A 72,089-nucleotide genomic window follows, 5' to 3' on the forward strand; every position below is an offset into this window, starting at 1 on the left:
TGTATAAATTATACTTATAATAGAATAGATAGCAATTTGAACAAATTATTGAAATAATCTAAAAAATTAAATTATTAGAGATAATTATTAATTAGAGTCTTTGTTAAAATATAATTAACCGTTGCTTCTAGTTATAATTAAAATCAAGCAATTCATGAATTAAGTATATATGTTGTGATAAGAGTGAAGTTCTTTTTCCTAATTAACTCACAATTTAAAGACAATCATTAAAATAGTTTGATTTAAACTGGGAAATAAATAGCTATTCTATAAGCAAAGTTTAGACAGTAGAAATAAGAACTAACAAGAAAAAAAAATAAAAGGTGAAAACCCCTTTGGACTCTCTTAAGGCATTAACTCATTTACAACTGCGATCGTTGAATTTTGATTGACTTCACTGAATGCTCGTACAGATACCTTTGTTATTGCCACGTTTCTCCTGACTAATTTTTTAGAATTTAGAAAAACTACTACGACTATCAAATCAATCGTGGACCTCATTTTGATTATTTGTATTGTTTCGAAGATTGATGTATGCGTAACGATTAATTCTCGCTTTCACCTTTTGTGCCTCCTGGATCAGTATACGTGCAATCCCTTCTTTCGGATGAGTTTGGACGATTATCGTCGCTTCTTCATTGGACAAAAAGTCCCAAAGGCCATTTGAAGCTATTATGACAAATTTTGCCGGCTTGCTAAGGAGTCTACATGTTTGTGTTGGGCTTTGCACTTCAGCAGTAAGGTAAGGCCTACTCGTTGGTCCTGGAATATGAAAACGCACTAAATCGGGAGTTTGAACTGCACAATCATCATACTTGAGATATGCATCTCCTAAAGATTTAGTGACCTGAAATGATATGAATAAGATACAAGAAAATAAAATTACAACTAAAAAATAAAACAATGCTACACGACTATATATTATTATTTTCTATTTATGATACTGTTACCTTAACTTTGCCTTTGACCAAAAAGACTCCGGAATCATCCGCAGTAAATGCATGTGCCTCAGGATGTTGGCGTTGAAAATGAAATCTTGCAGGTTCGTCTTGATGATTATCAACATCATTAACTTGGTTCGTAACAAATGTGCTACCATACTTACGTCTAAGAACTCATTTTCGTCACCAAGATTTCTAACATAAAGTAGGTCCCTGTATATTAAAACAATCAAGTAACATGATCCAAAAATGGCAAACTTTTGGGTTATATCCTCCCTTGAAAGCGCTATAATTTGGTTCTCCATGGCATCTACTGCTTGAGTCATCTTCTCTTCATCGATTATTCGCTCCCTTAAAATGTTATCTGCTCATAAAATAAAATCACTCCCAAAACAAGATAGAAAATAAAATCACTCCCAAAACAAGATAAAAAACAAAAGAACAGCAACCAAATGAAAATAAATAATCACTTATTTTTCAATTAAAGGATCAAAAAGGTTTTCATAAGCATGCGAAGCCACCTTGGGACCATTGTGGCCATCATAAATCCCTACGAAAGTTGCTCTAGAGCCAAGCTCTACATGACTGAACTCAAGTTGGGGTCCAGGTCGAGCTCTCATGCAAGCATAGGAGTACGACCCACCGAAATGTCGTTCCAACTCTCTACTCCATATAAGCGGGTCGTTCCGCTCTTTGAAAATGTCTTCAACTCTGTTGAATAACTTTCTGATGAACATTTTGAAAGGAGCAGGTTTTTTCAGGAGAGTATGAGAATGAGAGTGTGGTTTGAAGTTGAGAGAGAATGAGAGTAAATATAGGGAAGCACGTTTTAGGGTCGGGAATTGGATATTACCTTCTTGAATCCTGACACACAGTATGCGTGTTTTCTTTTCTTGCAAAAATGCATGTCACGTGTCTCACTCCCTGGACTCCCTGCAATCATTATATTTAATTTTTTTCCTTTCAAGTTAAATATAAATATAAAAATAATAATATTTGTGTGTTAATGTTAGCTATTTTAGTAAATAAATGATAATATTTACATTATGTAGATGATTGTTAGCTTTACATGCATATATATGTTTATAACGTTAGCTAGTTTACATTATTATGATAATAATAATAATAATAATGAGGATAGTTTGTGTTACGGTGGGTAACCGGAGATGAATGAAATAGATAGCGTAGGTTGGCCCAATCTTCCGCGGATGGTAGACTCCGAGCTGGTTTGCACGCTGGAACCTCCTTCCGACTTGTATGCGTGAGTGAATGGGGGGTGGTACCTGCAAAGACACTCCGATGCCTAAGTTAGCAAGGGTGTTAGCAGGTCTAGAGAGTATTGGGCTTAGAGATACCTGAGGGTGTCAGTGTATTTATAGTGGTGAGCCAATAACCACCGTTGGAGTAGTGCCGTATCTTTAGGGTGTTAACCGTCCCATTATCTTAGGGAGGTTAAGATATGGCTTTATGAAGCGGTTAGAGAGATTTTAGGGGCGGTTACTCATTTGAATGAGTGTTTATCTGCCAGCTAATCTCATGTCCGACTTCTTTAGAGTAAGTCGTGGTTGATACCGATTTCTTATGTGAAGGTCGGTACTTAGCTAGGCTTAATCCTTTGGACTAGGCCTTTTATTTGGACCTGGGCCTTTGTTATTGGGCCAGGGTATGAACAGTGCCCCTACTTGAGCCCAAGGTCTCTTTAGGGCTTGGGTTCAAGTATTTAACTCGGGTTCATAGCCGACTTTCTTGGAAAAAACACGGGTTTTTAAACTGACGTGATCTTCGCGACCTTTTGTTTCTGACAGTTACGTCTATTCAAGCGTCGTGTCCGTTAGGGATGCACTTAGGGATTGATGGCTTTGGTAACGGTGCACTCTCATTAATGACTGCTCCGCTTTTACCATTATGCCCCTTAACATGTTTATAAATACTTTCCCTCTCTTTCATTTTTCCGTTTCCACAATCTTTCAAACTTCTTCTTTCCTTGTTCGTGCTGCATTCTTGCGCTTGGAGACTTCTGTTTCTTCCAACCTTCACTTTTCGGATAAAGGTTAGCTTTGCTTCTTTTACGTCATGCCTTGTGTTTGCATGCTTTTGTTTTGTGGGTAGGTAGGTTGGTCTGTAGATTTTGGCTTCGTATCCCCTCCCTTTAGGGACCGTATTTTTTGATTTTTCTTTTCTTTTTTCTTTTTGTAGGTTTCTGTCACCTTTCATAAAAAAAGAAAATGGCTTCTGTAGATGTTCTTTCTCAGTGGGTTGATGTCACAGTCCTAGGGGAGGAACCCTTGGTCGACGCTGAGTTTATTACTCATCTTCGTACTCACCACAGGCTTTGTACTTCGGAGGAGGACGAGCCAAAATATGAGTTGATAACCTCGGGTCCGGAAGACCGGGTTTGTTTTGGGAGGGCCAATGAGGCGGCCCCTCATTTTTTCCTTATGTATGAATGTATGATCACCCGTTTGGGTGTTTTTCTTCCTTTTTCGGATTTTGAAATATCTGTTTTGCACCACTGTCGAGTTGCCCCTACCCAACTTCACCCCAATTCTTGGGGTTTTCTGAAAATTTATCAGTTTGTTAGTCACGCTTTGGACTTTCCGACCTCTTTGAGGATTTTCTTCTTTCTCTTTCACATGACTAAGCCCTTTAGTGGGCTAAATAACAAACAACAGTGGGTGTCTTTCTGAGCCATACAAGGTCGGAGAATTTTCACCCTTTTTGACGAATCCTTTCATGACTTCAAAAATTACTTTTTCAAAGTGCAAGCCGTAGAGGGTCACCACCCCTTTTTCCTGGATGAGCATTCTTCCCCTCGCTTTCCCCTTTATTGGCTGGAGGCCTCCCCTTGTGAGAAGTATGGTCTAGATGACCTGGACGAGGTGGAGGCGACCGTTGTGGGGTTTTTCTGAGAAGCGTAGGGGAGAGCCCCATACTTGGACACTAGGAAATTCCTCCAGGGGACGCCGACCTTTGTTCGGTCGCAACTAGGTAGTAAATGCATTTCCTATTTCCGACTTGTTTCTGTCGACTTGAGGTTTGCCGACTTGTAAATTTTGCTAATTATTTCTTTTGCAGATATGGCAAGGAAGAATGCTCAGGAATCTTACCAGAGAGTTCAGGAGGCTAAGGCAAAGTCTCGGACCAGGGCCGGTGGTGCCAGGGCAATCGTCTCTCCTCCTCCTCCTCCTCCTCCTCCTCAGAGCATGGGGACTCCCTCTCAACCCATTGTGATTTCTTCTTCCAGCTTGTCCCGACCACTTCCTTCTGCCCGACTTCTTCCTGAGCCAGAGAAGAAGAAGCGTAAGACTTTAGAGTCTGGCTCTTTTTTTGATGGTGGGGTTAAGGCGGATGCTCTTGCATTCGTCCGAAAGAACATCTATCCTCATATAAGTATGGATGATGTTTCTGTTCGAAACCACCTCACCATTCTGGCTGAGGAGAGTTTTCGGGCGGCGGGTGTTTGTGGCAAGCTTTTGGATATCTTTGAGAAGACTCCCCTCAGCTCTTTGGGGGTAACCTCAAAGGTTGAGGAGTTGGAGGGGAGGCTTCTTGCTTACCAGGATCATGAGAGGGAGTTGAAGGAGGAGGTAGCTAAACTGAGGGCGGAGAGAGATAGCCTTCGGGAGAAGGAGAGCAAGCTGCGGGCCCAATGCAATATGGAGGCGAGTTTGAGGAAGACAGCACAGGAGAGTTATCAGAGTTTGTTTCAAGATCTTGTGTCTGTGAAGAAGGATTTGCTGAATTCTCGGAATGCGTACGCCGATTTGGAGGACTCTATCGCTGATGGTGCCGAGGAGTCTTGGAGGATTTTCCTGGAGCAAGTCAGAGTTATCGCTCCCGACTTGGATCTTTCTCCTTTACATCCTGATAAAGTGGTCATTGATGGTGCTATCGTGGATCCTCCTGTCCCCGTGGTTGTTTCCGAGTCAGAATTGAAGACTCGGGGGTAGAGGATCATTGAGTCCCCTCCTCGTTCTGCGGACGTTCCGAGTTCTTCAGTTATTCCTCCGACTTCCTCTTCATCTCCTGTGGGTGCTTCTCTTCCTGGTCCCGGTGGCGCTCCTCCTGATTCTGGTAGTGGTGATCCGTCTACTCTTCTGCAAAAGTAATTTTTTATGGCTATATGGGGGCTCGGCCTTTGAGTCCCCCCTTTTTTAAACTCTTTTCGTATTGTTGGGTAGTGTTTGAACAATTTCTTTTGGCCTTTTAAGGCGGTAAACAAAATATTTTCACAAGTGCCCTTTTTGAATAAGGGTTTAAGTTAACAAAATAAATACCCTTTTTTGGATAAGGGTTTAAGTTAACAAAATAAATACCCTTTTTTGGATAAGGGTTTAAGTTACCTTATGTGTGTATGCTTTTCTAATTTTGATTTTTCAAAATCCTCTTGATCTTTTTCCGAAAACCTTTCCTATTGGTTCGTCTGTTTTTCCGAACCTTTTTGTTTAAGGACTTTTAGGCAGCCTTTAAACTTTTTCCTAGGTTTTTCGATCTCTTTTTGTTATTCCTTACGCCCAACCACGTTTTATTGGGTTTTCATGACTTAGGTTATTTTTGCGATGCGTTTTCCTTTTGCTCGGTTCTTCATTCCGACTTTTGAGTCGAAGTGTCTTCGAGCTTTTCTACTCGGAGTTTCGTTCTGACTTATAAGTCGGATTGTTCTCGAGTTTTTTCACGATCAACTCATATAACCTCTTTACACCGACTTGTACCTCGTCGTTTTATCCTGACGACCATATAGGTCGGTTCATGGGATTTTCACGTTTTGTCGAGCTTAAGTCGGCGCATTTCGTAGAAAGACTTAGAAAAATAAAAAGGATTTTATAAGAGATATTGTAGATGAAAAAGATCTTTATTAATTGGGGAGGTACCTTCTTACTGCTAAGGGTCTTAATAGCCTATTTTCCCTTAGCCTCTACTGTGATGCCTCGTTAAAAACCCTTCTTCAGAAAAAACCCTTTTGGGAAAAAATCATGAAGCTGGGAAAAGAGTACATCGGGGAGTAGAGTTCGCTTTAACTGTAGTACCTTTTCATATTACAAGCATGCCACGACCTTGGTAATTCAGTGCCGTTCAGGTCGATTACTTTATAATAACCTTTTCCTAAAACTTCATTGACTTTGTATGGTCCCTTCCAATTTGCGGCGAGCTTTCCTTCTCCTGATTTGTTGACTCCAATGTCGTTTCTGTAAGACCAAGTCATCCGGGGCAAATGTTCTTCGAATGACTTTTTTGTTGTACCTTGTAGTCATCCTTTGTTTCAATGCCGCTTCTCTTATCTGGGCATCCTCTCGGACTTCGGGGAGCAAGTCGAGTTCCTCTTTGTGCCCCCGTATGTTTCCGACCTCGTCGTGGAGAGTTACCCTTGGGCTTTGCTCATTGATTTCTATTGGTATCATGGCTTCTACACCATAAACTAGTTGGAAAGGTGTTTCTCCCGTGGCGGATTGGGTGGTTGTCCTGTAGGCCCATAGCACTTGAGGAAGCTCTTCAGCCCAAGCTCCCTTTGCTTCTTGCAATCTCTTCTTTAGCCCTGCCAGTATGACTTTGTTGGCTGCCTCGGCTTGCCCATTGGCTTGTGGGTGCTCCACCGAGGTGAACTGATGTTTGATTTTCATACTGGCTACTAAGCTTCTGAAGGTGGCGTCGGTGAATTGGGTTCCATTGTCTGTAGTAATGGAATAAGGTATCCCATATCTTGTGATGATATTTTTGTAGAGGAACTGGCGACTTCTTTGAGCGGTGATGGTGGCTAATGGTTCTGCTTCTATCCACTTTGTGAAGTAATCTATTCCTACGATCAGGTATTTGACTTGTCCTGGCGCTTGGGGAAAAGGACCTAACAAATCCATTCCCCATTTTGCAAAAGGCCATGGAAAAGTGATACTAATGAGCTCTTCTAGTGGAGCCACATGGAAATTTGCATGCATCTGACATGGTTGACATTTTTTCACAAATTCTGTGGCATCTTTCTGCAAGGTCGGCCAGTAGAATCCAGCTCGGATTACTTTTCTGGCTAGTGACCTTGCTCCGAGATGATTTCCGCAGATCCCACTATGTACTTCCTCCAATACTTCGGGAGTTTTTGAGGTCGGTACACACTTTAACAATGGTGTTGATATCCCTCTTCTGTAGAGGATATTTCCCACCAAAGTGTAGTGTTGTGCTTCCCTTCAGATCTTTTTAGCTTCTTTCTCCTCTTTAGGAAGGATGTCGAATTTCATGTATTCGACTAAGGGGTTCATCCATCCGAGGTTTAAACCGACTACCTCAAGTACCTCTTGCTTATCTTCTGTTTTTGCTATCAAGGGCTCTTGGAGGGTTTCTTGAATCAGGCTTCTGTTGTTCCCTCCTGGTTTGGTACTTGCTAACTTGGATAGGGCATCCGCTCTGCTGTTTAGATCCCGAGTTATGTGTTTGATTTCGGTTTCTGCAAAGCGCCCAAGGTGCTCCAAAGTTTTTTTCCAAGTACCTCTTCATATTAGGGTCCTTTGCCTGATATTCTCCGCTTATTTGGGAGGTCACCACCTGTGAGTCGCTGTATATCATCACCTTTGTAGCACCGACTTCTTCTGCCAGTTTTAGTCCGGCAATCAAGGCTTCATATTCTGCCTGATTGTTTGAAGCCGGAAATTCAAATTTTAAGGAAACCTCTATCTGGGTTCTTCTTTCATCTACCAATATTATGCCTGCGCCGCTCCCTGTTTTGTTGGAGGATCCGTCTACATAGAGTTCCCATGTAGTCGGTTTTTCCTCTTGATCCCCTGCGTATTCTGCCACGAAGTCGGCGAGGCACTGGGCTTTAATTGCTGTCCGAGTTTCGTATCTCAAATCGAACTCGGAGAGTTCTATTGCCCATTGAACCATTCTCCCTGCAACATCCGTCTTTTGGAGGATTTGCTTCATGGGTTGGTTTGTACGGACTCTTATTGTGTGAGCTTGAAAGTAAGGTCGTAGCCTTCGTGAGGTTATTACCAAGGAGTAGGCAAACTTTTCTAGTTTGTGGTACCTTAGTTCGGGGCTTTGTAGGACCTTACTGATGAAGTAGACTGGGTGTTGTCCGACCTCGTCTTCTTTTATCAGGGCTGACGAGACAGCCCTGTTTGCTACGGATAAGTATAGAACGAGGTCTTTCCCTGGTACTGGTCGGGTTAGGATAAGAGGTTGGCTTAAAAACTTTTTGAACTCTTGGAACGCCTCTTCGCATTCCGGAGTCCATTCGAATTGGCATCCCTTTCTTAATAAGGAAAATAGTGGAAGGGATTTTAGTGCCGATCCTGCCAAAAATCTGGAGAGGGCTGCGAGTCGGCCATTGAGCTGCTGGACTTCTCTCAAACAAGTCGGACTTTTCATTTCTAGGATGGCTCTACATTTATCGGGATTGGCCTCAATCCCTCTTTGTGTTAGCATAAATCCTAGAAATTTTCCTGCCTCCACCGCGAAGGCACACTTTGCGGGATTTAGTCTCATCCCATGCAGCCTTATGGTGTCAAAGACTTGTGAGAGGTTGGATAAGAGGTCGACTTCCTTCTTGGTTTTTACTAGCATGTCGTCGACGTATACTTCCATTAGGCTCCCCAGGTGAGGGAAAAACACTTTATTCATCAACCTTTGATATGTGGCTCCTGCATTCTTCAATCCGAATGGCATGACCACGTAGCAATAGTTAGCTCTGGGTGTGATGAATGATGTTTTCTCCTGGTCTGGCTCATACATCGGGATTTGATTATATCCCGAGTAGGCGTCCATGAATGACAAGTATTGGTACCCCGAGCTGGAGTCCACTAGGGTATCAATACTTGGTAGGGGATAAGGGTCCTTGGGACATGCCTTATTTAGGTCGGTATAGTCGACACACATTCTCCATTTACCGTTCTGCTTTTTGACTAGCACTACATTGGCTAGCCATGTTGGGTATTTGACCTCTCTAATAAAGCCGGCTTCCAAGAGCGCCTGTACTTGCTCTTCTACTATTAGGGCTCGTTCTGTGCCGAGCTTGCGTCTTCTTTGTTGTACAGGTCGGGACCCTGGATAAACCGAGAGCTTATGGGACATGAGCTCGGGGTCAATCCCAGGCATGTCAGAAGCTTTCCAGGCGAAGAGGTCGGAATTATCTCTTAGGAGTTCAGCCAGCCCTTGTTTTAGAGTTTCCCCTAGGTTGGCTCCTATGTAAGCGTTTTTTCCTTCCTCTTTACCGACCTGTATCTCCTCGGTTTTTCCTCCCGGTTGTGGTCGCAACTCTTCTCTGGCCCTTGTGCCGCCGAGCTCTATTGTGTGAACTTCTTTGCCCTTTCCTCTCAGATTTAGGCTTTCGTTGTAGCATTTCCTTACCAACTTTTGATCTCCCCTTACCGTTGCTATTCCCGCTGAGGTCAGAAATTTCATGCAGAGGTGGGGAGTGGATACCACCGCTCCGAGTCTATTAAGGGTAGCTCTGCCGATCAAAGCATTGTATGCTGACCCTACATCTATGACTATGAAGTCTATGCTCAGAGTCTTTGATTTTTCCCCTTTTCCAAAAGTGGTGTGGAGGGGAAAAAATCCTAGTGGTTTTATTGGCGTGTCCCCTAATCCATATAGGGTGTCGGGGTAGGCTCTTAATTCTTTCTCGTCTAACCCTAGCTTGTCGAAAGCAGGCTTGAAAAGAATGTTCGCCGAGCTTCCTTGGTCTACTAGGGTTCTGTGGAGATGGGCATTTGCTAGGATCATAGTTATTACCACTGGATCATCGTGTCCAGGGATTATTCCTTGCCCATCTTCTTTTGTGAATGAAATGGTAGGAAGGTCGGGTGACTCTTCCCCGACCTGATAGACTCTTTTGAGATGCCTTTTGCGAGAGGATTTGGTGAGTCCCCCTCTCGCAAATCCTCCTGAGATCATATGGATATGTCTCTCTGGAGTTTGCGGTGATGGGTCTCTTCTATCCATATCATCTCGCTTTCTTTTTCCATGACTGTCCGACCTTTCTATGAGATATCTATCAAGCCGACCTTCTCTAGCCAGCTTTTCTATCACATTCTTGAGGTCATAGCAGTCGTTTGTGGAGTGACCATATATTTTATGGTACTCACAATAATCGCTGCGGCTTCCCCCCTTTTTATTTTTAATGGGTCTAGGGGGTGGCAGTCTCTCGGTGTTGCAAATCTCTCTGTATACGTCCACTATAGAAACTTTCAGGGGAGTATAAGAGGGATATTTCCTTGGCCTCTCGAGACCGAGTTCTTCCTTTTTCTTGGCTTCCCTTTCCCTCTCTTTAGTTGAGGGAGGGGGTCCAGATCGCCAACTCAGGTCCCTTAATTTAGCGTTTTCCTCCATGTTGATGTACTTTTCAGCTCGTTCCTGTACATCACTTAAAGAAACGGGATGTCTTTTAGATATGGATTGCGAGAAGGGTCCTTCTCTAAGTCCATTGACTAGTCCCATTATGACTGCCTCTGTGGGCAGGTCTTGAATCTCCAAACATGCTTTGTTGAACCTTTCCATATAGGCTCGCAAAGATTCTCCGACCTCCTGTTTTATTCCCAGGAGGCTCGGTGCATGTTTCACCTTGTCTTTCTGGATTGAGAACCTCATCAAAAACTTCCTTGAGAGGTCTTCAAAGCTGGTAACCGACTTCGGGGGAAGGCTATCGAACCACTTCATCGCTGCTTTCGATAAAGTGGTCGGGAAAGCTTTGCATCGCGTCGCGTCGGAAGCGTCAGCTAGGTACATCCGACTTTTGAAGTTGCTTAGGTGATGCTTTGGATCCGTGGTTCCATCGTAGAGGTCCATATCCGGGCTTTTGAAGTTTCTCGGAACTTTTGCCCTCATTATGTCCTCGCTGAAAGGATCCTCTCCACCCAAGAGCTGCTCTTCTTGTTTGTCGGGGGAGTTGTGACTCTTAAGGGAAGATTCTAGCTTTAAGAGTTTTTTTTCTAACTCTTTTTGCCGTTCCATCTCCTCTTTTAGGTACTTTTTAGTTTCCTTTTGTCGCTCCCGCTCTTGTTCTAACTGTTCCAGGTGGCTGCGAACTAACCCCATGAGTTCAGTTACATGGGATGGTCCTCCTTTTTCTGATTCGCGCCCCTCTGAGGAATTTACCTTCGGGTTGTTTACTCCGGAGGTGCCTTCTCTATGCTGATTATCAACTTCCTGGTGGAGGGCGAGGTCCGCATCGTTATTGCCTGTGTCCAGATTCTCTTGTTCAGAATCTGTCTCCACATGGCCTTCTTCGTGGTATCTGTCCGCCATCGATGGATGATCTCTCGGGTCCCCGGCAACGGCGCCAATGTTACGGTGGGTAACCGGAGATGAATGAAATAGATAGCGTAGGTTGGCCCAATCTTCCGCGGATGGTAGACTCCGAGCTGGTTTGCACGCTGGAACCTCCTTCCGACTTGTATGCGTGAGTGAATGGGGGGTGGTACCTGCAAAGACACTCCGATGCCTAAGTTAGCAAGGGTGTTAGTAGGTCTGGAGAGTATTGGGCTTAGAGATACCTGAGAGGTGTCAGTGTATTTATAGTGGTGAGCCAATAACCACCGTTGGAGTAGTGCCATATCTTTAGGGTGTTAACCGTCCCATTATCTTAGGGAGGTTAAGATATGGCTTTATGAAGCGGTTAGAGAGATTTTAGGGGCGGTTACTCATTTAAATGAGTGTTTATCTGCCAGCTAATCTCATGTCCGACTTCTTTAGAGTAAGTCGTGGTTGATACCGACTTCTTATGTGAAGGTCGGTACTTAACTAGGCTTAATCCTTTGGACTAGGCCTTTTATTTGGATCTGGGCCTTTGTTATTGGGCCAGGGTATGAACAGTTTGTATGTGGTTAGGTGCTTTATTTACTGAGAGGATGATTGCATTTGATATTGGGGACTATGCAATATGCAATGTGCATGCTAATCTTTGTGAATTGCTCCCATGAAAACACTTGTAGTGGCTGTGTGCCTAAAAGGTGAGGTAATACGGCTTCAAGTATCTCTTTTCATTTTTTCTGTGTAACGTATTGCCTCGCTGTTAGTGTGTGAGCGACAAACAAATATTCACTACACACTACCAGTCCACCACTCCCACTCCCACTCTCTCTGCAATGCTAACGCCTAACTGCATTACTCTCTTTTCACACCTTACACACAGATGCCTCAATGCAACTTCTTTGTCCTTATCTGCTCATTACTAATTACATCGTCCCTCTTCTATTCCATTCTTCATCTAATTCCCATTCTGCCCCTCTTTATTCATGCACTGCGATTCATGATAAATCAAATTCGACTCTAGTTTCAACTTTCAACTTGACACACTTGAGAGTTTTTATATATATAGATCTGAATTAATACGTTATTTATTATAGCAGTTAAATTAAGTTCACCAATTAATATAAAGGGATAGCTAGCTATGTGTTACTCATAAGTTCAGTTTCATCTAATATATATAAAATTAAATTGATTATTGTTGTTGTTGTAGTTCAGTTTCAACTATGTATGTTAGTTCAATTAAGGACTTCATATTTGAGTAATTAACTATATGTTTGAGTTTCCAAAATAATACTATATTAGTATAGCTTTTGAAAGAGTTTTGTTTTATTTGTAGTATAGGATATATATATGTAGGATCAATGCATAACGAAGTTGAAATAATATTACAAAAGAAAAGAAAAAGTGGCTTTTTATTCCTCTACTTGTTTAATTTTGATTTGTGAGTCTCAATTCAAAAGCTGTGGATATGTATCATATGTGGGAATGTGCTCTCCCTTCTCCCTTCCTCCACGTTTTTTTTTGTATTGGTACGTAGCAAAACAAACACCTCTTTTTAGTGACATAATTCCCTTCAATTATATGTTATATATTATACATACTTTCCATTCTTACTTTATTTTTATTTTAAGATAAAGTATATTTTTTTTTTCAAAAGTATATTAGTATTTAATTTATTTTTATTTTTGATGTTTTATTTTTATCAAAATTACTTTAAACATTAACTCCATCTAAAACGTTAAAAAAATTAAATGAATTAAAAATATTAAAAATAAATTAAACAAAACTAAACATAAAAAATATTTAAAAAAATTACAACCAGTCTCTACTTTTTATTTTAACTTAATATATAATAACATTATTATATATTACTATAATAACATTATTATATATTGGAGGTTTTTGAAGAATACTCTCATTGCTTTTGATTTTTCTATCATCACTATTTATTTGATTATGAATTGTGTCCGTACATCATATCTTTCTATTATGTGGAATGGGAATAGATCGGATAGTTTTGCTTCTATAAGGGGCTTAGACAAGGCGATCCAATGTCTCCTTACTTATTTGTGCTTTGTATGGAAAGACTTGCTTGCTATATATCTCATAAGGTGGTGGAGAGTGTGTAGAAACTAGTTTCTGTCACTAGAGGTGGTCCAAAATTTTCTCATTTGATGTTTGCAGATAATCTCTTACTTTTCTGTCAGGCTACAAAGAGTCAGGTCCAAATGGTCATGCATTCTCTTAACATTTTTTGCAAGGCATCTGGCATGAAAGTGAATAATGAAAAGTCTAAAGCTTTTTGTTCTAAAAATATGACTGCTCGTAAAAGATATATTTTTACTAGTGTTTTTTCAATACGTTTTGCTTTGAACTTAGGAAGATGTCTTGGAGTTAACCTTAATCATTCCCGTATCAGTAGGGCTTCTTCATTCGGTGATTGAAAAGGTGAGGATAAGATTAGCTAATTGGAAAGGAAGGCTTCTAAATAAAGCAGAGAGACTTTGTCTGATCAATTCTGTTGCAGCATCCATTCCTGTCTATCATATGCATGTATATTTTTTTTCAAATTAGGTTTGTGATAAATTGTCTTCTATGATGAGACAGTTCCTTTGGAAGGGTTAAGTTGATGGTAGAGGTATTTCTCTTGTTAATTGGAGGACCGTGATCACTCCAAAGAAATTTGGTGGCCTGGGTGTTAGAAATCCTGCATGTGTTAATATATCTTTACTTGGTAAATTGGTTTGACAACTTTTTCATTGTCAGGACAAGCCTTGGGTTGCTTTATTGAGGGCGAAGTATCTGAGAAATGAGGAAGTTTTAGATGGTCTTGTCCCTTGTAACGCTTCTCATGTTTGGAAGAGTATCTCAAAGGCTTTTGGTACTCTTAAGGATGTCTTCTCTTGGTGCGTTGGGTCACTTGATCAATCTTTTTTGTTTGACAATTGGAGTATTGAGGGCCCAATTACTCAAGATGTCCCTTTTGTACATATATCTGACTCTGATTTAACTATTAGAGACGTTTGGAAAGATGGTCAATGGAATCTCCATGATATTTTCTCTATCATTCCATAAGATGTCAAACAGCGTTTGAATACTTATAATCCGGATTTGAATGCTGGAGAAAGTTCGGGTTGGTCGTGGGGTGTGGCATCTTCTAGACTCTACTCAACTAGGAGTGGGTACAGTTGGCTAGCCAAAAGAAAGTTTGACTGGAATGAGCATGATAATTGGTTGTGGGTATGGCGACTGCATATTTTTGAGAAGTACAAGTTCTTGATTTGGCTCAGCCTTCATAATGTTATTCCTACGGCAGAGTTTCGTTTGGGTCGTGGTTTAGCTTTATCTAGCACATGTCATCGGTGTCAGAATGGTTCTGAATTCATTTTTCATTGTATTCGGGAGTGCCCTAGTGTCAAGGAGGTCTGGAACCTTTTAGACCTATATTCAGATAACTCGGATTTACGTGATTGACTCTATAGAGGTGCAAGGAGTGGAGATATTTTTCTTTTCTTTTTGACCATCTGGTGGATTTGGAAAAGCAAGAATCATGACTTATTTAATATAGATGATTCTTGGAGTGCTAGTAAAGTGGTGAGTTTGATTCGTAGTTCAGTAAGGGAGTTTCACACTATTTTTGCTATGCATCAATCTTTGTCTCCTCCTTTGCTTTGTTTGTATTGGGTTCCACCTCCAGTTCATTCTATTAAATTGAATTGTGATGTTAGTTGTTTTGCTCCTTTTGGCTATGCTGGTTTTGGTTGTATCATTCGCAATCCTGATGGATGTTGGTTGAAAGGTTGCACTGGGAAAGTCGAAGTGTGCAGTATTCTTTTTGCTGAATTGTATGCAATTTGGAGAGGTTTACTTCTTGCTTGGGAGAGTAAATTTCGTGAGATTATTTGTGAAATAGACTGTTTAGAAGTTCTTTTCTTGGTAAACCAAAGAATGCTTGGTAAGGATATTCTGGAATGGGATTTGGCAAAGCATATACAGGAGGTTATGAATTGGAATTGGAGAGTCTCTATTCTTTTAATTCAGAAAAATGCAAATAGTATTGCAGATTGTATGGCTAAAGCATCTGTTTTTGGCGCAGACATTCACTCGAAATGGAGCCAACCATGGAATGAGTTTCAACATCTAATAAATTTAAAAATGAATCTAGCCAATTAATTTAGTTGTCTTTATTTTTTTCTTTCTTTTTTATTTAATCACCAAAAAAATATTGCTACAGAACAAAAGTATCTAATTTCACATGTTTTTAATTTTCATACAATATTAATATTATAGTGATATGCAAGGACATTTGATCAGAAGGAGAGAGCGAATAAGGGAGAGAGAGAGAGAGAATAGTAGTAGACTGTGATGGCATCTAGCATATGGCACTCACGCACTCACACTCACACTCACGCTACTACTTAGCTTCATTCTTCTTCAGGTTTTCTTTTCTCTTCTCTTATCCTCTCCCACTTCCTCTACTACTAAGTTATATATTTAAATAATAATTTTTTTTCACTAACTAATAAAATATCTAAAAATTCAAATGCTAACAAAAATAATCATTATAGAAGATAAAAATGACAAAAGCTCAAAAATGGCTCTTAATAAGTGAAATGTCTATGGTTGAAATCTCAAGCCTCAAGTTGGTTTTGATGTAAGATAAAATGGGTGTTGTTTTGCAATTTTTATTTTTGATATTGGATTTATAATGGTATGTTTTTAAATAATAGACGACAAAAATATTAATTTTAAATATGACACTGATTAATTAAAAATGCATAACCTATAGCCTCTAATTTTTGTTTTAAAAAAAATACAAAAATCAAACCTTTTAATTTTAATTCTTTCCACAATTTTAAAAACACAGAAAATTAAAATATTAAAATATATCACTATTCTTACTTTCATACACAAAAGAAATTGCTGTTATTTTGGGGTATGTGCTTCATTAATTTCATCATGTTCGATATAGCTTTCCTTAGTGGGATTGTTCTATGTTGTTAATAAAAACGACGTCATGTTGCAGTGTTTACCACTTTAGTCATATGATGAAATGAAAAAAGTTTGGTAACCAAAATTTTTTAGTTATAATTAGCCAAAACTTTTTTATAATGTACTTTATTTACATCACTTAATAATTATTTTATTTTTTGTTCTACTCTCTTATCATTTCACTTATCATATTTTTATCAATTTTATTTATTACTAATATTAATTATAATATCATATTCTTTATTATTAAACATTCTTATAATTAATATTTAATATTCTCTGTTATAATTTGATTTTTATATTTAAGAATATAATAAAAACTAATAATAATAATAATAAATAACGGTAATGATAATATTAATTACATTCAATAATTGTAATTGATTCTTGCTCTGCTCTTTGGCCTAATGAAAATATGATAATATCAATTACATTCAATAATTATAATTGATTCTTATTATAAACGCTTTCGTTCTTTATTATTATTATCATTACCATTCTTTATTATTAATCATTTCCTATTCTCTTTTATCATGACTTAATAGAGATATGAAACATGAAAATTACTCTCTAATATATACCTTCCATTCAATTATGTTCATTCAAAAATCACAATAATAGTACCATTGCAAGCACATAGTGTATAAATTAAGAAATTTTACAAGAAGTCATCTTTATCATTGCAAATAATATGGCATTTGAATTCGACCTTAATACGGTCACTATAGTAGAAGATGCTAAAGAATTTGAACAACAGACCGACGAGAATGTTGTCAGTCAACCAATTTTTGAAAATATGGAAAACCACACTAGCTTTGATGAGGTAAGGTAATAAGCTGATTTAATTTTTGTGTATTTTTATGTGCATTTATAATTATATTGTACTAGCTAAGTTCATATACATAACATTTATACGTTCATATACATAACATCCATAATTACATATAACTAACATCTAAAAATTAAATTAATGTTTATTAGATATTACCTTCATAAACATATCATTTTTTAGTTATTGCATAAGTAACTATAAAGTTAACACATATGTTTTAAAATTTTATCATAATTGAATTTAAAAAAATGTCAAATTCTTAAATTAATTTTTTCAATTGATAAATTTACTCATAACATCCATAAATTCATACACATAACATCTATAATTTCATATTAATAGCATCCATAATTTTGTACTCATAATATTCATCCCTATTCATAATTTTATACATATGATGTCTATAATTAATACATTTTTATAATTAATATTATCAAATTTTAAACTATACGTCTTATTGTATTTTTCAAATTATCTCATATGTGTATTAATAGGTCATGATTTTAATTATTTTAATATTTTTATTTAATATTCATATGTATATAGTTTATTTATTGATTTTAATATGACGAGTTAATAATTATTTTTAAAAATTTATTTTTTATTTTTGTTTATATTTTATTATTTATTTTTTAATAATCTATATGTGAAATATAAGTTGTATAGTAGAAGTTGTTAAAATTTTTAAATTTAACTTCTATAAATTTTGCAGAAAATTATTGTATTTTAATGGCTAATAATGTGATTGAGAGATGTTAGAAATTTAATTTGGAAGAAACTACAATTAATTTTGAAAAGAACATTAATGACTCCAAACATACAGTAAAATATATTAGGTGATAAGAAGAATAAATGATAAGGAAGTGCATGTTACTTACTTATCAAAAAAATAGAAATTTTTACGTAATATTTTTAAATTGTAATTATTTTTTTGTTACCTAGCATCACCCTCTAATGAAATATATATCTGAAATTATTTTTGGTGAAAAGACCAATAAGGCACACAACATAACAATTAATTCGTGTTAATTATTAATTAATGTTTGTTATATTGTCTCATAGACTCGTACTATAATTAATGTTAAAATTTCTTCAATAATGATGAATTACTTTGAATTCAAAAGTAATTAATTTGAAGTCTTTACTATCAACTATGTAATGAAATTGAATTTCGTATATAACAATCTTTTATCTTAGCATCTCCTCTTCCTTTTCGTATATACTAAACATGAGATTTTATCCAAGTTATTTGAGGTGAGATGTCACATTCTCATCACTTTTTTTTCCTTCAAAATACTCATTCTTATCTCATTAATTCATATCCCTCATATTCCTTAATTACTTATTTTAATCCAACAACTTTAATTCTTACTTTTTTAGTTTAACAAATCTACAGTTATTACAAGAATTTACAATTGTGGGGACTAATTTATGGAATAAATTATTAGAAATAATAATAGAAGGCACATGCAAAGAATAAAAATTAAACAAATATACTAAACATGACGTGTATGGGTTTTTGTAGACAATACACAATTTAATTATTTCTGTTAAAAAAAAATTCTTCCGATATATGTACAAATTAACAATTTTGCAAAATTAAGTTTTTTTTTTTAAATTAAAATTAAGTTGTTATTGTGCAAACACTCGGACAGTACTTCACTTGGGCTTATCTGAACAAATTAAAAAAAACTGCAACTATAAAACATTTTTATTAATTAATAAATAAAATCTTAAACAAATTTTTTCCTATAAAATATCTGATTTTTTATTTTTGTTCCTGTAAAATATTGATTTTAATTTTGATCGAATAAAATTCTAAAGTTGTATATTTTAATTTTCAGCATTAGTTTACTCTATTACATATTGATGTGGATTAAAAACTTATTTAAGTTAATTAAATTTTATTCCTGTCGTGAAACTGAAAAAAAAAGAGATAAATATCAAATTGGTATTTAAAAGATTTTAATACTGATAATATAGTACCTGATTTTTGTTATTCACAATATAATTTTTAAAAGATTTTAAAATTTGACAAAATCATCCAACTATAAAAGGATAACGTTACAATAAACGAAAAATATTGATGTGGTTATCGACAGAAAACTCCAATGATGGTAGAGAGTTTCAATGATGGTTTTTGGTGTACTTTGTCATAGTAGAAAGAGACGTAATAACAAAGTGCTGCCATAGCGGAACGAACGCTTCTTCTTCTTGTCGTGGCAGAAGGGACACAATGGCAAAATACTACCATAACGGAAGGCGGCGAAGTGTTGTCATAGTAGAAGATAGTGGCAGAATTTGAATGAAATTTTTGGAGGAGTAAAAAAAATTTAGCAAAAAATTATACAATAAAATTTATATTAAAATAAAATATATAAATATAATTATTTTTAAAATTTGTTATTAATACGTAAGATCGCATATAATTGAAGTTAACTAAAAAAACTAAATTTGATTCTGATTAACGAAAATTTTAGTTAAAGTTAGTAAACTAAACTAATTTTAAATAATAAAATTAACTATTAATCGATTATGAAATTAATAAATTGATTTTAAAAATAAAAATTAATTTAAAAAATAACTGAGTTTTGTATAAAAAATAGATTTTTCACATAAAAGTCAATTTTTTACCTAAAAACTAATTTTTTTCTTTTTAATAAGCAGGTTTTTAAAAATGATACAAAATCAATTATAATTTATAAGTTAATTTTTGACATTTTGAACAATTAATTTTATTTTTAATAGTATCTATCTCTCAAAAATCTTAATACTATTTATTTTTATTATTATTTTAATTACAATCAAATATAATATATTACAATAAAATAAAATTTTAACTTTCCAGCAAATAAAATATTCAAATTCATTAATGTAAACAATACTAATACTTCAATGACATTTAAGTAACGATGTTGATTTAAAATTAAAATAATATTTTTTATTAATAATTGATATTTTTACTAGTTATGTTTTATTGGTTTAAAATTAAAATAATACATGAAATAAAAATGTATTAAAAAATCACAAAGAGTCTTTTTATTTTAATTTCAACGTACAAAAATAAGTGAACGGTGAAGGATTTCAACATACAAAAATAAGTAATAGTGAAGGTGAGTATTGAATACGAATAAATAAGACGAAAAAACATCAATTTAACTAAATGAATTAACTTTATTTTTCTTAGACAAAAGCTACTAATTTTTTTACAAAATCTTTAAGGGTCATGGCCCTATTTAGTGACGGATCCAGAAAATTTATATTAGGGGGGCAAAAATAATACCCATTATTATCAAAAGATATATTAATTTAAATTTAAAAATATTAAATGTACATTAATTATTTGAATACAAAAAAAAAACCAAAAATTACATTAGCTGCTAATTTTTTTGCTTCAATTTTAAGAACTTTTTATTAGAAGAGACTGATGGAGTAATTTCAGATTCTAGTGGTAGCTTTCTTTTAAAATATTTTTTTAGTATTATTTCTAAAAAGAAAATATATTTTAAATTAGTAAATTGATCAATTCACTTTAAAATTTTATATGCAACATATATAATTACATATAATAGAATAGAATGAAAGATAAACTAATAAATAATAAGGATCATTAAATTGAGAATAAAATAAAATATATAAATTTATAAAGAGAATAAAAAATAGATTAATACCTAAACTATAATTGTTTGAATTAAAATTTGCAATTGAAAATATTAAAAAAGAAACAATGAAATTGAAAAATAAATAGAGGCAGAGAGCTATATAAAATAAAATAGAGAATTTAAAATTTTACCTTTTGATAAAGAGAAAATGACCACTAGATAAAGAATAGAAAAAAGGTTGAAAATATGAAACTAAGAAGAGGGTTTAAAAGAATAAATGAATAACGCCTGAGATTTCAGAACAGAAGAAGACTAAATTTGATTATGTTAACTAATAGTCAAAATGATAGAAAGATAAAATAGATTTAGAATTTTAAACAGTTGAACTTTATTTATTTATAGTAAAGTCATTTATATATATATATATATATATATATATATATATATATATATATATATATATATATATTTGTTAAAAAATATGAAAGGAGAGTGGGGGCAAGTGCCCCCTCACAATTATGCATAGGTCCGTGCCTGGCCCTATTGTCTTCATAAAGCTCTGCCTCTGGCGGAGGAGACATTTTTTCTTCTGCTTATTCTTCTTTGTCATGACGGAAGAGCACGCGGAAGGACGCATCGACATGTTGAAGAAGAAGAAGCGGCGAACCCCGAGAACATGGCGAGGTACTGCCATGGCGGAAAAGGGGACGCAAAGGCATGTTAAAGAAGAAAAAGTGGCAAACACGAAGAACACGGCGAGATGCAGTAGCGTGCCATGACCGTCTTCTTCTTTAGTTGCTATGGCAGAATGGGATGCAACGGCATGTTGAAGAGGAAAAAGCAATGAATACGAAGAAGAAAACGAAGAAGAAGAAGAAGGAGGAGGAGGTTGACGGAGATATGTGTCATGATCAGAGCTCTTTTCCGATGACCACATTAGCATTTTTCGTTCACTGTGATATCATCATTTCACAGTTGGGTGATTTTGTTAAATTTTAAAATCTTTCAAGAGTTATTTTGTCAATAACAAAAGACAGGTATTATTTTATTAGCACCAGAATCTTTCAGATACCAATTTAGTATCTACCTTTAAAAAAAACATGAAGTAAGTTATACGATGTAAGAGTGTTTATGGGTCGGTCCTAGTTTAAGTAAACTCAGATCCAACTCTAAAAAGACCACAAGACAATTCTGATCCGATCCGAAAAAATTAGGTTAAATTAGGTCGATCTGATGGAACATTAATACATATAAATTTATAAATTTTATATATTAAAATACTAAAATTTTATTTAAAAAAAATAAATTTAATAAATATTATATCATATTTATATCAAAATAAATTATTTTAAAACAAAAATAATACTTATAATATAATATTATTAATTAACTCAAATATATATACTTTTAATTGTACAAAGCAATTTTGGGTTGGGCCAGGTGATCTAAAACAAAATTTAAACTCAGATCCAAAAATAACATCAAATAAAAAAAAGAAATTCAAAACCAATAAAATATGTCTCGAATTCGGATTGGGTCTCAAACCAGGACAGATCTTTAACACCCCTAATACGACGTACAAAACATAGTATTCATACGGGGTCGATTCTTTCTTGCTGTCACCAAATTAAAGTTCTAAACCGGAGTAGTCTCTACACCTTCCATGTTTTTTCTATTCTTATTTATTATTTCCTTTTTTAAGTTTGTATAAAACAGAAATGGGCCAAAAAATTTAAATATGGATACCAAAATCAAGAATCTACTCATAGCAGCCCATAGAGTCCATGCAGGTTGCGAAAATCTTTTTTATATTTTTATAGGTTAAGAAGAATAATTTATGTTTTTTTATTTGTTTTACATTTCACAGTTTAGAAAAGCATTTTTTTTCAATATTTCACGGGTAATAAAAAGTTTTTTTTTAATATTTTGCAGGATGTGAATTTTTTTAAGATTTTAAAAATAAAAAATTGAATATAAAAACAAATTAAACGCTGATGCTTCCCTCAAATCCCTCTGTCGCTGTTAAAAAGGTTGTTTTGAAAAAAAGAGGTGGTGGGCTTATAAGGTGAAAGGAAGAAGAAATGGAAGTTAGTGTGAGTTTACAAATATATTATAATGGTGAGATTTGTATGTAAAAAGTTCAGTTTCTTTTATTATTTTCTACACTAGAAAATTTGTAAAACTACAAAGTGGTCTTCATTAAAATATACAAATTCAAATTTTAAAGAAGGTGAACAGTGTTTTATGCATGCACCTGGATATAATATTTAGTGGATAATTATTGCGGACTTGGGTCTTGGGATGGCGGCCCAATAAGGAGCCAGTCTTCAGGTCCACCTTGCCCTGCTCGGTCTAGGATGCTGAATTAATTTTGAGTCCACGAGAATTTCCCTCACACATTAAATTCTGGATATGCATCGTATCTTTTCGATTTAAGAAGATCCAATAAAAAACATATATATTGAGGAGTCTCCAATTCTTCTAAGATATGCGACAAATAACCTTAAACTTAACATCTTAGATATATTCTAATTTGAACGTCAGAGTATCTTTGCATATCGTCTATATGGATCTGCTGATGAAAGAAGCTAATGGCTTCCGGGCCGATGGGCAACCAGAATTCATTGGAAATCTTCGACGAGTACAACCTCCCATAGAATCTTTTGCCGATCCAGACCTAGGTAACAAGTGTGGTCCATACGGTAGTGACACTAAATCACTAGCCACGAAATAGCCCGAATTCAAATCCGGAGACCGACTTATGCTCCTTCGAGGGGACGAGGTCCGATAATTCTTGGATTATCTAGGAACTATAGTTATCATAATCGGACCAGACCGATCGGTTCATTTGAAAAATCAGTAAACTGGTGATCTGACCGGTTCGATTGGTGATTTGGACCGACCTTACAGTTGACTTGATTAACGATGGTCAAATTCATTAAAAATCATCTTGTTCGTATTTGGAACCGCTGTTGACCCGCACGGGTCCACCATGCACCCGCATGCCGTCGAACCACCGTAGGAGCTCCACCTGTCAGCTTCAAATTAAACCCAAAATCTTAGCTATAGCGTTCGAACAAGGGACATTGTAAATGTAGCACCCCTTTTCTTACCACCAGGGACGGATCCAGAAATGCTATCATAGGAGACGAAAAACATATATAATACTAAGAAAATATACAAATAAATTATAATGTAAGATGCATCGCAAAAATACACTGATAGAGAATATATATTTAAAGTACAAAAAATATGTGTACTTTTTACTAACGAAGTGGTACACGTCGATTCTTCTAATCATAAAATTCATCGATAATAGAATCTGTGTCAAAATTTTCAACAATCTTCTTCTCAATGTAAATCAAAAGAAAATTAGCAAGAAATTCATCTTCCATTTTGTTTCTAAATCTATTCACAATATTCATAGTTGAAAAAGATCTTTCAATTGTAGCAGTTAAAACATGGAGAGTTAATACCAATCAAACGATCAATCAAAGGATACGTTAAATACTTTTCTGTCTTTGTTAATCCTTGACATTACTCCAAAATTGTGCATAAATTAGTTAATTCAACATGATTAGGAACATCAAGTTCATAATGTTGAACTTGCATTCTAATGTAAAAACTTTCTTGGTCACTGAAATCATTTGGATAAAATCGTTCTACTAGTTTACATACTTTGTTGACACTAAAGAACTTATAATTATCTCTGGAATCTAAAGTTGAACTTAAAGTAAGCAATTCCACCATATTATCATTGAATCTTCCATTAAGCTCTTACAATTGTGTATCAATTACAGCTAGAAATAAATTAACACGATAATGATGCTCCACTGAAATTTAGTCAGCAAATTTTGCAAGTTTGGCCTCTTCTAGGAATATGCAATGCATTCATATCAGGAACTTCAACTTCATGTTTTTCAAAAAATAATATAACTTCTTTTATGAAAGCCTCCCAACTTGATTCTCTCATTCTTTGGATTAAAGTATTGGTAGTAGAAACTAGAGTTAAAACATTCAATATGTCTTAATTTTTTCATTACAAAGCTTGACAAAGATCATGACTAACTTCCAAAATATTTCTCATCAAATACAAAACAAAAACAAATTCAAAGTATGTGATAGCATCATAAACAGCACTAGCATCACCAAGAGTGAAGAAATTACCTTTTTCAGTGCTTTTTTCAAGAACTTCATAAGTAGCATCAAACATGCATAGCAAGCTATGTACAAAATTCAAATGAGACCCCTATCTAGTATTTTCAACTCTTTGTAAAGTACCACTTTGATTAAGTCCATTACCTGTCACAATTTGATCATTGAAAATTAAGTTTACAACATTATTTGCTTGAGCAACTCTTAACTGATTATGACGTTTAGGAGAAACAGTCACAACATCACAATTAATGTAAGTTTTGAAAAGAATTGATGAACACAGTAAACTTCTTTTGCTGCAGAAACAAGTGCTAATTGTAATCGATGAGCAAGACAATGAATGTAATAAGCAAAAGGGCAATCTTTCAAAAATAGAGTTTGCAATCAATTTCATTCACCACGCATATTATTAGCTCCATCATACCCTTGTCCCATAAGATTTTGAACATCAAGATTATGACGAGAAAGAACTGATGAAATTTATATTTTCATGTTAAAGAATACATATTAGAAACATGTACAAGATCAAAAAATCTTTTTTAAACACAACCATGCTTGCCTACAAATCTCAAAACCACAGACATTTGTTCTCACTTTGACTCATCTCTTGCTTCATCAATAATTATACAAAATTTGAGATCAGCAATTTCTTCTCGAATTGTTGCTTGTACTTTTCTAGTAAAGATATGCAATAATATATCTTTTTGAACACTGGAAGATATATATTGAGCATTTTTAGGAGCATTTTTAAGAACAACATTATTAACATTCTAATTACAGGAAGCTAAAAGCTTAATTAACTCAATAAAATTTTTCCGATTCAAAGATTCAGGACTTTCACCATCGCCTCTAAATGCATATGCTTGAAATGCAAGCCATCGAATAGCATCAATAGATGTCTTTAACCTTAAGCGGTTATTTGCAATAATTTCATCACTATGCATATCAAGAATTTTGTCTATATGCTTAGATTGAGCCATTAAATCATCATAATATTTCACACATAAATTATGGGAAGAATTAGAAATAGAACCCTCGTGATATACAAATGCACAATTCACCCCATTGTTTACTTTCTTCCAATTACTAAATCTTAACTCTGAAAATACATTTTTTTCATCATTGCAAGCACCATAATGTTTACAAAAAAAGTAGCAAGACAAACAATAAACATCTTTTTTTTGGTAAATATTCTAAACAACTTGAAAATTTCTTAAATCAAGAAGATTGAAAATATCGACGGTGATTGTTATTACCAGAAGTTGGGTAGCTAATATTTGTTGGTTGGTATGGTTCAATTATTATGTATGATCTACGAATCTTATCACGTTCATTGACATTATACTGCCAAATTGGACGCCCCTTTCTTGGATCTCTTTCTAGTAAAGAGATATCAACATCTTTTTCTAATCTTGAAACGTTAGCTTCATGTTGATGTATGTTTTGAGTAAGATTAGAGAGCTCACTTACTTGAATTTTTTGAAAAATAAGATTAGAGGATTGATTTGTTTGAACTCAATATTATCAGTAATTTTTCTCTTGAAAGTTGCATCAATTTTATTTTACTTTCTCATCATAAAATGTTCTAGTTTCTTTTTACCTGAAAAAAAAACTCAAATAATTATATACTCACATAAATAACAAAGTCTAAATATTTTTTATTAATTAAACATTAATAATAATATTATTTTTACTAAAAAAAGAAATTAAAAAACAAGAGAGAATGAATCTTAAAGATGAGTCATCTATTTGTCTATGTGAGCACAAAAACAAAAACAAAATTGTATTATTTTATAGTAAAAAAAATATGATTTGTTAATTAATAATTTTATACAATTATATAAAAGAAGTAAAAAGTAGGATAAGTAATGAGTACCTTTGCTTTAATTGATATGATTGAAGACTTGTGACACTAAGTCATCAAGGTGAGGGCATGAGGCTATGGTTCCAAAAGAATACGAAAGATCCAAAGAAACAAGAAACATGAAGAAAGAGAATGTAATCTTTAGGAATTTAAAAATTTTAAAGATCATTATATTTTATTTGGGTTGGACACTTGGGTTTCTTACTACTATTATTAAATATGTGGTCATTTGCTTTTCTTTAACTGTAATTATTGTCAAGATAAAATAGTGTAAAAAATTGAAAAAAATATATTTACTAATTAAGGAATAATAATTTATTTTTCAATAGAATAAATTATTTATTAAATAACAAAAGTTGTTATAATTTTTTTCATACAAACTAATATTTAATGATGGTATTCCGATAATGTTACCAAGGAATATTAATCAATCTAATAGCTTTTATAATGGCTTAAGTCTATAAATTTAAAAACATAGAAACCATGTCATAAAACGTAAAATTTTAATAGATAACATTAGTCACATTGTTTTGATTTCAAGAATGAGTATGATACCAATAAATAAATCTGTTTCAGATAAATTTTAATAAAGATAAGTTTCCATAAATATTACTATTAATAAGAAATTATTCTACTTTAAAGATAAATACTATTTTTTTACGGTATTTTCTAACTATGCAAGGCAAGAATTAATCCACCACAGATTGAAGTTTCATTTATTAAAAGTCTACTGCTAATTAATGAATTGCTACATACACAAAATGAGATTTAAATTCATAATACTTACTTAAACAAACGAATGAGATAACTACTCAACTAATTCAAATTAGTTAAAAACAAATACTAATTGTTTTTAATGTTTTTAACATTGAAAATGATTAAATTTTAATTTTAATTATAACTTTGTAAAATATTTTTTAAATAAAAAACTTCATATATTTTTATGTATTATCTCATACATGATATACACTAGTAATAATAAAAATGAGTGGAATTCGTTAGGAGAACAGAGAGAGAGAGACGTGGTGAACGAACAAAAATGTAGTGGCAGCCATCAAGACTAGGAATTGTACGGTTTTTACAATACAGAACATCAACTTGAACAAGAGAAAAACTTCAACTAAAAAACTCACTAGCACTCCTCAGGGGTGGCTCAGTACAAGTTTCACTGAAATAATTACAAATTTGATGCTGAAAGCTCAGCATTGTTTTTCAAAATTCTGGCATTAAACATAGTGAAGCAGACGATTTCTGTTATCTTTCTACTCATGTTACAAATACTCATCAACTAAGTAAATACTCGTTGAACTTATTAATAAAGATTTAAAAATAAGAAAGCTTATCTTGGCAAAACAAAATAGTTAAGCTTCCAATTTATTAGTTAAGCAATAATTTGAAAATGTATCCTTAATCAGCAGTATCATTAACAACTATGTCCAATGAAAACACTGCAACTCCCAAATCTTGATTCTTGAGGGAGTACTTCTGTTTTTTGGAAGTTCTATTTTCTAGTGAGGATTGGGCTTAGACTTCTGACCATAACCCCACAAGCTAAGTGTAAACTCATTTAGCTAAAATATTTACTTGGATAGTTGGAATTCAAGATATCCAGTAAGTATTTGTGATAATAAAGCAACTCTACAGATTGCTTCAAACCTATTTGGTGATTGATGAAAGAATAAAACACAATTAGCTAACACTTCAGACAGTCAACTAATGTAATCCCAGCAGCTAAATTTACACACTAACAGGTCAGTTGCCTTATCAAAAATAAACTGTAGCTTTACTTGATAATGGAATGAGTTGAGCCAAATTTCATACTATATGAACACATTTTTTTTTTGTTAACATATATAAACACGTTTAACCTCATCACAATCCATGGACAGTTTTCATGCACTTATATCGATTATTGGTGGGTAATGAGTCACTACAATTCCCATTTTAATGTTTGATTCCAGCCCATAAAATAACTCAGAGTTAGCAAAGTTCCATGAAGCATTTTTCAACACCCACCAACTTCTCATCACATCACAACTGCCTTAAATTAGGCGCCGAGGCTTGGAACCATTGGCAGAATCTGCTGCCTCACAAGGAGCTACACAAGGGTTCGAATCCTGAGTAAGCTCAGGAAGTTATAGAACCCATAGTAATAGTGGGGTGTGTGCGTGTGTTGTGTAAAAGACCAAAAAAAAACTGCCTTAAATTAGGCCAGCAATTGAAAATGGTTAACCCATTGAATTATTGAAATGGTCAATTATTTACAAGAGAAAAGAGGGTTAGTGCCATTTTTCCCCCTTTTACAAAGGACATGATTCATGTAAAGACATGTAACTATGTACATACAAGTGGGTCAACAAGAAGCAACAAGCTTTTTGAGAGGGTAAACTATAAATTTTCAGTTGATGTCAAAATATCTTGGATCTTCAGGAAAATGGTATTCCACGTTTAACTGCCAAATGAACCGCAACAAACTGTTAGACTAAGGGCAAACCCAAAATAAATGCACCTATAGTGCATATTATTAGACTCATATATAGAACACAAATCAACCACATCAGACAAACATTAGCCAATAGATCAGCTACCTTACTCATTCTACCTGGGAGAAACCAGAGCTTACATGTAACAATTTGTTCAATATCTATTGTATATTACTAATTTTACAACCAAAATGTATCACACGTCACTCTCTCATTACAATTGAAATCAAATCTTCTCCCCAAAATTAAAGAGTTTTCCCCTCCTCTCTCTCTCTCTATTTCTCTCATTCCTTTACTAACTCTATCTCCCTTATATATCATTATCAATGACTAATTACGAATTTGACAATCAAAATGTACATGACATTCTCTACTTGCATTCAAATTAAATTAAAATTGAAATATTAAAATTAAAATATAGCTATATTATATATTATATTTATATATTCCTAACTGATTTAATAACTAAAATATGTCACATAACACTCTCTTATTAAAATTTAGAGAAAATACCACCTTCTTACACTCTTATCTACCTCTCTCTTTTTTTCTATTTCTCTCTATACTTCTCACTCTATATATCATTTATAATGTATATTTTATATTAGTAATTTGACAAATCAAAATGTGGCACCAGAATTTTTTTATTATAATTAAAATAAATTTTTTTCTTAACTTCCAAAATTAACAAACTCTCTCTCATTCTTCTCCTTTATCTTTCTCTTTTCTCTCATTCTCTATTTTTCTCTACTTTTATATTCTACAAAAATTAAAATTAACAATATAATATAATTGAAATAAAAAATATTATTATACACTTTTTTTTATTTACTTTTAAATTTTTACTACTTATCTTTCTAATCTATATTTTCACTTCTTTTCTTTCAAATATTTATTACATATAATTTAGAGAAAATAATAATATTGTGATTAAAAAGTTAGAATCAAGATTTAATTATTTTAAAAAATAAATAAATTTGAGTTAATTTTATAACTATCAATATAAATTTTTTTATGCTAATATATATATATATATATATATATATATATATTATTTTTAAATAACATGCATAAAAATTAACTATTTTTATTTGTGCAACAGACTTAACATCTAATCAAATATAAAAGAATACCCATTAAATTATATTCTTCCAAATTTTAGATAACGAATGTTAAAATTAATTATTAGTAAAAAATTAAACTTTCATATGAAAATAATAACTAAAATCTTTATTATTTAATTTTTTTATCTACAGAGACCCTAGTCTTCTTAGTCGACGGAGACTTGTGTCCCTTATGACCTTTTTGTAAAAATAGTTTAATGCTATAAATTTTTTGTACTATAATCTATAATGTCAGAACTAACGTAGTTTTAAAATATTTATATTCCCGTAATGTTATTACGGGTACTAGTTTTACATAAAAAGCAAACACATTGAAAAGGAATATATTGTCAAGACAAAATTGGATTATTGCTACAGAAAATCCTTGTACAGAACTAGTGGGACACTATTATTGAGGTAGTTATATGCCTCAGAGAATGAGTGGGTTATAAATAGAAATGAGAGGGAAAGGGAAAAGGAATGAAGGAGAATAGGCAGTTTAGAGTTATGGCGAGAAGAGGGAAATGTGAAGAAATAAAACTTTATCTCGTTGGTACTCCATCTGATTTGATGGATGCGGCAGCCCAATTAATTGAAAAAAAAATCAGAAGGATTTTGAAGTGGGAAATTGAGGAAGAACATCTGATGAAAACAAATGGATAAAGAGATAATCTACATGAAGAAACTATAGTATGAAACAGGAGAATAAGCACTGTTAGGAACCCAAGCAATCATAGTGCAGTGAGTAGCAAATGGAAAAATGGACGAGACCAATAAGGAATAGAGGGGTGATGAATATTTGTAACTGACTTTGCCTAGTTGGAACTGAAGAGAGGTAGTTAAAACAATATAAGGGACTTTCTATCTTGAAGGCTCAGCAAGATTGTATATAGATTTGATCAAATATTATCACACTCAAGGGAGTTGATCAATACCGGTTCCCACAAATACTCACAATTTGACACATACATCCATCGTTCAAAGCTTGAGTAGTCACATGATTAGCAACGGAATGACTCGTGACTCCTAAGCCAACTATTTGTGTAATTCGAAGTTTCAGTTTCAGTTTATGTCATATGTGCATTGAACTCCTACATACCACTACCTCGTCATAGAATAAATACCCCTAAAAGAGAAAGACAAACCAAAAGCAAGAATAACTACAAACCTAAAAATGTAATCTAATAATTTTCCATGCAATATGAAGCCGCCATATTGCTTTTGACAGATCTAGTATGATGTGCCACAGAAAGGTATGCAGTGTGTGAAAGCCAAAGTTAGAACATACCTTGCCCTCATCAGCATCCGAATGACGTTGAGGGAACACAACTCTGACATCATTATATAAGTAGAATCTCCGCTCCCCCTCCATATCCAATCCAGCTTTTTCTGGAATAGAATTACATCTGCCTTTTGGAACTGTTTTACTAGTCCTTTTAGAAAATGGGCATATAAAACGGAGGTGAAGAGCATAACGTAATGGACGGGCACTATTAGAATTCTCATTGACCTTTGCACAGGAATTCAGTGATTTCCCTGATTCGTCACATGTTTTGTCCCACCATTCCTTACTTTCAGTTTTTTTCCCACATTTGCCTATCATTTCCGACATGATCTGGTTTGGTGTTTGCTTTTGCTTGGAAGAATACTCATTCTTTATTAAATCTTTCAAGCTAGAGCTCTTTCTGTTGCTTTGGTTTGTAGATTTTAGTTTATTTACAAGATCAACTGCATCATCGTGCTTTACTTCTCCATTGCATGAGATGTCACAATGCTTTTGTTCTTGTGGCACCGTTCTATTATCCAAACCTGCTAAACCTTGTTTCAACTGGGGGGAAGTGGAGCTTGATGACTCAAGGGTAACCTTCTGGCGCAAGAATGTCTACTCATAGAAATCACAAACATCAGAAATTGATGAACGGGAAAACTTAACATAATAATATGCACAAGAGCAAGCATCCGTTGGAAATATTCATCAATATGAGCAGGGGAAAAAGAAATCAGTTCATCACACGCTCTTATAAATTAGACTGCAGTTTAATTGTTCTATGCTAAGTTCATATTTATAGGAAATACAAATTGAGAACACCATTAATGCACATGGAATATGGTAGCAAGGATAATTGCATGAAACACTAACATGTGTAAGACATTCGTCACATGTTTAATCAAACTATATTTTTTCATCTTGGATACATTTTAGATACGGCATGGGCACAATCTGAACATGAAACTCTAAAATGATCTTGGATAGAGTCAATTAGAAGTTGAAGATTAATAGTATTTCTGTCAATGATCTCGATAGAAAATAAATCTAGTTAAATACCCATCCAATTTGCAAAGTCCTATCTCATACTCAGATAATTAAGACCATTGTCTCTGTTTCCAAACTGAATCCTAGGCAGATTTAGTTATCAGTCATTTCCTTTACTTCTCCATGTATTTCTACATGCCTAGTTCTACCGAGATCAACTGAGAGGCGTTCTCAGAAAAATAGCTAAATATTGTAAATTTGACACCCATTAATATTTGAACAATTTGGTACGTCTCTCTATTGATACAATGTACCAATATATTTAGATGTGGCAAAAGGACAAATTGACATCTCTCCGCATCTTACGAACATTGCTTAACACTCATAAGAAACACACCCTGGTAAACATAAACATGGATCTTAGAACCTAGCACGTATTATCCCATCAGTAATGTCTAATAAGTGAATAAATATTGTGCTCATAAAACTTTGCGTGGCTTCAGACCTGAGAAGGTCTGATCTATAATAGGGATGCCATGTAAAACTTCCTACTTCAAATGGATTTAATACTCTCTGTACATCAAACAACACCTATTGTTTCTTTTAAAGGAAATTATACCCATCGCCCAAACCGCCAAAGTAATAGGAAACCAACACACCTTGCCATTTTCAATCTCTACATTTTCCTATCAAGGAGATTAATTCCAATTTTATGTTGGTACAATAATTATGGCTTAGTAGTATTTTCTACTTTGCCTTTTCAAGACTTAATTTCCATTTGGCTACGCGGTCTTGTTTTAATGCTTGTTTGATACTTCAGTAATGCTAAGACCATTTAATGAGTCTAGTGAATGATTCGCAATTAAATCTTATTAGTGGTTTTCGTTCTCTCCGTCCCAAAAAAAATATCTTTAAAATATGACCAGATTGAGGCAATCACCCCATAGCATATCAAGGTGATGTAGTTTTGCGGGTTACTCCTCTACCCACCTCGCAGTGCTCAAGCAGGTATGATGGAGTTCAGAGCAAAAATTTAGCAAAATTAGAACAATTAGGCACTAGGAGCAAAATATCAACATTAAATTGAGATTGTGGTAAATCTTACTTTGGTACCAGCTGGCATGTCACTCAAATCATAGTTGCAAAAGAAAGTGTGAAGGGGAGTCTTTTCTGGATTGCTTAGCACCTGAATAGAACAATTGAATATTCAAATGTAAGGCTAAGCCTACTACAGTGGGGAAAAAGGCCAAGTCGACACATAAGTCAACTTTATACTGGACATATAAACAATATTACACTATGAGACGAGAAGCACAACTGCAGCACTACTTATATGTTTAACAGAAAGAGGATTTGGGGAGTAAACTCCAAAATCCAAATACATTATTGTTTAAAATGTCTTTCACACCAACATAGCATTAAAGAAGATATGCTTATATAAACTAAACAAGTGACATTTTAGAGAATACAATAAAAGAAAGCTGTAAATTTTCATCAACTCAGATGATCATAGGTGTATTTTCTTGACACCTACTTCTTGCACCACCAAAATCACATGAAGATATCAGCCACACAATTGTGGCACATAATCTTTTATTTCATTTTCCACTAAAGGTGTCGTAATATCAGTGCATTATAAGATGATGACTCAAACAGGTGAATTGAATCCACTCAGATCCAAGAGTTAAAAGTTAAATATGCTAAACAAATAAGTGCATCAATAATCAATACCAGTTGTATCCGTCCTTTCATTGGAATACGTAAACGGCTTTTGACAAGTTGTGAATCATCATTGCTAAGTCCTCGTTTCAACAGTTGGCCTCTAAACATGTTTGATGAAGAATTTTGTGCAAGATCTATTGATGCATAATACAATAGATAGCAATCACCATCAACACTAGTAACAGAAAATGGAAGCTTCTGTGATTTAGGAGAAAAGTTTCCACCGGTAATACTTAGCACAGCAAGAAAACCATCGATTCTCTACAAATATATAAAGAGAAACAAGCAATCAAAAGTCAGTGGCTTTACACTTTTCAATATAAAGTTCAGTATCACGGATAAGTTCACTTCAGTATAGTAATTAGCATATATACAAACCTTACTAAGATTTCCAGATAAGAAGCGGCCAGATAAAAGAGACTCCTCAAATGAACCGACCAAAGACCTCCTGACTGAGAGACCACTCAAACTTCTAGTGAACCTCATGGAGTGTGACCGAGGGGCTGATTCACGAGACAATTTCCAACCCATGTCAGCAACATCATCCAGAGAAGAAGGACAGAAATCTTTGCACAAGAAGCCGACATCTTCAAAAGATTTGGATGCAATTCCGAAATCATCGTCTTTCTGATTTAACGTAACACACGAGATAGAATTGTCATTTGAGCGCTCTAAGCTCTTTAAATTTGAGTCACAATTCTTGACCTGCTCTATCAAACTCCTAGATTCACCAGTAACTTTTATTCTTTCAAATAATTTAGGACCCAGAGGAGACAAAGAAAGAGGAGAACTCAAGTTTTTAGGAGATACGGAAATTAAGCCACTTTGTGGCCTGACGTGGCTTAATTCGCTAAAGTGATCAATTCCAACAGTAGGGGAACTACCCTGGGATAGAAGCCCTTGACATTCATGCAACGGATCGTCAATTATCAAATTGGATTGTGCACTCCGTTGCATTGGTTTTTGCTCCAAACAAGTTGTGAAGGACCAAGAAAGCCTTGTATGATTGATACTACTTCCAATATTCGCCTTCTTATAGTCTTGTGCAACAGAATTTCTGACACTTTCATTCTTGACAAAAGAGCCAGTCGTGTCATTTCTGGAGCCAATGTCAAGAAGGTCGCCTTTGAAATGACTTGGGGAGAGCATACTGCTAAGTGGGGATAAAAGTCGCTTCCGCACCAACGAATTCGCAGTTTCACTGTCATTGGCTTCAACATCAGCAAAAGTAGAATTAAGATTCGTAGCTGGAACTTCAGCCAACCCATCTGTTAGAGAACTTGTTCGACCTGATTCAAAACCAACCACCCTAGAAGCAGGAATATGAACACTTCGTCCACTTTTGGATGAGAATTGAGTTCTATCGGATGAACCAATCTTCAAACTATGCACATTAGAAGTGACTTCCATGGCTCCCCTATAAAATGTGTTATCAGGGACATTTGAACTCTCTACAGAGGAATTCTTCGGGAAATGATCAAATGAAGATCCAAGAGTGTATGCAGCCAATCCACCAGTGTTTACACTGCTCATAGTCGTACCAGAAGGGCTTGCTTCAGAAAACTGTGGCATGCTACTTAAACTTGCACCTGAAGGTGCAACGTTTTCAGCAGTTCCACACAGAGGTATTTGTGGCAAGCCCATCTGAACTACCTAATTCGGCAATGTGGATGCTGATCTGCTCAGATGAATAGCTCGATTGAAACAACCAATGTGATCCCTCTTGTTTTAAACGATCATCATTTCACCATTTGCCCATTTTACCACACAGTCACGGTAACACCAACTATCTTCAACTACCAAGGGCAATCCTAGCTTTCCAAACCTACCAGTTTGTCTAATCAACCATTTTATGCTACCCTATTAGTAACTAAAATGCAACTCCTATCATTCTAATCAAGTACTTCTAAACCTATAGGAAGTTCCTAAACATTATGTATCCATCCGAGGCATCCACATGGGAGACAACAAAGCTGACATTTCCTTCACAGGGCACACACAAAAAATCAAGGACGTGAGTCTATGCATCCAAGATCTATAACAGGAACAAATCTCTCGACCGCCATACTGATAACAAATGAAACCCAAACAATTCATGGCGGGCAACAAATTTAGTGCAGATGCCTGAAACAACAGTATACACCAATCAGTTCCCAGTGTTCTCAAAGCCACAAGAAGCACATAAAAACAATGCACATGAACATTACATATCTATCGAATCTCACATCATTATAATTGGAACACAAATTATCAAACTTGGGAAAAGAATGAACCAAACTCTCATTGATCAACAATCTGATGTAAAAGAAAGTGAGCAATCAAAGTGGTAAAACATAGAGCAAGTACCCTCAAAAACCATTGGTCTCAGACAAAATCCCTCTTCTTAGCTTTTGAGTTTGTCATCTACCAAAAGCAATGGCATAATTTTTTTATTTTAATTTTTATTATTTGTCCACCTATCTATTTATTGTTTGTTCAACGGAACAAGAAAAAGTTCAGAAATAAAAATAAGATTGACAACCTCATAAACCAAAAATAAGAAATAAAAAATTTCAAACCAAGTCCAACAAGATGCAAGATTGATGATGATCAGAATCAGAATCATCAACACAATAATAAAAAAAATATAAAAGAACTCATAAAACACTCCAAAGAAGGCTGGTACCATAAGAAGAATCTGGAAGATAAATCACATCAATAACCCGCATTTCTAAGACTATAGACCAATCAAGAATAAAAATATTAAAAAAGAAAAGAGCAAATTGGAAGAATAAAAGAGGGGATTAAATAAAAAAAAGGGTTCTAGAAATTAAAATTTTGGTTGATTTTATTATATATATTTGAGGGATTTGGGTTCTTGGCATTGCATGTGAGAAGTCCTATTATCCTATTACCCTAGCACGTCTTAGGTCCAACACATAGGGAAACAGTTGAACACTTGGACTGCTTTGTTGAGTGGCACGTACCCCTCTGCCAGCTTCTAAATGGCATTATATCTTGAAACTATCCTCTTTCATGAGTGATAACCTGCACCAAACCAGTTTGGTAATTAGAGTTTGTCAACTATCAATATCCAAATTTGGAATTTAAATACCAAACAATTCAACTGAGTGTTCTTAATGCTACAAGACTACAACACTTGGCTAGAATTTCATAGTTTGGCAAGGAGGAGCCTAAAGAGTTAAAAATCAGCAATGGCATTGATGGAAGGATATTGTTGTAGCTTTGGAGGACTCTGAGTAAGTTTTTTATCAAGATTTTTATCCAACTAATCATATTCAATTTGAGTTTTATAAGTGACTAGTATTTGTTTACTTATAAGGCAGACAATAGACTAATTGATCCATATTTGGAGATTTTGCTGATCAAATATTGCCTCACTTTGACAAAGCTGGTAGTGATTGTCTTATTGTAGTGCTGCAATTGTTCAAAGCCAGATAATACAATAATGAGGTGCTAAAATGGCACTTCTATTTGATTATATGTTCTTATGCCTCAACAAATATTATAGAATTGAAAAAAGTTCTTTGTTCAGGCAAGGTCAGCATATATAGTAGTTATTATGCCTCAAAGCTCTTTTCAATCAGGATATATATCTGAGGTGAATGAACTCAAGAATAGGCTACTTATGAGTGAAAGTGAAGCTCCTTCTCAAAGTTGGGTTAAGTTTGGGAGTGCTTTTAGGGAATTCTCAAAATAGTGCACAATGTTATTCTACGCATACACCCTGACTGCTGCAAGACTGCAAGTTACTCCAATTGTTTGCTTTTTATCTTTTTTGGATTTCAAGGGGAAAAGGTGAAAAGCATATAGCTAAGTCAAAAATTAATAAGAGTTCATACGTCAAGATAAGAACCATTGAGGTACCTCCCGACAACCAGACCGATTCCTAGAACTCAACATTCCGAGCTTCACCTCTCTGGTATACTTAGTACCAATCCCAAACTTACAAACCACCAGGGCATCAATCACTTTTTTTTTTTACTCTACTTCACCTCTTCATGAAAGAATTACACCTTGAGTAATATGAATGACAACATGATAAAGAAATAACATTCTTTTCAATTTTCATCTTTGCTTATAAATCTCACTCATTAAGTTGATAAAAATTTCATCAGTTCTGTTTATCTATTTAATTGTCCCGGCATATGAAGACAATTACACAACAGCTATGATCGATATGCCATAACTTGCAGGAATAAGACATACAGTAAATAAACATAATTCCCCGGATGTAAAATTGGGGGTTGCATCCAAATGGCTAACTTAAACCCCAAATCTTCAACCTATCGCTATGCACCCAGTCCTTATGTTAGAATAGATTAATAAAAAAAAACAAAGCTAAGTTGATGCTTCAACTCTTCAGATTATGATCGATCTGCTGCATTTGTTAAGTAGCAAAATTGTTAATCAAAGGGGAAAAAAAGGCAGAAGCATTGTGCAATACCTTGCAGCAAGAATACCACAGGCTAGGGCAGAATCAGAACAGAAGATCGTCGGCAATAGGCGAAGAAGAGTAGCAGAGCGGCGGCGATAGAAGCAGAAGAAGAGTAGAACGGCGGAAGAAGTGAGCAGCAGAGAGAGAGGCGGCGGTGGAGGTGAAAAGAGAAGAGAGAAAAGAAATAAGAATTTGGAGATGAATTAGAATTGGGGTGTGTTGTGCATAGGGTTTGGTTTCTGTATTGATTTTTTGGGCTTGCAAGGAAAGTGTGGCGTGTTAGGTGGTGTTAGTGTGTGAGGGAAGAAGACCCATGTGTAATGTGTATGTGTGTATGTGTGTGCCCACAGCAGCCTCATTCTCTGCCCCATGTTTCTGTTTATAATACCCAAATACAATGCACCATCATCTCCACCACCACCGCAAGACTTTTTGCTTTGCCTTAATTAAATCAGATTTGTTTAATATTACTATCATAACTAAATCCAAGATTCTTAAATCGGAATGAGTCCTTGAACCGATAGAGTTAAATGTTTAAAATTTTAAAATTTCAACTCAAATTCAATTAGATATAATAAATAGAACAAATTACTTAAATAAATTATTTGGAAACTAAATTTATCATATTATAACTTTTTAATAAAGTAGATGAAATTACAATTTTTTTATTAGTTTAATTGCACAACCAAACATTTTTGTATTTAAGTCCAACCAAACAGGTTTAATAAAAAAAATTTCTCATTAATGAGTTACACGCGCCGAAAATTTTCAAACGTTACCAATTCAGTTCGCGCTAGAATATAAAAACGTTCGTTCTTCCAACTCGAAACTGCAACAAAGAAATTTCGAATTTCTATCAAAATCTCTCAAAAATCGTTTAAATTCTCTGCGAAAATTACTGCAGAATCGGGTGGAGCATTTGAATTCATTAACAAAAATAAGAACAAATATTCCGCAAGGTACTGAAAAACTGTTGTTATTATGTTCAGTTAATTTCTTGCAAATATCGTGTTTCTTCTAGTTTGATTTAAGGTTTAGTTGATCGAGTTCGTTTATTTAGTAGAATGAGTTTCTCTGATTCCATTTTTTCTTATTTTTCTCCGTAACTAGGGCATCGAATGAAACTATGTTGTTAATTTATTGGTTCTGATAAATAATTCAATTCATCTCTTAGTTTAATTGAGTTCATTTGTATGCAGAAATGAATTAAAATGTATTTTTCTTACTGATTGAATGTTTATGAAATATTGTTCAAATCTGAACTAAATTCGGTTCATTTGTAAATTGAGTTAGGCTCACTTAAGCATTGACCAAATATGTTATTCCTTAAGAAATTTAAATTCATTTCTTAGTTTAATTTACATTTATTTGGTTTGATTTCGCTTGAATTTGGTGAACTTGTTCATGTGGTGTTGTTTGGTTAGTTTTTGTTCAAATCTAAACCAAATTCGGTTCATTTGTGAATTAACTGAGGTTCACTTGATGCTGCAGTTAAATTAATGAATTCAATATATTTTTCTTGCTAAATGACTCTTTATGACTTTTTGTTCAAATATGAACCAAATTCAATTTATTTATGCATTGAGTGAGGTTTACTTGATGCTACTGTTAAGTATTGACCCAATTTGTTATTCCTTAAGAAATTTAGGTTTATTTCTTAGTTTAATTTACGTTCATTTGGTTTGATTTCGCTTAAATTTGCTGAACTTGTTCATTTGAGGTTGTTTCGTTAATTTTTGTTCAAATTTGAACCAAATTCGGTTCATTTGTGAATTGAGTAAAGTTCTCTATTAAGTATTGACCAATTTTTTTGTTCCTTACAACAAAAATGAAAAAGATGACCATCTAAAAAAAAAAGAAAAAATCGCATTATAATGTAAGCATATACACATTAAATCAACTTTATTTGTGTATTATAAATATATCATAACATAATGTTTCAAATTCTTGCAAAAAATTTACAATTTGAGATGCTCAACAAGATCAATAGCTAAGGTGTTCACCGAATTGAGTGTAGAAAAAAAAACTATTGTTGAAGAAATGGGATTCGGTACACTAGGACATATCCCAGAATTAAATCTCTCTCACAAGCTCTTGAAGGAATTAATTCATTGCTTTGATCTCCATCATGGATGCTTGGACACTCGCTATGGCAAAATTTACATAACCCCTGTCAAGATAAGAGATGCGTTGGGCATAAATTTTAGCGGTATTATACTTTGTATCTTTTACATTTGTATTTTTTCTTTTTGATCTTTTTTATATTTTTATATTAATTTGTTTATATTAAAATATTTCGGTTCATTCATTCGGTATTGACAAAAAATTTCATTCCTTAAGTAATTTTGATTCAGTCCTTAGTTTATTTCAGGTTCATTTAGATACAGAAAATGAATTGTTTGTTTATAATAAAATATTGTAAGAGATTATTTTCCTGAAAAAGTTGAATACAGCAAATTGAATAAGCAGCAGAAGGAGATTGTTGACAACTTCAAAGGTGCGACTTTGACATCTTTGACAAAATATGTAATTGATATGAGTATTGAAGGAGGGGAGAACTTGCTGAAATTCAAGACGACTATCGTCGTCTTCGTTCAGAAATGCTTCTTGTTGCCGACAATAGTAAGCATAGTCTCTCCGATCCATAAGCCTCCTGCCCTTCATATGGATATAGTCCGACAATGAAATTAGGTGTCTCATGTGCTGAGGTTCCTAATCAAGGGGATCAAAGCTTAGAGAGCAGAAACTAAACTTTCAGTTAATGGCTACGTCTTTGTGTTAATGTTAATCTATTTTCATGAAACAAAGTTTCCTGATCCAGAAGCAGATGACGCTCCCGGGCCACCATGGGTGGCGTACTGAACGCGAAGGAGACTGGTGGACCATATTGCCTTTGAAACAAATAATAAAATGGTAAATAAAAAAAAATCATTTCCCTTCAAATTTTGGTTTAGATGCTTCTAAATTATTGTGCTAACTAAATAAGTTTCTATTTTAGGGAATGGTGAAAAGAGCGAAATTGAGGGAGGGAGAGATAGAAGAAAAGAAAGGGGAATGAAGGAAAAGAAGAAGAAAGAAAAAAACTTGTCATCTTGCATTTATCTTCGGAAGAATAAACTTTTTCTGAATCTGAGTATATTTCTCACCATCACTTATCGAAAACTATCTATTTATTTAAAAGTTTTATATTGTTATTTTAACAAAAAATTTTATATGTGTTGTAGAGAAGAAGAAGAAATCGAGAAAACACCACCAAAGAAGAGAAAACAACCACAAATAGTAGCGAAAAAACAAAGCAAAAAAAAAAAAGAAGATTATTCAGATGGATTCGGAAAGCAAAACTAAATCTAAAGACGAGTAAGATTCGGAAGTGAATATTTTTTTGTTATAAATATATATTCTGTTTTTATTGATTGAGTCTTTTTTACTGCTTGTTCAAATCTGAATTAATTTTGGTTTATTTGTGAATTAATTAAGGTTCACCTGATGATGTGCATAAGTATTGACAATTTCGGTTCATATATAGGTTTATTTGAGGTTTATTTGGTTTAGTTTCACTTGGATTTGTTGAAAATATTCATGTGTGCTTGTTAGGTTAGTTATATACCTATGCTTCAATTGACTGCTTAATTCTCTCCTTGTTTTCGAACATGGATTGTATGTTCAAATCATATAATAATTTCGGTTCATTTATTTTTTAATTAAGGTTCATCCTGATTTTAAAATCAAAATTTTTTGTATGATTTGTTAGAAGTGAAGAAGTGGAGGAGAAACAAAAAGAAAAAAGAATGAAGAGAAAAAATGACGATGCTGAAAAAAAATATTGTTCCAGATGACCATGATTCGACGGACGCGCAATATGATTTATCGTAGACGTAAAATTCAGTTTCTTATATAAAGTTCTTATTCTTTCTCTGCTAACTTTTCCTAAAACCTCATGTAATTTCTTTAGTTTTACTGAATAATATTTATTTTTCTGCCTAAACTGCTGATAGTAAATTTGGACAGTGAAAGTAAACCTGTGTTACAAACACAGACGAGCTTGTCACGGTCTGTAAATGCATCAAACAATACCAAGTAATTCCTCTTAACATTTATTTACTTTTTCTGCTTTTATTTAGAATATCTTAGTTGATGATTTTAATTTCATATCTTTTTTATTAGAAAAAATATCGCTGATTCCCCGGATACAATTTTTAGAAGGAAAAATGACATCAAAAAAGGAAAAACCGTGTTTACAAAATCTAACTATGTAAGTTGAAATACTTATGTTAGTCTTTTAAATTTAGGTAATAATTTTTGTTTAATTATTGACACGAAATTTTTCTTTAATTATCAGTAGCCCAACACCTGATCCTCAAGAACAAATCCCTTGTGGTTCGAGAAGAAATTCAGTCTCAATCTCTAGATATGTAAGATTTCTTAGTTTATTTGTATGTGTTTTTTTTATGATTGAGTCTTTATGATTGTTTGTTGAAATGTGAAATAATTTCGGTTTATTACTTAATTTAATTGAGATTCATTTGAATCCAGAAAATGAATTTGATGTGTTTTAGTTGATGATTGAGTCTTCATCACTGCTTGTTCAAATGTGAAGTAATTTCGGTTCATTACTTAATTTAATTGAGATTCATTATCCGGAAAATTATTGATGTTTTCTTGTTTAAATCTCAACTAATTTCGCTTCATTTCTTAAATTAATTGATGTTCATTTGAGTCCAATTTACTATCCTATTCTAATCAATGTATTTCACTTAGTGCAGATTTCCAATTTATTTTTCTATTCTAAACATTCAACATTTACTCATTTCTTGTTTACCTTCATCAGAGTTCCTATTACAATTGCTCTTCCAAGTTCCCTTATGGAAGAGATAAAACAACAAAAAATATCTGCTCTCGCAAATGCTCTAGCAGCTTCATCTTCTCCATCAGGTTCGAGCTGTAGGCAATGATGTCTCCCACGCGTGCAAGAAGCTCGTTGTACCTCTTCTTAGACTGCTGAGCTTGTTAGTAAAGCTCCTGTGTGAGCTTCTGCATCTCCTCCCTCAAGTCGACAACTTCCTCAAGATCAGCAGGGCTGGTGGTAGAAGTAGAGGCAGATGAAGCCGCCAATGCTGAGGTGTGGAGGCCGCTGGCAAAGAACGATCCCAACCCGAAGATGTGATTCTTGTAGAGCTCAGAGGTGGTCTCGTGCCAAACCCTATCAAGATCTACCACCAACGCTTCGGAGTCGGAGTCGGAGTCGTCCCACTAGACGACTGAGATTGCTGGGTCACGGCCTCCAATCTCTGCTTGTAGTCCTCCTGTGTAACAACGTTATGATTAGGATGACAATTAATTGACTTTAAACTGAATAAATTTCAAAATTAGAATTAATTGAAACTCACATAATGAGTCGCAGATCGCTCAATAGCAAATCTCTCCTTGTTGGTATACTTGAATATCTCCGCCAATGTCACCTCACGATCCAACGACTTAGACTACACATATTAAAACCAACTAATATAATAAATCAAGTAACAATTAATTCAAGTAGTAATTAACAAAGATTAGCAAATAAATTACATACCAGCCTGCTCTTCGTCTTCATTGAAATCTCCGAACCACCAGTACACTTCAACGATCTCAGCGAAGCCCTGTTAGCTCTGTTCGTCAGACAACTACGCTTGAACCTCTCATCAGTACTAAAATGGACATCCAGTTCCTTCTTAGGATCTAGACGGAGCCAAATTGTTAGGTGGTTGCGCTCTCGGCGGTTGTCCTGCATCATTGCTGAGGTCGCTTAGCTACCCGGTGGTCGTAGATCCTTCTGATCAAGATATCATGTTTCTTATCCCAGATAAATTTTACTTGCATAAAGTAATTCAACAACATTAGTTAGTCAAAATAAAATACAGTTAAAATACAGTTAATTCAATAACATTGGGTTCTTACTGCCCACTTCTGAAACCATTGCTCTCTGGTCTTAGTAGGGATCTTCGTGTAGCTAGGCCATGGGTTGTCGTACATGGACTTAATCATATTGGAGATCTCTTGTGTACATGCATTGTTGTTTAGTTCAAACCTATCAATGAAAATCTTAAGATTAGCAATCATATAAAAATACATAAAACTTAACAAATTCAAAATAGATTACAGATAAAAGACATTAAAATAGTATGTACTCACACTTGCATGCCATCAGGCCAAATTCTTATTCATATGATGAGCGGTGGTGGAAGGGCATCTGGTTAGGACGCATTAGAGGAATCACTCACCGCAAACTCTTTCGTTGGAGCTATGGGGTGCGAAGCAGAAGGAACCACATAATTTGGATTCGGGACCATGATGAACTGTTGGTCTGATGAACCTGCCTGTGATGTCACAGGGATCGACGAGGTAGTTGGGGTAGAAGATAATGATTGAGCAGTCCCTGGGGATTTGGTAGAAATCCTCCCTCTATCACGACCACAAGACCCACTCGTTCTACTTCTACTACCTATTGTCATGTCTGCAAAGAGAATATATTATTAACACTAATCAATATATATACAACACAAATCCTTCAATATTTTTATATTATTTAAAAAAAATTGACATAACCTTCTCTAAAATTAGACATATATCCACCTTTACAGTTTTCACAAATCCAACTTATCTCAATGCACAACATAAGTCAAAATTTAATTAAATTTATAACATTTTCAGCAGAATATATTGACTTGTTTATATATTAAAAAGGCAACATTTTTGTTTGAGTTATGCTCAGAAATTTCAACAAATAATTGTTATACATGTTCATCCAATCATCATGAGATTTATTTTGTAATAATGACTTCATAATATATTGCTTCATATTTATTTATAATAGTTTCATAATTCCTATGCATTCATATAGATTAATATAATGAATATTCAATTAGAATTAATCTCTTACATTCTCATTCATTCATAGAAGTTATTTCATTACATAAATTGCAAGACACAAGTACTAGCACACAGACAACATATGATGATTTAGGTACAATGTATGATTAATACAATTTGTATAATATTAATTTTATATCTTCAAATATCATAAGCAAGTAAATTAAACTTAATAGCTGAAATAATGTTTGATATAGTCACATAGAAAATGCTAATTATTAATTATTTAGGCTTTAACAAGGGGATTTATTTTTAATGGCCTAAACCTACCCAACACTAAACTTGAAGTCTCCACTCTAATTAACATTCCATTCTTCTAAGGCATGCAATCAGCATATGATAAAAAAATTCTAAATCCTAAATCCTAGATTAACTTAATCCTAAATCCTAAATTAGCATATGATAACCAAATTCTAAATCCTAAATTAAAAATTAACTTAATCCTAAATTCTAACTTAGCATATGATTACCAAATCTTAAATCCTAAATTAACATATAACTAAATCCTAAATTAACTTAAACAAAGAAAAAGAGTGACCATGGAACCTGAGCTTTGAATAGAGGAAGAACTCAGGGGAGGGAGATGCAATGACAGCAACAGCTGTTGGTGGTGGAGCGTTACGACAGTGCTGGACAGCGACGGTGAGACACGAACAGAGAGAGAGAAATGAGTCGCGACTAATGGAGGAGAGAAGAGGAACAAGCTGGTTTCGATGAGGACGAGCGGAAGCAGCGACAGGAGAGGGTTAGAGAGAGAGAGAGAGAGAGAGAGAGAGAGAGAGAGAGAGTGGGATAAGAGAGGTTAAAGAGAGAGGAGATTTTAAAATGAAGGAAAGAAGGTTCGCACTTTGAATTTTAGGGCTCGCTACCATCGGATTTACCGGCGAATAAATCCAACGATAATGCATTGCTGGTCATCAAAATGCAGCATTCCACTAATTGGCGGTAAACCGCACGCTATATTTCGCACCTATTTTCTCAGTTTTCCCGTGAGTGGTTACTGACAACATTACCGTCGGAAACAAAAATCCATCGGTAGTAATTTGACCTGACGATTCCACACCAAAACTGTCAATAAATCTGTCGTTAAAGCCGATGCTAATTCTGACGGTATTCAACGAATTACTTGTAGTAAAAATATAAAATTGAAAAAAAAGAATGTTCTTAAATTTATATACTCTAAGATTCTAGTGATGAAGAGATAAAAAAGACAGTATGATTATGCGAGTCAACAGGAGTCCTCGGATTCGATGGTTAGGATTTGGGATTCATAAAGAAGACTTGGGATACTATAGGAGAAGAGTTCACACAGATGGTCAAAAAAATTTTCATAGAGAGGAGGATATCGAAAGAGGTAAATACCACATGGGTGGCATTGACAGTAAAATCGGGAGGTTAGAGAGAAATAAAAGATTTGAGGTCGATTAACATGATGAGCAGTGTATATAAGGTAATAACAAAGGTGTTGGTGGTTAGGATGAGACCATTTATGGGGGGATTAGTGGGAGAAGCGCATATAGCTTTTGTTCAGCAGCGACAATTTTGGATAGTGCTCTAATAGCTTATTGTTACGTGGCTAAAAAAGACAAAGGAAGTAGAGGGTGGTTGTAAAGCTTAATTTTCAAAAAGGTGTATGACTCAGTAAGGTGGAAGTTACTTAATCATGTACTGGATATAATGGATTTTGGGGTAGTATGGAGGAGGTGGATACAAGGCTTGTTTGTAATGGCGACGATGTCAGTTTGATAAATGGGTTCCCTACCAAACCATTTAATATGAAGAGGGGTGAAGAGGGGCCTATTCGATATATCCATTCCTATTTATGTCAGTTGCGAAAGTATTAAATAAGCTTATTAACTGTGCGTATGAGGCACAAATGGTAAAAGGACTTGAGGAGAGAAAAAAAAGTGTCGTTAACTCATCTATAATCTGCAAATAACATGATTTGTTTTGTCCACCAAATCCGAAGTTGCTGCAAAGTTATAAGAGGATTTTAAAATATTTTGGCATGATGTCCGGATTGGAGATATATTTCAACAAATCATTTTATCATCCCAGTGAACTATGAGGAACAAGCAATTTTGAGAATGAAGAAAGCAATGAGGTGCAAGGTGGGGAATCTACCTATTTCCTACCTTGGTATTCCGCTTTGGGCAAGCCCAAGGAGGGTAAGCACACGGGAGCCGCTACTAGATAAGATTGAAAGAAAGTTGAGTAGTTGAAAAGTAAGTCTCCTATCAAAGATAGGGAGGATATTTGTAATTAAGTCTGTAATTAATAGCCTACCTATGTACTTCTTGGATCTGTTTAAGATGCCGAAGGAAGTGGAGAAGAAGATAATATCAATGCAATCTAAATGCTTTTGCAGATTAAGGGTGATAAGAAACTAGTGCTGACAATCAAATGGAGCATGATATAAAAGCCAAGAGAGCATGATGGCTAGGGCGTTGGAGATATAGTAATGACAAATGCAGCATTGTTGTTTAAATGGTGGTGGAGATTCGATGACGAGAATGAGCTCTTGTGAAAAAAGGTGGTGGATTCATGTTATGATGTTGAGATGAATTCACATGTGGTTGAGCTTGAATGTAAAAGTAGGGCTGCACACAGATCGGATCAGATATAGCCTAAAATTCTATCCGATCCGCACTACACTCATCAGATCGGATACGATATCTGCAATTTTTCATGCCAGATTCGATCCCATCCGCAAGTATGCGGATCGGATCGAATATCGGGTATATCCGCATAATTAAAAAATATTTTCAAATTCCATTTGGCTGTTTTTACAAAAAAAAATCATTTTTCACTTGTTTAAGCATATTTAATTCTAAAATATTATCAACAAAAGTTCTCTTGAATAACAGAAAAATAATAACACAAGATTTAAGTTTAATTATTCTAAGTCGAAGTACAACATAAAAAATAAAAAACAAGATATCATAAAATTCATAAAACAACACCACTAAAATTCATATCACATTAGGGTTTATTTTCTTAAACTATGCTATTTATATGTGATGTGTGGATATGCGGATTTGCTGATCAGATCTGCAGATATCACTGCCAAATCCGCAATCCGATCCTACCATAGTGCGGATCAAATCCGATCTAATCTGATGGCTCTGTGAATCGGATAATATCTGCAAAATTCGGATCGGATGCAGATAATTACGGCGGATGTGCAGATATTATCCGATCTATGCGCAGCCCTATGTAAAAGTGCTACATGATCATAGAAGGATATTGTTAACATTGCAAATAAAAGTGATTTTTTTGTGAAATAAATGGAGAAGGATGGAATATGTGTGTGGGTGATGGTAAGAGGGCCAAATTCTGGAAGGATGTACGGGTAGGAGATAAAGTATTATAAGCAAGATACCCTAGACTATTTAGTGTGTCAAACTCTAGACTGTCTAGTCTATCAAATCTAAAAAATCATTGAATCTATGATTGTGGTGTGTGGATGGAACATCTTGGATTTAGAACCTCCAATGACAAAAGAAATTTTTTGAGAGAGAAAAAATACAATTAATAGAGTTATAATATTTGTTGGAACGTGTGTCTCTATAATATTTGTTGAAAAGTTATAGATATTGCTTGGCACGAACATTTGGAGAGGATAGAAAAAAGACATATGGAGAGCCAACAATAAAAATAATTTTGATAATGTTTGGTAAGGTGTTGTTCCACCAAAAGTAGAAATGCTAGCATGGTTTATGATCTTGGGATCGCTAAACACCAAAGATGTGCTCATGAGAAGGAGAATCATAAATCAAGGTGAAGATATTTGTGTACAATGTGGTGACGAATCAAAAACGGTGAATCACCTCTTCTTACATTATAAGTATGTGTCTAAACTGTGATGATGACTCTATGCTAGAGAAAAGTGTGTTGGGTGGGATCTAAGGATATTAGAACTTTGTTTAAGGGTTGGATGAATCAATGTGTGTCTGAAATGAAAAAAAATGACTGAATAATTTACTTCTTTGGTATTATATAGATTGTTTGGATATGTGAAAATTAGATGATTTTTAAAAATAAGTTAATTCTTTGGAATTTTGCTTAGAAACAGGTTCAGAATCTAATTTTACAATGGAGTGTGAGAAAGGAAAAGGATAATTACATAGAGTTGTTAATACTGATGTTGGAGAGAAAAAAGTGGGTGTGATGGCAATGTGTGATGTATAAAATAGAGATAAATATGTATATCGTGGAAAGATAGGTAACAAATTCTACAAGTGAACTTGAATGCTTCATAGGCAATATTGCAACTGAAAAAACAAGAGGGAAAGCTTTACTTAAAGGCATCAATAAGCGGTTCAATTCTTGATTGGGGAGTTTGATACGGAGAGAGGAAGATATAAAACTGATTGTGGACTATAAAGAAATAATGGACTGAATTAATGGTAAAGGATGAAACAAGTTGGGAGCAAAGGTTCCTAAAGAACAAGACAAAGTACATGGAATATTTATTTCATAATATTGAAGTTGTTTACAGGGTGAACAAAAATTTCAAATACAAAAACAAATAAGAACAATTGGCATCAAATAGGAATGATTATTGGGATTTATAGAATTTTGAATAATTATATTTGTAGCTGGATTGTAAGGAGTTATTGGTGTTTATGTAGAATAAGTGTCTTATATACGTTGTTAGATGTAGCTGAATTTGTTAGCCTTCTTATATAGTCACAGGTTTTGTTTGAAGTTGTCTTTGAGATGATCGATATCCTTGAAGACAATGTCGAAAAAAAATATCAATTGTGCATAAGCTTCTTCAAGAACTTTTTCCCCCCATTTGGGTCGAGCTTGTAACACAACTGATAAAAAGTGATTTCATTACTCAAAACGGATGTCAACTACCCATTGGATTAGAGGTACTACATATTTCACCATTTATACCAACATCTTTATCCTTAATTTCATCACCATTAGATTCAACAATTGCGTAATTATTTTAAATTTCTCTTCTTCACTTTCTCTACAACTTTCTTCTGAATTTGTATTTGTCTTAAGTCCTACCTCAACTAAACATATAATTCATTGACTAATATAGTTCTTACAATTCGTCAATGAATCTAAAATATTTCTGGTATACTATTATTATCATTTATTAGTTAAAATCCGTAAAAAAATACACGAGAATAGAAAGTCAGATTATGCTTAGATATTTTTTTTGAAACTTATAAAGTATAAATACTTATCAAGTCTTTGGATTTATATGTAGCGAAATATATTAGCAAATAGTTTAAGAGATTCGTTATTTGTCGATTAAAACAACTTCTAATATTATTGAGTCAAACAAAATTTTTTGAGGTATAAGAGTTGTTTTAATGAACAACTAATGATATCTTTAAAAAATTTTTCTGAGATACCAAATTTACGTGAAAGAATTCCGAGGTCTTAATAGGTCTCAGATTAACTTGAAAGTATTTCTAAGATATTTACAAATTTTGAATGGAAATCTCTTAATAAAAAATAAACATAATGCTCAAAACAAAGAGATAAGAGAGATCAAATGCCCACGTCCATTTCTCAAGTAAAATTCGTCAGATTAGTTAAGTATATTACCTTTGGATTTTTCACAATCAAACAAAGAAATATAACCCTAAGTTTATTTTTTCGCTTCCTATTCATCATTCCAAGTCTCAACAGTCATATTGTCATTCTTTTATCGCTATTTTTCAGTATCTAATCCCTCCCTCTCTACCTCAGTCCTCAATCCTTACTTCAATCTCTCTCTCTCTCTCCCCCCTCTTCTCTTTCACTGCCTCTCTTTCTCTCTCTCTCCCCCTCGCTTAACCCTCAAAGCTTCAATATGATACTCTTGCAACTGTCTTCACTAAAGTGAGCAATAGCCTCCACTATCAACCATAGTTCTCATGCCTTAGTATTCAAAGTAGTATAAATTTTTTGCAGGTTCATAGTTGTCGCAACTCGTTTAGCCATCAACCTCAATCGTCGTTGTAATGGCCCAGTTTTTGACAAAACAAAACTTTTCCAAAAATTCAGGAAAGCAAGCACCTCACCATGTCATTAGTTCCTAAACTAGAGGAGATTATGCTTTTGAGCCACTTCGACTAGGAATTTTGAAATTCTGATTTTAGAGGTTAGAGTCGTTTCAACGAGCTGGACCCGAATCTTGAAAGAACAAAAATAGTAATATTATTATACCTGTTTTAGTTAAACTGGAGATGAGTTTAATAATATAATAACTGGGCTCAAAACCTACCGACATGGATTAATGCCAACACTCTCCGATGAATTTAGCTATGCTAATATATCATCATAGATCTCTTATTTTAAAGATAATCATGTTACTAGTATCATTTATGCTAATAGCTCATATATTTACTCTAGGAGTATAATTACTAGTGATTTAATACATCTAGCTTTAGTCATTATCTCCTTAGTGATATTTTATTAATTAAGTCGGGTGACTAACCACCCTCGGGATTTGACCATTATTGATTTCAGCCACCTCCTATTTGTTTTTCTTTCTTCTTATATGATCTTGAGAGCCACCTCCTGCTTCATTTCTTTTTCTTCGTACATGACATCGAGAAGAATAATGAGAGAGAAAAATTGAAAATGCCATAACCTTTAAGTTTGTAAGGTTCGGTTCTTTGGTTTTAGAACTCCAACAAAGATTCTAAACCGATTAAAATATTTGTCTCTTTTTCCTCTTCACAACCATAGAAATTGTGATAAAGATTCGGTTACCATGTATATTTTGGGTTGAAAGTTGTCTCTGATTTGAAACTAGGAAGGAGGCGAACTAGAAATTACCAAGAGAAAATCAATTTTTGTAAGCTAAAACAAAGAGGTAAGATTTGGTGAATTAATTATGAATTGAGTGTGTTTTGATGCTTGGTTGATGGTTGATTGTCTAAGGTTTGGAACTGAATGTTTACGTGACATTTTTGACGTATTTTGGTGGCTAAAATGTGGGTGGCGCCCTCTCTTTGGAAATCCTTGGGTGCTGGGCGCCCTTCCTGTGAAACTTCATGGGCGTTGTGCCCTCCCTTTGAGACTCCTTGGGCACTGGGCGCCCAACCATGCAAACTTCATGGGCGTTTGGTGCCCTGTTATTTAAAAATCTGATCGCTAGGTGCCAAGTGTTGGCCACCAGGCACCTGCATTTTGCTACAAAATTCATGCTTCGGAGGCACTGATTGTGGGCGCTAAGTGCCATGCACGTGACTTGTGGCGCTAGGAACCTACCATTGGAGCTAGTGCCAAGGCACAAGAAAATGGGGTTTCGAGAATAATATATGGAGAACGTAATTTATTAAAATTGCCGAGGTAAAATGTAATTAGTTAAAAGCTGAAAAGTTAAAATATAGTTAACTAAAGCTTAGGAACTAAATTATAGATAACTAAATTCTTGAAGCCAAGTGTAATATTCCAAAGTTAAAAGATATAGAAAGAATTGAAGTAAAGGATGAGATAAATAATGTGAAAGTTTAGGAATATAACGGTAATTACAGTAAAAGATATAGAAAGACAATTCAAAAGTCTAAAATCTAGGAATTTCTTCATAAAACACCTAGGGAGAGGTACAGGGAGAGGATTATAGTTAATCAAGACATTAAAAGAATACAAGGAACGTTGTGAAAGATATTAATAAGAAAGAAAAGAAATATGAGATTGGTGAAAGTGGATTTGGCCCTAGAAGATTGAGAAATGCAGAATATGTAAGCTAAAGGTTGCTTACAAAAACTGATAATTATTGATTTGGGCCGGATATAAAAGACGGGGACACCCATGGGTTGATTCGCTTTCTAGACATACTTAGCTAGAGTTGTTCCTATAAGAAAAAGTCGCTTATTGAGGTATGACGTGCATACTCAGCTAGAGTGTTGTTCTTGTAAGGCAAGGTCGCTTACAAAAGTATTGCTATAATGTGTGTAATTCTACTTAGTTTTGAAAATGCCATATCTGGCCAGGTGCGCTAGGTTATGTTGAGAGCGGATAGAGTCCAACACATGAGCTCATGACTTGTATTAGGACTAGACATGCATCACACTTGTTTGCACATATTTTTTTGTTATGTATTCTATGTGAATGTATGTGTGTTTTTCTGTGTTTGTCTTATGTGTGATGTTTTTTGTACTTTCTGTTTGTCTATTATTTTTGTACTTTATTGTTTTCCATATTCTCTGTTTATATATTGTTTGTATGATAAACAACAAAGCGATAATGAACTTAACTACCAACTCCGACCTTACTAAGAACTCCCAAGTTCTTATCCCCTTATTCCTCCGTTCAGATGGAGACGGAAGTCTCTTTTATGAGCTGGAGTATCCGTACATTTTTTAGGACTTGACTTTTGGAAGTTACTATCTTTTTGGCGGGAACCTTGTGTTCGATTATACGTACTATGTGACAGACCCTTCTCACACCCACTGGATAGTCCGAACTTTGACTAGGACATGCCTTATGATTTTTCTCTTTCTTGGCTACATCCTAACGGCCACGATCATCTTTTTCCCGGTCCACTAATCCATGCTCAGCTTCTACATCAGGCAGTTTTTGAGCCTGATGCAGGCAAGGGTTACATCCCAAATCCACCTCCAGACGTCATCATACCTCCGGTTCCTCAGGCACCTCCTTCTCCAACCGAGCAATTGTAGACACAGTTTAGCCCACTAGGTAAAGCGTTAGCTCTGGTGTACGCCAATGGTCCTATATTGGGTGGGAGTAGAAGTTCATCTGATGGAGCACCTATACTAGAGGAGTCAGAAGAGGAGGATCTTGAGGAAGAGGAATTACCATCTTCTGGGAGTGGTTCATCTGTAGACGGGCCACACGAGGATCTACTGAATGATGATATTTGAGTTCAGTTAGGGGGACAACAGATAATATTTTGGCGGCATCTTAGTTTAGTACTTTTCAGTTTACTCTCTCCCTTTTGTTAGTGTACAGAGAGAATAGAAGAGTCTAGAAGTGCTTGGCTAGCCCAGACACCAGCTTAGTGACTTTTTGTATAGACCAGAGCTTGGAGATGTCATATGTTTATATATGTATATAATTACCTTATGAGATATATATTGATGGGTTTATAAATATTGTACTAATATATAATGATATATAAATGTTCTGTTAATATTTCATGCTTATGATGTTAACTACTCCTATATGCTTGCAATAATAAATTGGTAAATGTTTTCAAAAATTTTACCCCATAAAAACGACAACATTTTTACCCCATAAAATTGTTGGATTGCTAATCTTCCCAAAGGCCCGTCTTATTTTATAATAGGCTTTGGAGGATCATCACGAACATGCTCATTTGCCGCCCTTATTGACATGGTTTGAAACCGTATAAAATCATTCCTATTATAACTCCTATAAACTATCTCTGTTTTCCCTTTAAAGAACTATTAGTGTATTATTTTATTATTTTCATTCAAAAACTTAGATATGGTAGGAAAAGTATTAATATATATTTAAAATCCGTTGACACAGATTTAATAAGTTGGAATTCAAGATTTTCAACCTAAAGAATGGTTAATAATAACGTTCATGCCTAGATCCATAAAGCCAAGTCTAACATTAAGAGCTCAACAATAAAATAGGTCTTCCCTGACATAGGAAGCGAAATCTAAATTAGAGTTTGCAAACTAGATTTTATATAAAATTGATTTTACGAACTTCATTTTGATAAAAAGTGAGTTAGTTTTAATGTGATTTATGTTTGATAATTTTGTATCAAAATAGATTATAATAAAATAAATATTGTTTGGATTACATTATTCAAAATTACGTTTAGACAAAAATTACTAAAAAAACATGAATTTATATTATTCAAATTTTTATTATTTTAACACTTTTTAACTATAATTACTTTTGAAAAGAATTTAAATTTATGTATTGAAAATTAGTACTCTTTTATTATAATTTGTTAGTACTCCTTTTTAGTATTTTTTTATATTTAATTATATCTTTTTAATAAAATTTATATTATAAAAATTAATAATAATAAATAAAATATATACTAATTTAAGAATACATAATAAAAAATAAACAAAGTCAAATAAAAAAATAAAGTTATATAAAAAATATGTATTAATAAAAATAATTAAAAAAAGACATGAACAATGAATACTAAAAATTCTATTAAAAAAATACAATGATATACAGAAGTGAACATAAAAAAATTCTAAAATAAAATATTCATATTATTAATAAAATAAATAAATAAATAATTGATAAAAATTAAAACTTAACAAAGAGTACTAATAATAATATTAAAAAATATTTGTTTATAAAGCACAGTTATGAAAAAATATTCAAGAACTCTGAAGATTGTTTTGGTATATTTTATTGTAGTTGAGATTGAATGGTAAAATTGATAGAATGTCAATTAATTTTTTAATTTATGAAGTGAATGTAAAAGCTAAACATAAAAGTTACAGTTTATTGCTTCTGTTGAACGGGAATTCAAACTCAGAATCATGTTTACTTCAAAAGAAAAAAAAATTAGCCAAATAAAGATTAAACGCGTTTCTTGTGCTTCCAACCTATTTACCAAACACACCATAAATAGAGTCAAATTCAACTAGTGAATCGAAATACCCAATCAACATCAGACTTAACCCCAAAATTCATATCCAACTCGGACATGAAAAACAAGTAAGAGCTCCCTTCCTACTATTTTGGTTGTACTACAGTGACATAATCACCTACTCAGCAGTAATCTCTTACATAATAAAAGATAATTTTTTATTTTGATTAGATAAAGATCACATTATTGATGACCTAATTTATTATTATATTCTATAAATATCTCCCAATATTTTAGATATGAATCATCCAATTTATATTAAATCTGTTTAAATTCTTGCTGAAAAAATATTAAAATTCCTAATAATTACTTTTAACTGTCATTCCTTGTTTGGATTTATAAAAAATGAAGAAAAAGAAAATGAAAAAAAAAGTAAAAAAATGAGTTTTTTGTTGTTTGAATAGGAAGGAAAAATTGGATGAGAAAAAAAATATAAGGTAAGTTTCATAAAAAAAAATTTTCTCCATAGATGAGATAAAAATAGAAGAAAAATGGATAAAAATTAGTCAAATTATAAATTTATTCTTTAATTAATAAAAAAAACAAAATATTTAAAGATATTAATGTAATTTTTTATTATTATAATTTTTTTTCTTCTCACTTTTCTTTTTATCCAAACAAAAGAAATTTTTTTTTTTTTCTATTTATTTTCTCTTCATCCAAACAATACACAAATAACTTCACTTTTCTTTCCATTTTTTTCTTCTCATTTTCTTTCCTCTTATTTTTTTTCCTTCCATTTTCTTTCTTATATCCAAACAAAGCCTAACTTTAAACTCATTTACTATTACCTCTAACCTCATTTCACCACTCTGTTTACACACAATTCATTTCAGATACACCTAAATACAAACTATTTTAATTTTATATATTCTATTTTTTCCTCTTAAAAACGCTTATTTTTTTGTCTATAAAAAATTTGTAACAAACTAACAATTTTACCCGGCTCTATATTTTCAAAAATCAGTCAACGGAGAAATTTACAACTTTGAGGCCACATTCAAATTCTTAAGGCTGCATCTGCATATACACACGAAAGAATTAAAACAAAATATTCAGTTCTTTAACAATTAAACAATTATCTTAGAACTCTCTTTTTCTTTGTGAGACATTTTTCAGCCTTCATCATGAATCTTTATCTTTCTGCCATTAACTCGTGCTGTCCTTTCTAGCTAGAATTTGAAATTAAAAAATAGCAATTCTCTAATTCTCTTGCTGATTTTTCAATTTATATCTCTTTTTAATATAACCTTTATTCTTCAATCTTCATTAAATATTGAGCGACTCTTTTGTTGTGCGCGAATATTTCAGGCACTTTGGCACCGATATCAAGAGACTAAAAATAAAAGAATGAAGTGTTCCAATCCCATATGGCCAAACATTTAGTAATAATAAATATAGCTATGGGACAGTATATCTTAATGTTGAAAAAGACATGGAAGTTGGGACACTAACATCTCAGCTTTGTTAATTTGAATTGGACTTTCATTCATCTACTTGTTTTAATTGGATTTTTCTTCTGACTGCTTTTCTCAATTTACCTTTTAACCAGATAGAATTTTATATTTGAATAGCCTTTTAAAAAAAATATCATACTCTTGGATTGATTTTTTAAAAAAATTATTTATTTTTTATTTAAAAAAATAACCGACAAAATTCTTTTATATTTAGATATTTTTTAAAAAAAATTTCAATATTAAAAATGTCTTTTATTTTTATTTTTTTTAAATTAAATATTATTAAATTTTTAAAAAATAAATAATTTATTTTTTTAATAAAAATATTTTTTAAAATTAAAATATCTAAATAAATTTAAAATTAAATAAAAATAATTTAATTTAAAAATATTTTTTTTTTATTAAAAAGACAATCCAAACTCACTCTAAATATTCCCTTATTCAATAATTGATATACCATTATGTTGTTTTTAGGAAAGTTTTTCATTTGAGGGAATATTTGCGAGATTATCTGGAAAACAGTAATACTCTTGTCATCAATTTTAAGTTAACAAGAATAAAATCATTGGTAAATTTTGTTTTATCATTTACTCACATTCATATGAATATACCACGAACCATGGATTAAGAATTTTATTAGTCTCCGAGCTATTATTAGGTAGAAAGTTATATTCATGCGAATAGAATTTTATTTAAAAGAGACGTACAGAACATGGTAGACGGTTTTATTTAATAAATAAATAAAATGAAAGAAGAAAGAAAGATAAAAGAAGAAGCTGGTAGAGCGTGAGAAGTGTTGTGACCAAGATAGGATAAGAATAGATATTTATTTATGGATAATTTATTTTTTATGTTGAAAAGAACTAGTTTTTAGGATGAAGTAAAATAAATATAGTTTGAAAAGTAAATTTTTTGTAAGCCTATAAAAATATGATCTCAAATAAAGAAATATACACAATAAAAAATATAAAATAATTTTTTTCTCTTGATGTACAAATTTTTTTATTTTTTATTTATATACTATAATATATAATATTAGTAGATATATTAATCATCTTTATTATATTCAGATAGTAATTATAATGAATATTATTATTAGAGCTATTTAATTATATTTTATTATTTTATATTATTACACATTTTTTATTTATTTATTTTACAACACGTTATCAGAACGAGACTTTGATCAAATTTTAGGAAGACTCAAGTAACAAATTTTCATTATGTCAAAACTCTCTCATCTTGAATTTAATGCTTTTGATATATCTGGAAACAACTATTTATCATGGATACTAGATGCTGAAATCCATCTTGATTAAATGGATCTTGGAGATACCATTAATGCTGAAACTAATGTATCCCAGAAGGATAAAGTCAAGGCCATGATTTTTTTTTGTTGTCATCTTGACGAAGGATTGAAAAATGAATATCTCACATTAAAAGATCCTGCATATCTGTGGAAAGACCTTAAAGAAAGGTATAATTATCAAAAGACAATGATACTTTCTCAAACCCGATATAAATGGACGAACTTGTGTCTACAGGATTTTAAATCCATAAATGAATATAATTCAGCAATGTTTCGAATCAATTCACGAATGAAACTATGTGGAAAAAAAATATCTGATAATGATATGTTAGAGAAAACTTTCTCGACCTTCCGTGCCTCGAACGTGCTCTTGCAGCAGCAATATCGAGAAAAAGGATTTAAAAAATATTTTGAGTTAATTTCTTGTCTTCTTGTTGCTGAACGCAACAGTGAATTGCTTTTAAGAAATCATGAAGCGTACCCAGCTGGCGCCGCCCTATTTTCTGAAGCAAATGCAGCAAATCATTACCCTAAAAGAGGTAAGTAGCAAGGTTTTGGTAGCAAGAAAAATTATAGAAGGAATAAGAATTATGTTCACAAAAAAGGATCTTACCAGAAGTGGGATAAAGAAAGAAACACTAGGCAAAATAAATCAATAGAGGATAAATGTTTTCGTTGTGGTGAAAAAGGTCATTGGTCGCGTACCTGTCGTATCCCAAGGCAACTAGTCGATCTTTATCAAGCATCTTTGAAAAAGGATGACAAAGAAAAGGAACAGTGGATATGGGATTGTTTTATCCATATGGATCCAAGTCACAATTAGTTGGCTATGCAGATGCTGGATACTTGTCTGATCCACACAAAGGAATATCTCAAACAGGAAACCTGTTCACATATGGTGGTACAACTATATCATGGAGGTTCACGAAACAGACGATAACAGCAACTTTCTCTAATCATGCTGAAATACTAGCGATATATAAAACAAGTCGCGAGTGTTTTTGGCTCAAAAGTTTGAATCAATATATCCTGTCATCATGTGGACTGATTGATCATAAGATAGCTCCAACGTCCTGTTTGAGGATAATATAGCATGCATTGCTCAACTTAAAGGTGGATACATTAAAGGTGATAAAACAAAGCATATTTCTCCCAAATTCTCTTTTACTCACTATCTTCAAAATCAAGGGACAATTGATATCCAACATATCGGCTCAAGTGACAATCTGGCATATTTATTCACAAAGTCACTTCCAAAATTCTCTTTTGAAAAATTGGTACATCAGATTGGGATGCGTCGATTTCAAGATATTAAATGATATTGACAAGACGGGGAGATTGTACTCTTTTTTTCCTTGGTCAGGTTTTTTTGAAAAAAGGACAAATAGGTCCCTGACCTTTTGTCCTGCGGACATTTTCGTCCCTGACCATTGAAAAATACTTTTAAGTCCCTGACCTTCACAAAATTTGGACAAATCAGTCCCTCTCTCCAAATGTTTCCGTCCGGGACTAATCCGTCCAAATGCCTCCGTCAGGGACTGATCCGTCCAAGTTTTGTGAAGGTCAGGGACTTAAAAGTATTTTTTAATAGTCAGGGATGAAAATGTCTGTGGGACAAAAGGTCAGGGACCTATTTGTCATTTTCTTAGTTTTTTTCATTGGATTTTTCTTGACAAGGTTATTAATGAGGCCGTTTCCATTACAAAGGATATTGTACTCTTTTTCCTTCACTAAAACTTTTTCCCATTAGATTTTGCTTTAGTAAGGTTTTAACGAGGCATAATCCTAAATGGACATCCAAAGAGAAGTGTTGTGACGAGAATAGGATAATAATAAATGTTCATTTATGGACAACCTATTTTCTATATTAAAAAGAACAAATCCTTAGGATGAAACAAAATAAATGTGATTTGAAAAGCAAATTTTTCTATGCCTATAAAAGCATGATATGAGACCAAGAAGTATACACAATAAAAAATACAAAATATTTCTTCTTTCTCTACATACAAAATTTTTCTTTATTTTTTCTCCTCATATACTACAACATATAATATTAATAAATGTATTAATCATCTTTATTATATTAAAAAAATAATCATAATAAATATTATTATTAAAACTATCTAATTATATTTCATTATTTTATATTATTACATCTTATTATTTATTTATTTTACAACAAAAAACTTATTTTAACTTGTTTGTCCTAGTGAGAGAAGAAGAAACGTGATATGCTTAGAATTATGCGTGTACAACTTGAATTTCTGGTCACATAAGGCTGTGTCCATAAAGAGATTAGGAGGAGTCACTTGTTTCCGTGGTTTATTAAAATGAACAAATTACTTAAAGAAGTCATAATGTTAATCATCTCCCCCTCCCCTTCCTCCACCACCCCACACACAACAAAAGGTTATAATATCCAAATTTTAGAGAGATTTAAATAGTTTGCATCCATACCACATCGTTTTTTATATTTAAATAAAAAATTTTATTATTCACTATTCAATTATACTATATATACATAAAAAAAAATCAAGAATCAAATTAACCACTTATATCGAATATATTCCAACCACTTATTTATAGATATTGTCCACTTTGATATTTTGAATTTCACACTTTTATTCTTTATGATAGAGATAAATGAAAAATGAAAAAATTCTCTATGCTTACCCATCAAAATATATCTAAAAAAAAAAGTGGACATCAGAGGCTCGCTTATAGGAAGGAGATAATGCCCCTTTAACTAGATATTTTTTATATAGAAAATTCATTATTTTACAATTTAGTCTTTCTAATTTTATTTGTTTTCTCATTTTGGTTATATTTTTTATGTTGCCCTTCCAATTTAAAACTTTAGCTTTGCTCCTGGTATATCTTTATAAAATATATTTTGTTTCTGGTGTGATTTACACAAATTTTTTCTCCAATTTAATCTCTTGTTTCTAACAAAAAATTTTCGTGATATATACTATAATTATGCCATAGTTTTACATTAGCTCGAAAGTCTCTACTGTAAGTTAGAAGTATTCCTAAATTTTACAACTACTTTTTTTCATTAGTTATTAAAACTTAATCAGTAATTGAATCAATTAAACTGTTTGAGCACTGAGTTATTAGTTCAATCACTAGGTCACAGGTTGAACGCACTCACCCGGCCATTAAATCTTAATCAATAAGAATATTCTTAAATAATTATATAAAATTTTTTATTATATTCATAATAAATGTCTTTTTTTAATTTTATTTTTATACTAAAATAATTATTATTTTTATATTTTAAGAATTTATTAATTAATTTATATTTATTATATTATTTTATATTACAAATATATATTGAAAAGATATATTGTGATTAGAAAAGTACTATTTTGTTTTCTTTTAATTTATAAATGTTTAATAAAAATTTATATTAATATTAATTTTGTGCAGAATTAAAAATATTTAATTTAAGAATGAGCGATAAAATTAAATTAAATTAAATTGGTACAACCCACTTTTTTTTTGTTGAATAGAAATGAATTTACAGAGTGAACCGAAAAAAGAAAAAAACAAGCTTCATAAAAAGGCAGCCACATCATGACAAAGAGTGATAGTTTAGTGGCAAAAATAACTATACGGATAAAAAATATTTTTTATCTTTAAAATTTATTAAATTTTTTAAAATTATTTTTAATATTTAATTTAATTTAATTTAATTGTTAATATTTAAAATAGTTTTAATTTTATTCTTATTATCAAATTTTTACCAATCAATTGTTAGTTAATATTTTTTTGAGTAAATTACCATTTCTACCCACGAAAGTTGAAAACGCTGACATATCTATCCATAGAAAAAGAAAATTACCATTTGTATTTATGAAACATGGGTTCCATACAACAGAATTATCCAAATACTAAAAAATTACTTAAAAACTCTAAATTATGCTTATCATCATCGTTTTTAATTTTTCATTGAACTCAGAAGAAGAGTGCTACCACCTAGTGCTCCTGCAACAAATCAATTACCAAATTCAAATAGGCCATGTGGGAAATTGAACTAATTGAACAATCGTCACCTGAGCCAAACTCTTTCAACTCTGTTTCGACGAAAGAGACATTAGCTATGGTAGTTGCTAGATTCGGCGACTGAGAAGCTGATGATGATGGTGACGTCGTCGGCAGTTCGTTGGGGGTAGAAGAGAGAGTGAGAATAGGGGCTGAGTTAAGGTTCGGTGGAGGAGGTGCGAGACTGGTGAGTAGCTCGCTGACAGTGGTCTGGACCGAAAGAAAGAACGACTGGGATGGTGAGGGTGGCTCGGGTTCGTCGCAGACTGTGGAGACGACGGTGGTTCGCGGCAGTTCTGGCGGTTGGAAGTGCGGACGGCGATGATGGCAAGGCTATGATGGTGGTTCTAAGGTCTCTGGTTCTTAAAGAGAAAAGAAGAAAAGAAAGAAGAGGAGAGAAGGAGAAGTGAATTAGGATTCGATGGTTTAAAATAGATGGCGAAAGAGAGAGAGAGCTCGCCGATGGGGACCGCGGTGGTGGCGGCTTGCGCGGTGGTCTGTTGGTGACACTGGTTCAGTAACGAGGAGAAGATAGCCATGTTAGGTGAAAAGAGGAGAAGGAGGGCACTGCGCTTTAGGGTTACTGGCGGCGACAAAGCAAGGGCTGGTGTGAAGATCCCCTTGTCGGCGAGGGCGAGCCAGGAAAGGAGAGAAGAAAGGGTGGCCACAACGGTAGAAGGACAGCAGCAGATGGGGTTAGTGGTGGTGATAAGGTGATAAGCATATGAAGATGATGGAGTGGTTAATAGGAAGAAAAAAGATGATGCGAATGATGATAAGAGTAATTTGAAAATTTTGTGATTTTTTAATGTTAGAATAATTTTGTTGTTTAGAACTCATATTTTATGAGTACAAATAGTAATTTTCTTTTTCTATAGATAGATATATCAACATTTTCAATTTTCGTGGACAAAAATGATAATTTACTCTATTTTTTTCTCCAATTTTAATGTTCTCTCCTCTAGCCCTAACCAATTTTAACTCCTCCAACTCTTCACCTCACCACCACCACCGTCATCCCACCCACCGATTAAAAATTTGTTCGTAAATTTAACAGCTAGGAAACCGAAACTGAAGATGAGTCTGGATATTTTGAAATGAAAGAACTCAGTGATAAAATAAGGCGAGTAATCACCTTTGAATAATTTTGTGAAAGCAAACTTATAGTGAAAGTTATTGGCCAAATGATATCTAGTCCTACAATTCATCACTTTACAAATTTTTCCACTTTAAGATATCTAAATTCATATATGGGAGGTGAGCATCTGAATCTGTTTCTAGACAACTTTAATCGTCCACAAGTTGAAGAGGTCCAAGTTGAATTTTACTCCGAGAAGTGAACAAAATTTTTCGTCTGAATCTATACACGACATAATGTAATGACACAATGATGTAGAGTTTAGTTCCCATCATCGTTGGTTATATAAAAATAAAAATATAGATACAAATTGAGATGAGAAGCTAAACAATACATAAAACGGCATATTTACATATTCTTGCCTGAAATTTCTGCCGGGAAAAACCCTAGAACTCTGCAATGCTAGTGATACGGATTCCACAAGCAATATAAGAATTAAAACACTTTTGTCCCTAAGAACTCGGAAAGCCCGGGCGAATGTGCATGAAATTCAGCTCCCACCTGCATCAACTGAAAAAACTCACACTCACATTCTTTCCCTCAAGAATAAGATAACAAGGCAAACTACATCAAAAGCAAGGAAAGTTGGTGCAAAATGCAAATTCTGCTTGATCATCATGATTGACAACACAAACCATGCAGTTATGAAGTGAAGGAATGAGACGAAGAACATCATCTATTTGAAAACGGGCAATGGTTTCAGCTTAATTCATAAAAGTTAATAATCGGTGCTTTGAATGAGGGCACAGTCAAAGATGTAGCATCATCACCGTGACAATGCAAGGGTTTACAAGGAAAAAAAGAATAAAATAAATAAAATTAAATTAAATTAAACACACGTGCATGCACACACACAATCATAAGAGGATACACATGGATCTTTGCTCCTATGCATGATTTTTTTTTATTGTTAAAAATAGAATATATTCCTGAACCTTGTCTATGCTATCCGTTTGTAATTACAATTTTACATAGCTGACCCCATTCCTCCTTAATAAGCAACTTCCATGACATGAATAAGAGATGGCAGTGTTAATGGCCTGGTTATTAGAATTGAGTGGGCCTAACCCACTCCAAAAGCAAACTCAAGAAATAAAGAATGTCTCAAACTTTCTAGAGATCAATTCCTTGAGAGATGTGAAACTTGTAATAACACCCCCCCCGGGGCGCGGGGGGGGGGGGGGGGGTGGCCCAAGAATGCACATCTGGAGTATGAAGTTTGATTGCATGAATATTTGCGGGTAGCCCAACTAGATTAAATCGAATAGGCTCTAATACCATATTAAAATTGAGTAGGCCTAACTCACCTCAAAAGCTAGCTCAAGAGGTGAGAGATGCCTCATACTTATAAACTCTCTTAGAGACTTCGAGACCATATCCTAAAGAGATATGGTACTTGTAATACTAGTCAATCCAAGAGTAAGGCTTGGCTGTTACATAATGGATTCCACTACTTCTTAGGCGCTCTATTAACAGATTCATCTAACTGCAAGTAGAGGGATGACAGTGAAATATATTAGCCGTTAAAGACCAGTTTTTGTGCATCTCTTGGTAACAACTCTGTAAGGTTATAAAAGATATTATATTGGGTAGGTATGACACACTATCGACAATCCACTTCCTAAAATGTTTACTTCATATTCACGTATTAGAATTATCAGATGAGTTAGTGATTCACAAGATTCATAAATGAGTAAGAACAAAATAATAAATGGAATATAAGATATAAAATAAAAGAAACAAAAGACATAATTTCCCCCCATTAGCATGGTGGAATCAGGATTGAATATTGATTCTTAAGCAAAAATGGTCATTGCAGTGAAACATTACAGCTTGCAGATACAATTGCAACCCAAATAATGAGGTTAATCAAATTGCTGGGCTGATTTGTTTAACTAGTTCTGCTAATATTTTCTCAAGTACTCATTATGGAGTATATATTAAATGGTTTAGCAATTTTCGATCAAACACATGAAAAGGAATAAATCCTGCTATAACTGGTAGTAAGAACTAAGCATGAGCTGACCACACATTCTACAATTTGCCCAACCAAAATTTTAAAAATGGAATTTATTATCACAGAAATATATTTTGAACTGTTGCCAGAAGAAGTTTCATGTTTGAGCTGCAGCAGGATATCCTATCCGTCCAAAGTTTGAGCCTAACATGTACTGACCATATTACTCATTGATGATAACAAACCATTTTAGCCCTATGAATAATAACAATAAAAAGAATCTTACCTTGGATTTCACTAGAGTGAGAAGCCAGGTCAGATATTCTTGCTCTCTGGCTTGCAGGTGTTAGCGGAGATGCAGATTCTGCAGCCTGCTCTGAAACTTGGGGATTATCCAAAAACTTGCTAACATTTAATGCCATAGCCCTTTGACTACTAGAAGGAATAGAAAAGCTTCGGGAGACAATTATTGGGGGTGTTGGAAGTGGAGAAGCTGCACTTGATACAGCTGTAGGAAGTCTATTGATCACAGGATGCTCTGGATTTCTGAATACTAATGGTGCAGAGTGACCTGTTCTAGAAGATTTCACTTGCTTAGTGGATGGATTACCAGGGGGTCTAGGGAGCTCGTGAAGCTCACTTATCCTAGGGGAAGAAACAAGAGGAGGTGAAGCACTAGGAGATACTTTTGGGGAAGAAGGCTGAGGCACTGGTAAACGAGTTAAAACCACAGAAATAGGAGGTGGTTCAGTTGACCCTGTAGAAATGGCAGATAAAACAGGTTTCCCTGATGATGGTTTATTTGTCAATGGACCTGAAAACGCTAGTCTTTTGGTTTTCTTACCTGCATCAGAAGCACTGAAAATATCAACTTGTGGGGGAGATAGTCCATCTGATAAAGGGCGGGGTAATTGGGTTGATGTAGTATCACTGTTGCTTTCTTTAAGAACAGTGTGTGGTCTAGGGATAGTTGGTTCTGACAATTTGCCATCAACAAAATCTTTCTCATTTTTCTTTTCATCCAATGGGGAAGAATGCCACAAATTATGAGGAAGCCCACTTGCACTTGGGCGAGGGACAGAGCTACCTTTTGATTCTTTAATGTTGAGAGGGGTAGGAAGTACATAAGCACTGGACTTAGTGGTAGGTGATGCTAGCATTTGTCTTACTTTTTCAGCCGGGTCAAATTTAACTTTCTTTTCTGCAAGTATTGGAGCTGAATAGCTGCTGACCCTTGGATCTCTGCTAGGGACTTTAAAGTCTCCTTGGGTCTTCTCTAAACATATCTGAAGAAGATAAACTAATGTATTAGAGGGTGACCAGGTCATATAAAAGAATCTTAGTAAACTGATGACCAACTTTATCAACAAGGCAGATATCATTGTTACCATGCTAGACCCTACCAATAAAGTTAGACTCAACTGATAGTTATCAGAAGATTTTTTGTTTCTCTTAAAAAACAATAATGCAATTTTAAACAGATATTTAGAAATACAAAAATACTATGTGCATACTAAAAATCAGCACTAAATCAGCCACCATGTATTCGTGTATGATTGTAACTGTTGTTCAACTCATTTTCAATATGTATTCTATACGGGTGGCTGATTGGGTGGCTGACTTTTTGTGTACATATAGCATAATTGTTAGAAATATCATTAACTCTGGCGTGCTTTTCACCCGTAGAAGAAATTCAGGGCTTATCAGGTTAGATTTTTCCTGTGCAACTAATATAAGACTAAATAGGAGTTTCACATTACAGAAATTAAAAGGGGAAACAAATACCATCTCTGCATTTTCTGTGGTTGAACCTCGAACAAACGAGAGATCTGATTCCTCCAACTGGCAATACAAATATTATTAGTTACTATAATTGAAGAATCATGATTCATACCCTGAAAAATAATAGGGTTTCCACAGATGCAAAGTTGCAAATAAGTAGAATGACATGCTTCTGCAAACATTTAGAGAGAGAGAGATAACACAAAATATGAACATAACCTATAGCCATGAACACACTTCATTGCACATAAGGCTCAAACCATGTGAAGTTTCTACCTCTGAGTTTGATGTGGAATCAATATCAGGACCCTGCCTGTTTGTTCTGTAGTCAAAACTTAATTCTCCTCCTTCAATGGCTTCCGTGTATTCATCATCAGAAACACCTTCAACGACATCTTCAAGGCCACTGAATTCATAATCAATATGTTGTTGCTCAGCGATCATCCTAACATGTGGTTCAATGGCCTCTAGAGATTTAAGTCCTCTCCGGAAGAAATTTAACTATATTGCAAAAAAGGTACATCAAGATTAGTCAGGGAAAAAAATTTAATAAAAAAAAAAAGAGAAAAGAAAAGAGTGTAAAAGATTTGGATATGAAGGATACAAGTCTAATGACAACCTGGGCAGCATGGTGACGGGCTGCTTGTGTTAGCAGACTGCGTAACTGCCCTTGTTTCAAGGATTTTAACCGAAAAGCACAAAGCGTTGCTTCTTCTTCAAACTCGTCATGAGCTTCTTGCAGCTGCTGTGGAGTAATACTTTCGCCTTTACTGCTTTTTGACCTTCCTTTTTCTTTCTGTTGGGTGATCATGTATTCATAAACTTCTCTGAAAAAAGAGGAAAGAGAGAAGAGGAAAGAAAAGAAATTAAAAAAAAAAAAGAAAAAGAAATACCAGATTCAGAAAACATTACCCAATATTAAGAGAAACAGCAATAAATAGAGAGTAAAAGTACAAACCTTTTTTCATCACATTGCCGCTTCATGTCCTGCATCAGGAATGAAAAAACATTGAGATGGAGTGCCTAGACAATTTTAGACTAAATACCCAAGCAAACTAAACACATTTTGAAGGAAATAGTTTCTGCAATGTATTTCCTGATTTTCAAAGTAATAGCTACTGCAATGGAACACTGGACAATTATACACCCTTACATTGACATTTAGATGAAGTATTATCAAATTTCAGAGAATTTAGAAGGCAGTTCGATTGATGCATTTTAAACTCCATCATTTATTAAAATATCATGTCTGGCAAACATTTGTGATTGTGGATTAAATTGCTCATTCCAGGTGGTGTTCTCCTCGCTCCATCAACACGAATTTCCATCCAAAAGGAGAGAGAATTGGTTTCTTGCAGTAGACCGCGAGTCGTGGAGTGGATTATTTTGGATCTAAGCTCAGGCATGGTGGTGGTGAAGGTAACAATGGTCGTGGAGCCAGGAGAGAGGGAAAGAGGTAGTTGTGGTGGTGGTGGCGATGGGCAACAGTAACAGCGTGTGGAGGCAATAGCAATGGTGGGTGTTTTAGTGGCGGTAGAGTGGTAGGAGGAGAGGAAAAGAAGTGGTCGTGGCAACTGGCAGCAGTGTGTGGCATTGGCCATGGTGGGGTTGGTAGTGCCGTTGTGGTGGCAGCATGGTGATGATAAGGAAGGGCTGGGGAGTGGTGGATGGGGTTGAAGAGATAAGGTTCCCATAGATTATGATGCTATTAACAATGATGATGTGGTCTAGAGTAAATTTGGAAGAAAAAAATTTGACTAATTGTTACTAATAAAAAAATTATGGTAAAATATATCTTTTGTCCCTAATGTTTTTGAAACATTTCAAAAATATCCCTAATGTTTAATTTGTATCCATTTTACCCTTAATGTTTCCAATAAGTTTCAATTCTAATTTCTACTCTTGCCATCCAAAAATCTGTTAAAAGTCTATTTTCTCGTCAATTTTGTCCCTCCCTTCCTTTATCTTCTTCCTCTCCCCCCCCCCCACCCCCCAAAAAAAAAAAAACCGAAAAACCCTTAATAAAAACATCACCAATAATAAAGCTGCCACCACCATTGCCATTACTGACACTGCCGTTGTCTTTGCCATCCTCCATAACCGCCACTGCAACCATCAACATCCACTCTTTATAAATATCACCACCATCAACATAATCAACCAAAAATAAAATAAAATACCACCACTGCCATTATCTTCACACCACCACTACCATTATCACCACCTATTCTCCCTTTCTTATTGAATCTCATGAGAACTCACGATGGCATTAGCATATCAGAAGCAGATCTAAACTCGTGTCCTAAAATACCAGGGCCTAGTAGAGCAGAAAGGACGGCGAGAAAAAAGAACAAGAGGCAGACAAAAATGTCGTGGAGAATACATGTTGTGGTGGAAGCTTGCTAGCAATGACGAAGATGTCAACACTTGTAATTAGGTTTGATTTTCACTCCTAAACCTAAGTTTACTGCTGCTGTGGTTGGTGTAGGTTTCATTTCAGGAGGAGGGGGATGTTGTTGTGGTTGGCAATTTTTTGGTTTCGTTTTTCCAGGAGGGGCTGCTCCTGCTTCTTGTTGTGGTTGCTTTTTCCTTCTTTTTCTTTTTTTTTTTTTTTCGTTCTTGGTTATGATGATTGTGTTGATACGTTGATGCTGGTGATAGTTGAAAAGGGGGGATATTGCTGGTGGCAGTAGTGATTATGGAGCTAGGAACAATGGTGCAGTGCTGGAAGAGGCACTGGTGGCTGCAGCTGTGCAGGCAGAGGCAATGGTGGTGGCAGCAACCTTATTATTGGTGGGGCTGGTGGTGTTGCTTTTACTGAGGGAGGAGTGGAAGATTAAGAGAAGGATAAATTTGGAAAGAAAATATTGATCTATTAGATTTTTAGCGGATTTGAATGACAGGAGTAGAATTAAAACTTATTAAAAGCATTAGGGATAAAATTGGTCCAAATCAAACCGGCGTAATTTTAGAACTTTTTGAAAACATCAAGGACAAAAAGTATTAACAATAGGGGTAGAATCGAAATTTATTTCATACATCAAGGTCAAAACTGAATAAAAAATTAAACAATAAGGATAGTTTCGAAACTTTTAACAAATGTTAGGGACAAAAAATATTTTTTATACTAAGTTTTGTTAGAATAGAAGGAAATTTACCAAGAAGAGGACAATCCATGTTGCATAATAAAAGGTACGGATAGCACATTGAAAACATGGCAATACATTTGAATGCTGGGTTAAAGAAACTCCACTAAACAAACCATATAATAAGCACAAAAGGGAGGACAAAAGAAATAATCCTATCCCAAATGAAATCAATAAATAAGGAATCATTTTTTTTTTTGGGGGGGGGGGGGGGATCATAGAATTCCTTCCTAACCAAATTCATAGGGGAAACCCACAATTGCTCAAAAGATACCAAAAGGCCAACTCTACAAAGATCTTGTAGGGAAAGTTAAAAAAAAAAGAGCCCTTGATCCTGCATCCAACCCACATATCAGGCACGAGTTATCAGAGAATTGGGTGGCCTATGCATTTGAAACACTAGTAATCGAGGTAGTCAAAGGCAAAATAAACAAAACACTTTATAGGAGCAATTATACACTAAAATCCTTGATAAAGCATAATAATAGGTTCATAACCAAAGAGTACTCATGAAAAGCTTAAAAAAAGTTCAAGCGGTTGTGGATTCTGACTTTTTTACTTCAAGCGCAAGGGTTGGTCAAGAGTGTTGAGTGCTTATAGAATATTGACATGACTTTGGACTTCTACATTCCTAGATGCTACACCTAATATTTATTGGACTGACTAGTATATTTTGGTGTATTAGTATTTTTTAAATAGAGAAAAAAAGCAAAACCAGTAATATCAAAATAGCTTGCCTTGGTGCTTTTATGATTATCAGAGAAGCCATTCAAGCGCAAAACAAGCATTTGAGTGAACTCCGTGCACCTCAACTTGTGAAAGGCAGAGAAAGGCTTTTCTTGCCGAATATTGTTTACTTAAGCACGCCTTTTGTTTCTTTGACTACACTGCTAGAAGTAGTACATCACTTCACTTCATGCACCCAACTTCAATCGCATGGTTCCATTACAAACTTTTAAGCTATGATCCAATCTCATAACGTCTAATAGCAATGATATCATCCTTCCACAACTTATCCATAATAGTGCTAACTCATTTCCAGATTAAGAGCTAACATAGTACCAAAGCTTGAACCCTAAACCCTAAACCCTAAACCCTAAACCAAAGCTTAAACCCCACAAGCTTAAACTCCGCATCTTTTGAGCACATATAACT

The 72,089-nt window shown here is 33.9% G+C and overlaps 3 protein-coding genes across 7 annotated transcripts in view; all 3 read right to left on the reverse strand.

Moving 5' to 3' along the window:
- Positions 1-484: 484 nt before the first annotated feature.
- LOC112805803 (probable protein phosphatase 2C 43) lies at positions 485-1,678 on the reverse strand. Its single transcript, XM_025848133.1, has 4 exons — positions 1,471-1,678; positions 1,200-1,305; positions 951-1,107; positions 485-847 (listed from the first exon to the last, which is right to left on the reverse strand). The coding sequence occupies exons 1-4, from the start codon at positions 1,676-1,678 to the stop codon at positions 485-487; spliced, it is 834 nt and encodes a 277-aa protein (XP_025703918.1).
- A 27,159-nt stretch (positions 1,679-28,837) lies between these two features.
- LOC112697142 (uncharacterized) lies at positions 28,838-39,170 on the reverse strand. Of its 2 annotated transcripts, none has more exons than XM_025750185.3 (7): positions 38,629-39,170; positions 37,148-37,208; positions 34,560-36,305; positions 34,191-34,442; positions 33,565-33,645; positions 31,494-32,087; positions 28,838-29,071 (listed from the first exon to the last, which is right to left on the reverse strand). In XM_025750185.3, exons 3-7 carry the CDS (start codon positions 35,823-35,825, stop codon positions 29,018-29,020), a joined length of 2,247 nt encoding a protein of 748 aa, XP_025605970.1. In that variant the 5' UTR covers positions 35,826-36,305; positions 37,148-37,208; positions 38,629-39,170; the 3' UTR covers positions 28,838-29,017. The 2 variants fall into 2 exon arrangements, with proteins under 2 accessions (XP_025605970.1, XP_025605969.1); XM_025750184.3 differs by having other exon boundaries at positions 37,076-37,208; positions 38,629-39,088.
- Positions 39,171-64,213: 25,043 nt separating this feature from the next.
- Positions 64,214-72,089, reverse strand: part of LOC112697143 (uncharacterized protein At2g33490) — an 11,544-nt gene continuing 3,668 nt past the window's right edge. The window contains exons 6-12 of one of the 4 annotated variants that reach the window (XR_011862536.1): positions 68,747-68,775; positions 68,408-68,615; positions 68,065-68,289; positions 67,792-67,848; positions 66,293-67,292; positions 65,357-65,535; positions 64,214-64,559 (exon numbers count right to left, since the gene is read on the reverse strand). Coding sequence is in view for 3 of the 4 variants with exons in the window: in XM_025750187.3 (XP_025605972.1) it covers positions 66,164-66,210; positions 66,293-67,292; positions 67,792-67,848; positions 68,065-68,289; positions 68,408-68,615; positions 68,747-68,775 (1,566 nt within the window). In the remaining variant the exon portion in view is untranslated. Of the gene's footprint in view, positions 64,560-65,356; positions 65,536-65,794; positions 66,211-66,292; positions 67,293-67,791; positions 67,849-68,064; positions 68,290-68,407; positions 68,616-68,746; positions 68,776-72,089 lie in introns of those variants that run through there. The other 3 variants (XM_025750189.3, XM_025750188.3, XM_025750187.3) reach the window with 3 other exon arrangements.

Source organism: Arachis hypogaea, chromosome 6, assembly GCF_003086295.3.
Source record: "Arachis hypogaea cultivar Tifrunner chromosome 6, arahy.Tifrunner.gnm2.J5K5, whole genome shotgun sequence".
Taxonomy (NCBI): domain Eukaryota; kingdom Viridiplantae; phylum Streptophyta; class Magnoliopsida; order Fabales; family Fabaceae; genus Arachis; species Arachis hypogaea.

Excerpts from the sequence above, each read along its gene's own strand:
- LOC112805803 (XM_025848133.1), bottom strand. The coding sequence starts at position 1,678 with ATGTTCATCAGAAAGTTATTCAACAGAGTTGAAGACATTTTCAAAGAG. Across the intron at positions 1,108-1,199 it reads AGGGAGGATATAACCCAAAA|ACGTAAGTATGGTAGCACAT; the intron begins GTTTGCCATTTT and ends ATGAGTTCTTAG. Across the intron at positions 848-950 it reads TGGTCAAAGGCAAAGTTAAG|GTCACTAAATCTTTAGGAGA; the intron begins GTAACAGTATCA and ends ATATCATTTCAG.
- LOC112697142 (XM_025750185.3), bottom strand. The coding sequence starts at position 35,825 with ATGGGCTTGCCACAAATACCTCTGTGTGGAACTGCTGAAAACGTTGCA. Across the intron at positions 34,443-34,559 it reads TATCTGGAAATCTTAGTAAG|AGAATCGATGGTTTTCTTGC; the intron begins GTTTGTATATAT and ends ATATATTTGTAG. Across the intron at positions 33,646-34,190 it reads TGAAAGGACGGATACAACTG|GTGCTAAGCAATCCAGAAAA; the intron begins GTATTGATTATT and ends TGTTCTATTCAG.